The sequence below is a fragment of the Pecten maximus genome, chromosome 9 (genome assembly GCF_902652985.1).
Source record: "Pecten maximus chromosome 9, xPecMax1.1, whole genome shotgun sequence".
In the NCBI taxonomy this organism is placed as follows: domain Eukaryota; kingdom Metazoa; phylum Mollusca; class Bivalvia; order Pectinida; family Pectinidae; genus Pecten; species Pecten maximus.
Window position 1 is genome coordinate 7,230,647 of NC_047023.1, and position 60,893 is coordinate 7,291,539.

At 36.4% G+C, this 60,893-nt stretch overlaps 2 protein-coding genes and 2 long non-coding RNA genes across 5 annotated transcripts; 2 read left to right on the plus strand and 2 right to left on the minus strand.

The window, feature by feature from the left end:
- Positions 1–11,133: 11,133 nt before the first annotated feature.
- LOC117334298 (fibrillin-2-like) lies at positions 11,134–38,610 on the minus strand. Of its 2 annotated transcripts, XM_033893826.1 has the most exons (10): positions 38,479–38,610; positions 32,933–32,985; positions 28,422–28,696; positions 27,662–27,890; positions 25,814–25,948; positions 23,236–23,367; positions 23,019–23,141; positions 19,015–19,267; positions 18,688–18,864; positions 17,501–17,617 (listed from the first exon to the last, which is right to left on the minus strand). In XM_033893826.1, exons 2-9 carry the CDS (start codon positions 32,979–32,981, stop codon positions 18,840–18,842), a joined length of 1,221 nt encoding a protein of 406 aa, XP_033749717.1. In that variant the 5' UTR covers positions 32,982–32,985; positions 38,479–38,610; the 3' UTR covers positions 17,501–17,617; positions 18,688–18,839. The 2 variants fall into 2 exon arrangements, with proteins under 2 accessions (XP_033749718.1, XP_033749717.1); XM_033893827.1 differs by lacking the exons at positions 25,814–25,948; positions 27,662–27,890; positions 28,422–28,696; positions 32,933–32,985; positions 38,479–38,610 and adding exons at positions 11,134–11,971; positions 12,948–13,064; positions 17,250–17,372 and having other exon boundaries at positions 23,236–23,349.
- A 123-nt stretch (positions 38,611–38,733) lies between these two features.
- LOC117334299 lies at positions 38,734–41,915 on the plus strand. Its single transcript, XR_004534078.1, has 4 exons — positions 38,734–39,110; positions 39,744–39,915; positions 40,257–40,388; positions 41,113–41,915. It is a non-coding gene; the product is annotated as an uncharacterized LOC117334299 (long non-coding RNA).
- Positions 41,916–42,755: 840 nt separating this feature from the next.
- LOC117334300 lies at positions 42,756–44,667 on the minus strand. The gene is made up of 2 exons (XR_004534079.1): positions 44,401–44,667; positions 42,756–43,168 (listed from the first exon to the last, which is right to left on the minus strand). It is a non-coding gene; the product is annotated as an uncharacterized LOC117334300 (long non-coding RNA).
- A 5,836-nt stretch (positions 44,668–50,503) lies between these two features.
- Positions 50,504–58,735, plus strand: LOC117334307 (probable ribosome biogenesis protein RLP24). The gene is made up of 5 exons (XM_033893835.1): positions 50,504–50,642; positions 54,795–54,981; positions 55,856–55,919; positions 57,418–57,500; positions 58,333–58,735. The coding sequence occupies exons 1-5, from the start codon at positions 50,562–50,564 to the stop codon at positions 58,407–58,409; spliced, it is 492 nt and encodes a 163-aa protein (XP_033749726.1). The 5' UTR covers positions 50,504–50,561; the 3' UTR covers positions 58,410–58,735.
- Positions 58,736–60,893: the final 2,158 nt, after the last annotated feature.

A 60,893-nucleotide genomic window follows, 5' to 3' on the forward strand; every position in this document is an offset into this window, starting at 1 on the left:
TCTTACATAACGTATTAGATATCTTATATAATTTGGTAAAATACTGGATCAACATTACTTTGCGAATAAATGACAACTTGGCTTGCCATAATCCTGATTTACTATCGCTATTGTTGCTGAGTAAACAAACTGTTACTAATCAATTACTTTGTAATAACTGATCATCAAAGGTTCTTGACATTTCAGTTTACAGACACCATAACAGTGTGGTAATTGACGCCAAAGAAGGAATATTTTGTTCATCTGTAAATTTAAGCGGTCCTTACTTTCCTGTTCACGTAGTGAAAAAAAAACAAGTAGATCAAATCAAGAGAGCTTTTGTGAACACCAATCATGCATTGATTTAAAGGAGACCGCAAAGAACGGAGGAAATGTTTCCTTTGAATAAGTGCATGTAAGGTCAGCATCCTATGCATGCTAAGGGAAAGAAATCAACATGAATACATCAAAACTCAAGGGGCTGAATGATGACCGTTTCCTCACAGATCAGCGATATCACGAAATGTTAGAATTCAAGGAAAACGTTCCAGGCGGTACTCCTTTACAACTTCCACACGACGAGAGCAGCTCCGATATATTTACCTACTTGTCTGCTAATGCAAGTACCAGACGGTATTGGTCTGTGATAGGTAGAACTGTCGTCACTTTTAACAAACTTGAAAACTCGTTTTCATGCAGATGTTCAAGGAATTAGTACCTGTATTTATGATATAATACAGCTATAATTTACATCCCTGACCGTACCGGTCAGCATTAGTATATGTATTAAAGATACATTACAGCTTAAATTTACATCCCTGACCGTACAGCTCCACATACATTAATGTAAGTACCTGTATTCATGATATAATACAGCTTTAATTTACATCCCTGACTATACCGGTCAACATTAGTACCTGTATTTATGATATAGCTACAACTTTAATTTACATCCCTGACCGTACCGGTCAGCATTAGTACCTGTATTTATGATATACAACTTTAATTTACATCCCTGACCGTACCGGTCAGCATTAGTACCTGTATTAAAGATATCTTACAGCTTTAATTTACATCCCTGACTGTACCGGTCAACATTAGTACCTGTATTTATGATAATATACAGCTTTAATTTACATCCCTGACTGTACCGGTCAACATCAGTACCTGTATTAAAGATATAAGACAGCTTAAATTAACATCCCTGACTGTACCGGCAACATAAGTACCCGTTTTAAAGATATAATACAACTTTAATTTACATCCCTGACCGTACCGGTCAACATTAGTACAGTACCTGTATTCATGATATAATAAAGCTTTAATCTACATCCCTGACCGTACCGGTCACCATTAGTACCTGTATTCATGATATAATACAACTTAAATATACATCCCTGACCGTACCGGTCACCATTAGTACCTGTATTCATGATATAATACAACTTAAATTTACATCCCTGACCGTACCGGTCACCATTAGTACCTGTATTCATGATATAATACAACTTAAATGTACATCCCTGACCGTACCGGTCAACATCAGTACCTGTATTAATGATATACTACAACTTTTGTTTACATCCTTGACCGTATACCGGTCAGCATTAGTACATGTATTTAAGATATATTACAGCTTAAATTTACATCCCTGACCGTACCGGTCAACATTAGTACCTGTATTCATGATATAAAAAAGCTTTAATTTACATCCCTGACCGTACCGGCAACATAAGTACCCGTTTTAAAGATATAATACAACTTTAATTTACATCCCTGACCGTACCGGTCAACATTAGTACAGAACCTGTATTCATGATATAATAAAGCTTTAATTTACATCCCTGACCGTACCGGTCAACATAAGTACCTGTATTCATGATATAATACAGCTTTAATTTAAATCCCTGACCGTACCGGTCACCATTAATACCTGTATTTATGATAGAATACAGCTTTAATTTACATCCCTGACCGCACCGGTCAACATTAGTACCTGTATTCATGATATAATAAAGCTTTAATTTACATCACTGACCGTACCGGTCACCATTAGTACCTGTATTCATGATATAATACAGCTTTAATTTACATCCCCGACCGTACCGGTCAATATAAGTACGTGTATTTATGATATACTACAACTTTAATTTTCATTCCTGACCGTACCGGTCACCATTAATGCCTGTATTTATGATATAATACAGCTTTAATTTACATCCCTGACCGTACCGGTCAGCATTAGTACCCGTATTTATGATATAATACAGCTTTAATTTACATCCCTGACCGTACCGGTCAACATTAGTACCTGTATTCATGATATAATAAAGCTTTAATCTACATCCCTGACCGTACCGGTCACCATTAGTACCTGTATTCATGATATAATAAAGCTTTAATCTACATCCCTGACCGTACCGGTCACCATTAGTACCTGTATTCATTATATATTAAAGCTTTAATTTACATCCCTGACCGTACCGGTCACCATTAGTACCTGTATTTATGATATAATACAGCTATAATTTACATCCCTGACCGTACAGCTCCACATACATTAATGTAAGTACCTGTATTCATGATATAATACAGCTTTAATTTACATCCCTGACTATACCGGTCAACATAAGTACCTGTATTTATGATATAGCTACAACTTTAATTTACATCCCTGACCGTACCGGTCAGCATTAGTACCTGTATTAAAGATATCTTACAGCTTTAATTTACATCCCTGACTGTACCGGTCAACATTAGTACCTGTATTTATGATAATATACAGCTTTAATTTACATCCCTGACTGTACCGGTCAACATCAGTACCTGTATTAAAGATATAAGACAGCTTAAATTAACATCCCTGACTGTACCGGCAACATAAGTACCCGTTTTAAAGATATAATACAACTTTAATTTACATCCCTGACCGTACCGGTCAACATTAGTACAGTACCTGTATTCATGATATAATAAAGCTTTAATCTACATCCCTGACCGTACCGGTCACCATTAGTACCTGTATTCATGATATAATACAACTTAAATATACATCCCTGACCGTACCGGTCACCATTAGTACCTGTATTCATGATATAATACAACTTAAATTTACATCCCTGACCGTACCGGTCACCATTAGTACCTGTATTCATGATATAATACAACTTAAATGTACATCCCTGACCGTACCGGTCAACATCAGTACCTGTATTAATGATATACTACAACTTTTATTTACATCCTTGACCGTATACCGGTCAGCATTAGTACATGTATTTAAGATATATTACAGCTTAAATTTACATCCCTGACCGTACCGGTCAACATTAGTACCTGTATTCATGATATAAAAAAGCTTTAATTTACATCCCTGACCGTACCGGCAACATAAGTACCCGTTTTAAAGATATAATACAACTTTAATTTACATCCCTGACCGTACCGGTCAACATTAGTACAGTACCTGTATTCATGATATAATAAAGCTTTAATTTACATCCCTGACCGTACCGGTCAGCATTAGTACCCGTATTTATGATATAATACAGCTTTAATTTACATCCCTGACCGTACCGGTCAACATTAGTACCTGTATTCATGATATAATAAAGCTTTAATTTACATCCCTGACCGTACCGGTCACCATTAGTACCTGTATTCATGATATAATAAAGCTTTAATCTACATCCCTGACCGTACCGGTCACCATTAGTACCTGTATTCATGATATAATATACAACTTAAATGTACATCCCTGACCGTACCGGTCAACATCAGTACCTGTATTAATGATATACTACAACTTTTATTTACATCCCTGACCGTATACCGGTCAGCATTAGTACATGTATTTAAGATATATTACAGCTTAAATTTACATCCCTGACCGTACAGGTCCACATATGTACCCGTATTCCTGATATAATACAACTTTGATTTACATCCCTGACTGTACCGGTCACCATTAGTACCTGTATTTATGATATACTACAACTTTAATTTACATCCCTGACCGTACCGGTCAATATAAGTACGTGTATTTATGATATACAACAACTTTAATTTTCATTCCTGACCGTACCGGTCACCATTAATACCTGTATTTATGATATAATACAGCTTTAATTTACATCCCTGACCGTACCGGTCAGCATTAGTACCCGTATTTATGATATAATACAGCTTTAATTTACATCCCTGACCGTACGGGTCAACATTAGTACCTGTATTCATGATATAATAAAGCTTTAATTTACATCCCTGACCGTACCGGTCACCATTAGTACCTGTATTCATGATATAATAAAGCTTTAATCTACATCCCTGACCGTACCGGTCACCATTAGTACCTGTATTCATTATATAATAAAGCTTTAATTTACATCCCTGACCGTACCGGTCACCATTAGTACCTGTATTCATGATATAATACAACTTAAATTTACATCCCTGACCGTACAGGTCCACATATGTACCCGTATTCCTGATATAATACAACTTTGATTTACATCCCTGACTGTACCGGTCACCATTAGTACCTGTATTTATGATATACTACAACTTTAATTTACATCCCTGACCGTACCGGTCAGCATTAGTTCCTGTATTTATGATATAATACAGCTTTAATTTACATCCCTGATCGTACCGGTCAGCATAAGTACCTGTATTTATGATATACTACAACTTTAATTTACATTCCTGACCGTACCGGTCAACATCAGTACCTGTATTAAAGATATATTACAGATTTCATTTACATCCCTGACCGTACCGGTCAGCATTAGTACCTGTATTAAAGATATATTACAGATTTCATTTACATCCCTGACCGTACCGGTCAACATCAGTACCTGTATTTATGATATACTACAACTTTAATTTACATCAGATTTAATGTTGAGAGGAACAGTTGTGGTATTGCCATTCGTCTTTAAATAACACTTAACGTGTAACAAAAGCCTGTATAGACGTCACAGTAATGTTGTATCGAATGCACCCCGGTACAGTTGGGTCCTTCCGGTACAGACAGAGACCTGTACAGGCGGGGATGTAGGCTGATAGACCCTACTCTCCTGTCTAGTACGGATGAAGAATGGCTGTGAGTGCGAGTTAGCAGTAGTTGATTTCCAAGTAACCACCAATGTTTTGTTTTACATTATCTTTCTTCTTTTGTCTGTCTTTCACCTTTTCAGCTATCCCTTCTTCTACGATGGTAAACCCTAACGTTCACCCGCTAATGTTAGCATTGACAAACATGTATGATACAATTGTCCCACAGGAGTTTGTAGTGAGTAGTAGTGGAGGTGGCGGTCCGGGCTCGAGATCAATATTAAATAAAATTGTATATTGGTCTTGAGTCTGGATTGTTGCTATCTTCATTATTATTCATTGCAGGCCCCTGTGAGTAACCTTTGTATAGTTAACTTTTATGAGCATAACAGATGAGTGATTTAAATATCTTAACAGCTAATTGTCAGGGCCTGGGGGAATATATTAAGAGAAAGGATACGTTTTCCTATCTAAGATCTAAAAATTATAACATATATTGCTTACAGGATACACACTTCACAGAGGAAAAAGAAAATATTATACGTAGTGAATGGGGCTATGACTGTTACTTTAATTCTTTTAGATCAAATGCCAGAGGAGTTGCAATTTTATTCAATAATAACTTTGAATTTAAAGTAAATAAAATTAAAAAAGATATGACAGGGAACTTTCTAGCTATTTCAGTTGAGTTGAAAAATACGAAATACACATTTATAACAATTTATGGTCCAAATTCAGATGAGCCAGAGTTCTACGACATTATTAGTGAAACCATTGATAGTTTTGGAAATGATAGGGTAATTATATGTGGAGACTTTAATCTTGTCATCAATCCAGATATAGACTATGATAAAAGCTATAGATCTGTGAACAATCCAAAGGCTAGGGGAAAAATTTTAGAAACTATTTATGATTACAATTTAGTAGATATCTTTAGAGAGCAGCACCCAGAAATCATTAGATACACATGGAGAAAATCAAACCCATTGAAGCAGTCAAGATTAGATTTTTTTTTAGTTTCCGAAAATTTACTATCACATGTAAAAGACTCTACAATAGAAATAGGTTACCGTTCAGATCACTCGTTTCCAAAAATAACTGTTAAGCTTAATGAATTTAAGAAGGGTAAAGGATTGTGGAAATTTAACAATTCTCTACTATATGACGAAGAATATATAGATGTAGTTAATACCATTATTTTTGAAACAAAAAAACAATATTGTTTACCAGTTTATAATCTTGAAAATATTACTGATATACCTGATTCAGAACTACAGATGACTATTGATGATCAACTTTTTCTTGAGACTTTGTTAATGAATATAAGGGGAAAAACTATATCTCATGCAGTATATAAAAAGAAATTACAAAATTTGACTGAAAATAAGCTTATAGATTCCATTAAAGAGTTAGAACAACAAAATATACTAAATTTAGCAGAAATTGATAATAAGAAAAAGGACCTGGAAGAAATTAGAATAAAAAAGATTAAAGGTTGTATTGTAAGATCCAGGGCTAAATGGGAAGAAGAAGGGGAGAAACCAACCAGTTATTTTTTCAGTTTAGAAAACAGAAATTATATATCAAAAATTGTTCCCCAAATTCAGCTTGACAATGGTAAAGTTATAACAAATCAAGAGGAAATCTTACAAGAAATTAGATGTTTTTATGAAAAGCTCTATAGTTCAGATGATAACCTAGAAGACGCAACTCTAGATTCTATACTTGATTTTGAGAATATTCCAAAACTTACCGCTTCAGAGTCTATAAAATTAGAAGGATTGATATCAGTAGAAGAGGCTGGCAGAACTTTGAAAAAAATGAAAAATAACAAAAGCCCTGGATCTGATGGATACACTGTAGAATTTTTTAAATTTTTCTGGAAGCAGTTAGGTAACTTTATTGTGCGATCTCTAAACTATGGGTATATGAAGGGGGAACTATCTATTACACAACGCCATGGGATAATTACTTGCATTCCAAAAAAGGACAAACCACGTCATTTTATTAAGAATTGGAGACCTATAACACTATTGAACATTATATATAAAATAGCATCAGGGGTAATAGCCAATAGAATTAAGTCAGTTTTAAATAAAATTATTAGCAAGGATCAAACAGGATTTTTGGCGGGGAGGTACATAGGGGAAAATACTAGGCTTTTATTTGATGTAATGCAATATACAGAAGAAAATGACATCCCAGGAATGGTTTTAATGGTTGACTTTGAAAAAGCTTTCGATTCGGTCTCCTGGAATTTTATAATTAAAGTTTTAAGATTTTTTGGTTTTGGAAACGACATATTAAAATGGGTTAAACTTTTCAATTTTAATGTGGGGGCCACTGTAAATCAAGGGGGAAATCTTTCGTCTTTTTTCAAAATTAATAGAGGTTGTAGACAGGGCGACCCGATTGCACCATACATCTTCATTTTATGTGCAGAAATCCTTGCGATTCGATTTAGGAATAATAGGAATATACATGGTGTTAATATTGAAAATACAGATATTTTACTATCGCAATATGCAGATGACACTTATTTGACATTAGATGGAACGGAACAGTCTCTGAAAGAATCATTAAAGGAATTGAATATGTTTGCATCTATTTCAGGTTTGAAAATAAATATTGATAAAACAGAGATCATATGGATAGGTAGTAAAAAGTATAGCCAGGAAAATTTTTTACCTGAATATAACTTACAATGGGGGAAAGAGAGGTTTACATTATTAGGAATCGATTTCTGTGTGGATCTACATAAAATGGTTAAAATGAACTTTGATAAAAAAATAGTTAAACTAAAATGTATAATCAATGCTTGGAAAAGGAGAAACATAACACCAATAGGGAAAATCCACTTAATCAAATCCCTTATGATATCACAATTTAATCATTTATTTATTACACTACCTAACCCAGATGAAAAAACAATAAAAAATATCAATTCCGTACTTTTTGAATTTTTGTGGAATAGTAAAGTAGATAAGGTGAAAAGATCTGTTGTAATGCAGGAATATAATAAAGGTGGCTTAAAAATGTTAAATATTCACAATTTTGTTGATTCATTAAAACTTAGCTGGGTAAAAAGATTATATTCATCCTCAGGAAAATGGAAATCACTGTTGTCAAAAGCTGTAAATTTAAATAAACTCTTGAAATTCGGAGGAAACTTTATAAATATAAGTCAAGAAATATCAAGTAATATATTTTGGAAAGATGTGCTAGGGGCATGGTCAAGACTGGAAAACTGTTATAATATGAAAGTAGTCAAAGGGAGATCACTCATACAAACCCCAGTATGGTACAATAACAATATAAGAATTGGTGGTGAGACTGTTTTTTATTCAAAATGGCATGAAAAGGGTGTTTATCTGATTAGTGATTTTTTAAAAGATATCAGATCCAAATCTTTTTTCTCATATGAAGAATTTTCAATTAGATATAACATTAATACAAATTTTTTGAAATATAATGGAATATTATCTGCCATTAGAAAATATTTACAAAATTTGGATACAAGTGATATTGAATTGTTATATCCTGTGTTGCCAACACATATTTCAGTATTCCTTGGAAATATCAAGGGGGTGAAAAGAATATACGAATTATTGAATACCAAAAACACACTTGAAGCCAAGGGCAAAGAAAAATGGGAAGAACACTTTGAATATAATGATGAAGATTGGATAACTATTTATACTCTTCCTTATAAAATAACTAAAAATTCTAAACTGCAGTGGCTACAATTTAGAATTTCTCATCACATTCTAACAACCAACTCTCTACTGTTTAAAACAAAATTATTAAATAACCCTTTTTGTAACCTTTGCCATTCGGATAGAGAAACAATTGTGCATTTATTTTGGGAGTGTGATGAAGTACAAAATTTTTTGGAAAGCTTTGATGAGCTGTTGATTGCATTATACATCCCTTTCACAATAAATAAACAAACTTTGTTATTTGGTAAAATAGATAATAACAACAATCCAGCTTTTAAAGTGGACAATCTAATTATTTTACTGATTAAGCAGTACATTTATAGGTGTAGATGTTTGCATAAATCGCTAAATATTCAATCATTTTTGTATTCTATTGTAGATCACTATAAAATACAGAAATTCATTACCAACAAGAAATGCCAGGTTACAAAATACAAATTTGTAAATGATTGGAAGAAATGGGAAAAACTAATACAAATTTTTGGTTAAGACATGTTTATTTCTTACATCCAGTTGAACATTGTTATAATTATTTTCCTCCATCTTATTTATATAATTTTTAGGTCTATGACCTCAGCCCTGATATGTCAGTAGTGCCTATATCTAGGTTTTGCCATCGTCTCTCCATCCTTCTCTCGCTCTATTTCCCTCTCTTCTTTTTCTCTCTCTTTTTCGTAAAAGAATTGATTTTACAGGAATTTCAATCCTCTCATTTTTCTTTTTTTCTTTTTCTTTTTTTCTTTCTTCTTCATTTTTATTTTCTGTGTGTGTAAGTGAGTGCATGTGTAAGATTGGTTGTGTATATGTGTACTGTAAGTATATAAAAATTTCTATACGTCTGTTAAATGAATGTAGATGTATGTAAGGAAGTGCATGCGAGTGATATGTATTTGGCTATTGTTTGTTTCTAACTACATGAGCAGACATGTGAGTAAGTGTATGTGTATAAACTGTTTTGTATGTCATTATATATTTGCAAGTGTGTAAGTAGCCTCTGTAGATGGATGTGTGACAAATATTAAAATGTATAAAAGAAAGAATTCTATGATGTACATTTCAGAGAATGTAAGAGATGTGTGATTTGTTTGTATTTATGTATAAATGATCTTCTTCAAAAATAAAACAAATACAAAAAAAAAAAATGGTTGTATTACATAACTTACCAAATGGAAACGTACAATTTACATGATGTACAAGTAGTTCTATGGAATATCAAGCAGACATTTTAATATTATTGTAGATAAACTCTTCGGGATAACGCGTTAATCTGCTCAGATTTACAGTAACTAAATTTAAACTGAAAGATGCTAATATATTTTGTGTATTTTGTATAATCCTTTGAGATTGCAGGTGATAGTCACTGCTGGTAGACTTTTGTCCCCGGGGTTTACACTAACCCGCATGCCATCTGGAAATACCTTTGAATACTAGCACGGTTCAGAATATACAGCCATGTGTTTGACGTTCAATTAAGATCGAATTCGGCGACTATTTCCTCTCTCTAACTAGATATTGGTGTTTTTGTCGACCTATTTAAGTTCTCTGTGTCGCCTTCTATGTATCACCAATTTAAGCCCTGAAGATTGCATACGAGTCCCTAGAAGGACGAAACAGCTGTATAATACAGTTAAATTCTTTTAAGCCCTTCTGCATCTAACTCTAGATTTAAATCTACATAATACCAGGATTGTAGATATACAAGTCGGTGAAAACCATGGGAATGTTTCGTGGTCGATATCATATCTCATTTGGAAATAGTGTATTCCCTTGTGCGATATGAAATCATGCGTATCCGATGATAGAGGATATGCCTGGTGGTTTCCTTGTCACCACCATCACTCTCATTTTAAGGATGTCATTTTGACCTATAGATTGGTACGGCGTCGTCAAAAAAAACATCTTGGCCCAATTGTTCAAAAGGTGATTAGCTTAATCACTTGATTAGTGAAAATTTCACTTCTCATTTGTTGAAAAACCTGAGTGTATCGTTTTAAAATTATGCCAGTTGGAACAGAACTAAGAATTACAGAATTTCATAAAGTTTTGTCAAGTAAGTTCTGCCAGAAGTTATTATACCGGGATTGAAAAAAAATGTTGTTAAAATGTGATTAGCCTAATCATCTTTTGAAAATCTGGGTCCTGGTTTTATTCTCATGAAATCCTTTTCCATAGCTATATATAGATCACCATTCAAATTGATAGTTTTCCGTATGTAGTGTGCCCTTTTTCAATAAGACAATTAAACCTTCTTGCAGATCAACTTACCAATCCAAAAACCAGTTCGTGAATATCAAAGCGAAATAAGAATACATGCTAGTTTCACAGTTCTTTTATCAAAATAAGCATTTGACAGCTTTACAAAAGAACCACAAACAACAGCTTGAAGTCGATTCATATTTAACATAAAAGTTGATGATATGAGTAAATATCACATAATGCATAACTTATATCACCGGTTCTCACGACATTTTAGTTGATGTTTTTTTTTTGTAATATTACATACATTATACGTTAATGTGTCATTGATATCAATCGTAAATTCTTCAAGATCCGGTAACACTTTCCTTTATGGTTTTTTTTTTTCTTATTTTGTATCTTCCGTTGTCTTCTGTTTTTTATGACCCGCATGACCCAAGTATATGACTCCTAGTGTGTTTTGATAACACAGCCCGAAATGTCTCCAGTTTATAACTTCGTCTGGTGTGTTTTTATAAAACAACCCGAAATGTCCCCAGTATTTGACTCATTCTGTTGTGTTTTGATAACACGACCCGAAATGTCCCCAGTATGTAACTCCTTCTGGTGTGTTCTGATAACACAACCCGAAATGTCCCAAGTATATGACTTCGGCTGGTGTGTTTTTATAACACGAGCCGAAATGTCCTAGTATATGACTTCTTCTGGATGACCCGACATGACCCCAGTATATAATTCCATTCAGTAGTAAGTATAGTTCGTCTCCGGTAGTCTGGTCCGGATACTGCTGAACCGTGTCGGGTTGGTTCCGGATTTGTCCTCCCAGATCTCCGATGATCGTCGACTCCTATCGTAACCCGAATTAGAATATCCCCTCTTGTTATTGTTAATACACAACACACAGCCGAGGATCCCGAGTACCAGTAAGGTCAGAATGACCAGCCACACGATAAAACCTATTATGGTGTTTCCACTGACCAGTCCGGAGCTGTATTGACACTCATTCTGCCTCTGTGACACCGCTACAAGACAAAACAACACAAGTTACTTATTACATAATACTCAATAAACACTGACCTCCATAAGTTCATAGTGACTTTATCTGGCAACGTCAAATACATCCAACACCATATCTGACGAGTTTACAGAAATAGAAATACTTGTATTAAGTTATTTTGTTAGATTTGATTTTTGATTAGACAACTTGACCTTCACCTTGACCTCTACACCACGACCGTAACATCTGGTCTGTTGCCGCCTTGTTTAATTCTGAACCACTTTGATTCATCATGTCAAGACAAAATGTAAAACGATTCAAAATGTGACCTTGACCTTTAGTCAGCTGACCATCTGTTTAATTCTGACCAACTTTGCGTTATATTGTCATATCAAATGTTCATGGGATGTTCAGTAGAAAGATACCAAATATGATCTTGATTTCTGACCCATTGACTTTGACATAAACACACCAGTGAAATTTGAAAAAAAAAATCTGCCATGTACTTCTCAGGAAATAATATCAAAAACTTCAACTGTCTAAATCCTAGATGGTCACCTGTCGGCCATTTTGTTTCTAGATCAGACTCAAAATCAAAATGACTCGACCAGGGATCAAAGAGGAATCTACTAGTGAAGTCTGAGAAATATCATATCCGCATTTCACAAGAAATTGCGATCGAAAACATTAATTATCATAATCGGTCAGACATCTTTCCGGATCAGACTCACAATCAAATGTGCACAATTAGGGACCAAAGGGAACCCAAATATGTCCAGTGCTTCTCGGGAAATAGCGACAGCAAGGATTGTTTGTGGACGGACGGAGGGACAGACGAAGGACGACAGACGGACAGATGGACGAACGGACCACGGACGAAGAACGATTTGAACAGCCCACCATCTGAGGATTATGGCTAATAAAGATAAACTTTTGTTTTCAAATGATTAAAGGGTTATAACGTGTAATGGAGTAGGTATCCGTGTGTAGATTATACGTACCTCCAGTGCAGGCGGCGGTGTTATCTACAGGTACACAAATACTACCCCCGGGGGTATTGATACACACCTCACTCGAGGAACACCCTCCCTGTGTCGAGTTAGAGCACTCGTTTTGATCTGAAACGACGATAGTACCGACAAATCAATGAAAATTCAAAACAGATCAATTGCATTCAATTCTGCTTACTGTAGAGAAGAAATGGTTAAAACGAGAGTATACTCGGACTTTGTCTTCAGTTACTAGAGCATGTCATTTATTTTTGAGAGATAACGTAACGTTATTGTAGCCAAATGTCGAGTTCAATGCCCGAATATGAATTTTAATATTTATTGAGTACCATATATATATACAAAGATGGATGTGGTGTAGGATATATAAAACAGTGTAAAGTGTTGTACGTGTAAACGCGTGTAAAGTGTGGTAGGTAAAAAAACAGGTGTCTGTCGTGTGTTACAATACCTATACATGAGTGTCTGTCGTGTGCTACAATACCTATACATGAGTGTCTGTCGTGTAACGTTTGGTATGTTATAATACCTATACATGAGTGTCTGTCGTGTAACGTTTGGTGTGTTATAATACCTATATATGAGTGTCTGTCGTGTAACGTTTGGTGTGTTATAATACCTATACATGAGTGTCTGTCGTGTAACGTTTGTTATGTTATAATACCTATACATGAGTGTCTGTCGTGTGCTACAATACCTATACATGAGTGTCTGTCGTGTAACGTTTGGTATGTTATAATACCTATACATGAGTGTCTGTCGTGTAACGTTTGGTGTGTTATAATACCTATATATGAGTGTCTGTCGTGTAACGTTTGGTGTGTTATAATACCTATACATGAGTGTCTGTCGTGTGTTATAATACCTATACATGAGTGTCTGTCGTGTAACGTTTGGTATGTTATAATACCTATACATGAGTGTCTGTCGTGTGTTATAATACCTATACATGAGTGTCTGTCGTGTAACGTTTGGTATGTTATAATACCTATACATGAGTGTCTGTCGTGTAACGTTTGGTATGTTATAATACCTATACATGAGTGTCTGTCGTGTGTTATAATACCTATACATGAGTGTCTGTCGTGTGTTATAATACCTATACATGAGTGTCTGTCGTGTGTTATAATACCTATACATGAGTGTCTGTCGTGTAACGTTTGGTATGTTATAATACCTATACATGAGTGTCTGTCGTGTGTTATAATACCTATACATGAGTGTCTGTCGTGTAACGTTTGGTGTGTTATAATACCTATACATGAGTGTCTGTCGTGTAACGTTAGTTATGTTATAATACCTATACATGAGTGTCTGTCGTGTGTAATAATACCTATACATGAGTGTCTGTCGTGTGTTATAATACCTATACATGAGTGTCTGTCGTGTGTTATAATTCCTATACATGAGTGTCTGTCGTGTGTTATAATACCTATACATGAGTGTCTGTCGTGTAACGTTTGGTATGTTATAATACCTATACATGAGTGTCTGTCGTGTAACGTTTGGTGTGTTATAATACCTATACATGAGTGTCTGTCGTGTAACGTTTGGTGTGTTATAATACCTATACATGAGTGTCTGTCGTGTGTTATAATACCTATACATGAGTGTCTGTCGTGTAACGTTTGGTGTGTTATAATACCTATACATGAGTGTCTGTCGTGTAACGTTTGGTATGTTGTAATACCTATACATGAGTGTCTGTCGTGTAACGTTTGGTGTGTTATAATACCTAAACATGAGTGTCTGTCGTGTGTTATAATACCTATACATGAGTGTCTGTTCTTGTAACGTTTGTTATGTTATAATTCCTATACATGAGTGTCTGTCGTGTAACGTTTGGTATGTTATAATACCTATAAATGAGTGTCTGTCGTGTAACGTTTGGTGTGTTGTAATACCTATACATGAGTGTCTGTCGTGTGTTATAATACCTATACATGAGTGTCTGTCGTGTTATAATACCTATACATGAGTGTCTGTCGTGTTATAATACCTATACATGAGTGTCTGTCGTGTAACGTTTGGTGCGTTGTAATACCTATACATGAGTGTCTGTCGTGTAACGTTTGGTATGTTATAATACCTATACATGAGTGTCTGTCGTGTGTTATAATACCTATACATGAGTGTCTGTCGTGTAACATTCGCTATGATATAATACCTATACATGAGTGTCTGTCGTGTAACGTTTGTTATGTTATAATACCTATACATGAGTGTCTGTCGTGTAACGTTTGTTATGTTATAATACCTATACATGAGTGTCTGTCGTGTGTTATAATACCTATACATGAGTGTCTGTCGTGTAACGTTTGGTGTGTTATAATACCTATACATGAGTGTCTGTCGTGTAACGTTTGGTATGTTATAATACCTATACATGAGTGTCTGTCGTGTAACGTTTGTTATGTTATAATACCTATACATGAGTGTCTGTCGTGTGTTATAATACCTATACATGAGTGTCTGTCGTGTAACGTTTGGTGTGTTATAATACCTATACATGAGTGTCTGTCGTGTAACGTTTGGTATGTTGTAATACCTATACATGAGTGTCTGTCGTGTAACGTTTGGTGTGTTATAATACCTAAACATGAGTGTCTGTCGTGTGTTATAATACCTATACATGAGTGTCTGTTCTTGTAACGTTTGTTATGTTATAATTCCTATACATGAGTGTCTGTCGTGTAACGTTTGGTATGTTATAATGCCTATACATGAGTGTCTGTCGTGTGTTATAATACCTATACATGAGTGTCTGTCGTGTAACGTTAGTTATGTTATAATACCTATACATGAGTGTCTGTCGTGTAACGTTTGGTATGTTATAATACCTATACATGAGTGTCTGTCGTGTAACGTTTGGTGTGTTGTAATACCTATACATGAGTGTCTGTCATGTAACGTTTGGTGTGTTGTAATACCTATACATAAGTGTCTGTCGTGTAACGTTTGGTATGATATAATACCTATACATGAGTGTCTGTCGTGTAACGTTTGGTATGTTATAATACCTATAAATGAGTGTCTGTCGTGTAACGTTTTGTGTGTTATAATACCTATACATGAGTGTCTGTCGTGTAACGTTCGCTATGATATAATACCTATATATGAGTGTCTGTCATGTAACGTTCGCTATGATATAATACCTATGTATGAGTGTCTGTCGTGTAACGTTCGCTATGATATAATACCTATATAGAGTGTCTGTCGTGTAACATTTGGTATGTTATAATACCTATATATGAGTGTCTGTCGTGTAACGTTTGGTGTGTTGTAATACCTATACATGAGTGTCTGTCGTGTAACGTTTGGTGTGTTATAATACCTATACATGAGTGTCTGTCGTGTAACGTTTGGTATGTTATAATACCTATACATGAGTGTCTGTCGTGTAACGTTTGGTGTTATAATACCTATACATGAGTGTCTGTCGTGTGTTATAATACCTATATATGAGTGTCTGTCGTGTGTTATAATACCTATACATTAGTGTCTGTCGTGTAACGTTTGGTATGTTATAATACCTATACATGAGTGTCTGTCGTGTAACGTTAGTTATGTTATAATACCTATACATGAGTGTCTGCCGTGTAACGTTAGTTATGTTATAATACCTATACATGAGTGTCTGTCGTGTGTTATAATACCTATACATGAGTGTCTGTCGTGTAACGTTAGTTATGTTATAATACCTATACATGAGTGTCTGTCGTGTAACGTTTGGTATGTTATAATACCTATACATGAGTGTCTGTCGTGTAACGTTTGGTATGTTATAATACCTATACATGAATTTCTGTCGTGTGTTATAATACCTATACATGAGTGTCTGTCGTGTAACGTTTGGTGTGTTATAATACCTATACATGAGTGTCTGTCGTGTGTTATAATACCTATACATGAGTGTCTGTCGTGTAACGTTTGGTATGTTATAATACCTATACATGAGTGTCTGTCGTGTAACGTTTGGTATGTTATAATACCTAAACATGAGTGTCTGTCGTGTAACGTTTGGTGTGTTATAATACCTATACATGAGTGGCTGTCGTGTAACGTTTGGTGTGTTATAATACCTATACATGAGTGTCTGTCGTGTAACGTTTGGTATGATATAATACCTACACATGAGTGTCTGTCGTGTAACGTTTGGTGTTATAATACCTATACATGAGTGTCTGTCGTGTAACATTTGGTATGTTATAATACCTATACATGAGTGTCTGTCGTGTAACATTTGGTATGATATAATACCTATACATGAGTGTCTGTCGTGTGTTATAATACCTATACATGAGTGTCTGTCTGGCCCCAGGTCGTAGCCTCCGTTACAGCTACACACGTAACCACCGGTCCTCTCAGCACACCCGTGCTGACATCCTCCGTTCTGAACACTGCACTCCAGGGACTCTTCAAGTAATCAACAGTCACGTACATTTCAGTGTAACATTTTCATGTATATTAAAGGAAAGTCTTAAATCATGTAACAAAAGTTTACTTATCTTATATCAACAGTATTATATTGTTTATATATTTACCGACACACGTTGTGTTGTCCCTTATAGAGTAGCCGGCATTACACGTGCAGTAGTAGCTCCCAACAGTATTCACACAGTTGTGGTCACAAATGTTGTTAGTCTGGCATTCGTCTACATCTGTAAAACAGGTTTAGTTTTTTGTCACTTGGTTTGTAAAGAATTTCAGATTTTTTATTTATCTTTTTCGGCATGCAGACTTACTTTTACTTCCGATGCAACATAGACATTGTTATTTCACTGTAAGGAAGGCACGTCTGAACGACCTTGACATTGTTACTTTGCTGTAAGGAAGGCACGTCTGAACGACCTTGACATTGTTACTTTGCTGTAAGGAAGACATATCTGAACGACCTTGACATTGTTACTTTGCTTTAAGGAAGACATGTCTGAACGACCTTGACATTGTTACTTTGCTGTAAGGAAGGCACGTCTGAACGACCTTGACATTGTTACTTTGCTGTAAGGAAGAAACGTCTGAACGACCTTGACATTGTTACTTTGCTGTAAGGAAGGCACGTCTGAACGACCTTGACATTGTTACTTTGCTGTAAGGAAGACATATCTGAACGACCTTGACATTGTTACTTTGCTTTAAGGAAGACATGTCTGAACGACCTTGACATTGTTACTTTGCTGTAAGGAAGGCACGTCTGAACGACCTTGACATTGTTACTCTGCTGTAAGGAAGGCACGTCTTTACACCATGGACATTGTTACTTTGCTGAACGTCTAAACAACCTTGTGAGCTCTGGAGAGAACAGAGAAGTGTTTTCCCCGTAAGAGATAGAAATGTATTTGTATTTTTATAACAAACTGACAAAGCAATATTTTTGAACGATCCATATATAAAGACCAAAAACGGGGCTTGTCTGAAAAACAATGCATATTTGTACTGTAATAACCTATACTGAAGCTACAAAAGGACGAAACAGAAAAAAAAATCAACTCTCGTAAAATTGACAAGCCAGGTTTTTTCAATCACAAGCTATCTTTAGTAAACGAGCACCTGACATAGAATTGATACCACACTTTTACAATAATAGAATTATAAAACAAAGTATGAAGTTAATAACATTAGGTTTGTTAATATAAATTAGTTTGTAGAGTTTAATATATTTAGTTGGATGTTGTTTAATGTAGAAAGAAATCACTAGAACGGAAAATATATCACTTTCTTCACTGTTTACCTTGGAATGTCGGACCCTGAAGTCCAGTAGCTCCCATTGGACCTGTATTACCCGTCACGCCCTCTTTTCCGGAATCTCCCTTGGAACCCGTATTTCCTTTCTGTCCCGTCTCTCCCGTCTGTCCCGGAGATCCTTGAAGACCGGGCATGCCGTTAGTTCCGGATGGACCCGTCACACCTTGAAACACGAGATGATGGTCATAACCAGACAGATATAGATATGATATACAAAGAGTCACATTACGTCCTTGGAAATGTACAACTAATGAGTAGAATATATTATAGAGATATGGTCAGTTTATTGTGTTACCAGCGAAATCATCAATACCTGTATCGCCCTTTTGTCCCTTCGGACCCATGGCACCATTCAGTCCATTTATCCCAGGTAGCCCTGTAGACCCGGTCATCCCAATAATTCCAACTGGACCTGTGACTCCTGCGGGCCCAACGGACCCCTTCTCCCCGTTCTGACCTTGATTTCCTAACTCTCCTTTCATTCCTTTGGTGCCTGCATTTCCCTTTGAACCCACTGGGCCTGTTGCCCCTTGTACTCCGTTCACACCTTGCAGACCGGTTTGACCCTTCATCAGAAAAAAAGTGCACGTATAAAAACTGCCTATGCTGTCATCGTCAACTAAGCTTGGCTTATTAATATATTGAAAATTACCGTGTCCAAAGTTTTTTGTCGCTTTATTGTAAATGAAATCCTGTTCTACAATTTAGTTTAGAACTGGATTAACATATAAGCTGTGTTGCTGTTGCAATTATATAATTACCCAATCAGCAATGAACATTTGAGAGATGAGATACATCTGTAGGACCATCCAAATCGAGGGACCAACGAGAGAATTTTAGGCAATGCTTGATAGAAAACACCTTTCAAATTGTATGGAGGCTAAACATAGTGCTTGAGTACCAAACTAGAAGAAAGTATGAATGGAAATGTATTACAGAGGAACCACACTAATTTCTACGCTTTTCTCGAGGAAATATAAAAACATAATTTGGTTATGAAAGAATTTGGAACCTTTGGGACAAAATAAAAACTGAGAGAAGTTCATAGCGAAAGGACGTGGAAACTAGGACATAAAAAGCCTGTTGAACTGTTGGCAGACCTTCGCAGAATAGCAGCACCACAAATTATTACTAAACTCCGTTATAAATTTGTAAGGTGGCCCTAGAGGAATCTTTGATGGATATTTACTGGTGTGCTATTAAATACTGCTCTTTTCTTTACAGTTCTTTATCCCATTCTCCTCTTCATCATTTGAAAACAAGGGAAATTTACATATGAAGTCTAAAAAGATATAAGAAGAACTATCTGAGACATTTCGAATACAACTTATAACAGTGGAAATTGAACGTGACCGCATATTGGCCATTTTGGTATTTAGATACGACTCAAAATTAAATGTTCACAACTATGGACCAAGATAGAAAAACCTTCAAGCATTTCTGAAGAAAAAGTAATAACAATCTCCAGTTGTCAAATTCCAAGATGACCAAATGTTGACCATTTTCTTTTCACACATCAGGCTTAAAAATGAATTTGCGTAACTAGGGATCAAGGGGAACAAAAAGATATTTGTACTAAGGAAAAAGTAAACTTCAAATGTCAAAATTCAAAATGGCCGCTGTCGGCATGGCTGGCTTTAACAGTTCTCTGAACCAACGATACTGACTCCAATGCCAACAGTTTTAGTGAATTAGTTAATTTTTTTTAAATCATAGGAGAACTTGAGAAACTTTCCAACGCTCTGAAACAAAATCAATTGTTGTGATTATGGTTATAACTGCAACAAATACCAAACTTGAGTGTGACTCTGGACGATCTAACAGTAAGATTATAGCCAATGACAGGTAAGATCTATCCCTTATAAATAATCTCATCGCACAACCAAATATTCCTTTCTTTGGAAAGGTCGTATAGTGGCAGTGTCATGGAGTTGTAAACATGGAACCAATTGTCCTGTTAATGAAATAAAAAGAGACTGAAACAGAGAGTTGAATACATTGCTTTCAAATTGGAGAGAAAAAGTATGAAGTGCGTCAAGGATCAGTGCTGGAACTTTCATTATTTTATTGTGTAGCACATTCAAAAAGACTCCTATATAATTTTTAAATGACTGCCAATATGGTCCTAAAGGACATCAATTTTAAACTCATCGTTTATAATCTACGGATGCACACTATATATAAGCCAGTGGTAATGAGAGAAACAAAAACAAAACAAAAAACAAGAGGCCCAATGGGCATGTACCGCTCACCTGCTTCCGATGCGAGATTGAAGCTGTTATATAGATTGTTTATGCGGATACTTATCTGATTAGCACTATATATTTATTCAGATGAATTTTTGTTGGTTTTCATTAAGAAATTCTTCTGGCTGGACATAAGGTATCTGTGTCTCTTAGCCAACTAGAAATCGTTGTTTAAACAATTTGGAGTATCTTACCCATGTGACATTGATTGAATGTCAAGTTCTTTTATTTATACAAACAGTTCGTAGCACTTCATCCCAACATTCTTTCATATCCTTCCGATATATTCTGATCATTTGTCTTATATTAGTTACCAGAACTTTAAGAATTTTAATAATATTGTGATTTCATTGAAAATGTTTTAAAACTTACAGTATTGTTAGCCTATCTGATTAAAACATATCATCATTATAATACTATCTTCATAATGCAGTTTGGTATTGTTATATCTATGGGGCGCCGTTTTACTATTTATTCCCATTTGGTGATAACACCTATTCGAATAGGTGATATCACCTATTCAATCAGTGATATCACCTATTCGAATAGGTGATATCACCAATTCATTTTTCAAATAAGTGATATCACCTATTCGAATACGTGATATCACCAATTGGAATAGGTGATATCACTTAATGAAACGAATAGGTGATATCACTTATTCGAATAGGTGATATCACTCATTCGAATAGGTGATATCACTTAAAAATATTCTAAAGTGATATCACCTATTCGAATAGGTGATATCACCAATTCGAATAGGTGATATCACTTATAAAATTCTTAAGTGATATCACCTATTCGAATGAGTGATATCACCTATACGAATAGGTGATATCACTTATGAAATTGTATAAGTGATATCACCTATTCGAATGAGTGATATCACTATGGGCCGCCGTTTTACTATTTATTCCCATTTGGTGATATCACCTATTCAATCCGTGATATCACCAATTCGAATAGGTGATATCACTCATTCATTTTTCAAATAAGTGATATCACCTATTCGAATTGGTGATATCACCTATTCGTTTCATTAAGTGATATCATCTATTCATTTCATTAAGTGATATCATCTATTCGAATGAGTGATATCACCTATTCAAATGAAACGAATAGGTGATATCACTTTAAAAAGTTCTTAAGTGATATCACCAAATGGGAATAATATCTCATTTTTGCAGTAGTCTAAGGGAGGTAACTCTCAATTGTTGTAGGTTGGCGTCAGAACAAATGTTGAAAGAAATACTGCTAAATTACAGGATGACATGTCAGTGACATTCTAAACCCACCATATTGATCTGATTCTGTACCTAGACCACTCACAATCATTGAAGTATTCCTTACAATAGTTTAGAATTTACTGATTATATAAAGGGCAAAGCTTAAGGAGTGTTCATTTAAAAATGGCTTAGTTGAAACCGTTTCATTTCTAACCTTGTTTACATCGTTTATTCCAATTATCACGATTTCCGTGAGTAAATGTAGAATAAAGAAGAAAAAAATCGCACCACGCATTTTCAAAAGATGCAGGTTCATTGAAATCTATGGAAAATGTCATGGTCGACATGGTGATCCCAGTGGGAAGGTTTCTATCGCGGTAATTGCTTCTTTATCGGACTTGGTTCCGTAGTCACTACCCTTGTCCTTGATTTCCTCGAGCATTAACAATTCTAGATTTGACAAAAAAAATAGATTTCTATTCTCTAATTGGCTCACCACGAATTCGTTTGATGAACGATGAGCATTGAAGGATACTTACCTGTAGTAGGAGTAGTTAACTGGGAATTCCTGAAGCAGAATGGCACATGTGGGAATCACAAGCCCTGTATTGTGTTCGTGCCTCTACCAATATATGCACATTACCCAAGTTATATGTGATTAAATGCATCTCAACTGCCTTACTCCGACGCAAAGCGGCTCTCCAAATTTCGATTTCCAACTCCTCCGACACACAGTGGAATTCTTTGTGTGAATTATCTCGCGGAAATCGTTACAGCCCACCTAACAAGAAATCAACAGCCATCGAGGAAGGCTTTACTGTCCTTTAGATAATGTCATATTTTACCTGTGGACCAATAAGGCCCGTTGTCCCCCACAACGCCTTTCTGACCTCTGGATCCCTGTAGTCCTCTCTCGCCTTTCAATCCGGTCTGGCCCTGCTCCCCGATAAATCCACTCAGATCATCTTCTGCATAAAATGTGACCATAGAGTGACAGAGAAGTTTCTTTTTAATGAAAACAATTGAATATAATATCGACAGCCGTCTCTCTGTACTACTTACCTACACAAGAGTATCCGTTACTCTGAAGAGTAAATCCTTGTCGACAGGAACAAACGAAACTTGTACTTGTGTCAGTACAGTTATGGCTGCAGTAGTTATTTCCTGTATTCGCACAAGTGCGTTGAATTGGTACTGAAAATGAAACCAACATTAGGAATTGATGTTTTACATTATAAACGAGATAATACAAGTAAAAACAAGAATCCTACGCAAGTTGGATCATTACGAAGAAATAGACATATTTTTCACTTCAAGAAATAATGTTAAAAGTAACCAAGACCACACTCACTTAAATATACTCGAAATTCAGCAATACAGAGCACATACTTTTGATAAATGAGCACGTCAAGAAGTTTGAACTTAATTGGCCCAAGAGAACTGCAGTTATTGCATGGAAACAAATTCTATCTATAGTAACAGTGACCTTAACCTTTGGACTAGAAAAAAAAACGATCCCATGCAAGCGCTTGTAAGGAAAAACTGTATAAAAATTGAGTTTGATGGCCCCAAAGGAACTTGCGTTATCACAAGAAACAAATTTTGTATTTTTAGTAACAGTGACCTTGAACTTTGATCTGTGGACCTGAAAAGCAATCCTAAGCGAGCACTTTTAGTAAGAAAGATCTGCGTGCAGTTTGGTCGGCCCAAGGTTAGTTGGGTTATCGCACGGACCGCGGCCGACGCCGACAGAGTGATACCTATATGTCGCCTACTTTTTGCAGTCGACAGAATGAGGTCTCGTTATGGAGTTTTGTGGAGAAAATTATATATTTCTAAACGGCGATGTGCTGAACGAATTATACTAATATCTCAAATATGTTGAAGTGTTGTTGTCTGGTATCGCAAATAAAATCTAATAACATGATTATATAAAGCAAAGTAAACCTGGCAAGCTGCATCATCACCAACAAAATAACTTCGGATGGTATGTGTCAGGGGGTGACATTACGTCCAGTTATGTTAGCCAAAAATCTTCGTCAGTATTACACAGATAATTCCATATGTATAATTGAATTTCTAATATTTTTGCAATAAATTGCATTCATTTAATATTGCAATATAGACAGTCCTAAATTCGACCAAAGCCAGTTGTTGGACTTCAAGTTTATCATTTAAGTAGAAGTTATAAAATTGGGTCAGGTCCGTCCAAAATTCTAAAACATTTCAGAATTTTAGATTTTTGACCACCCAAAATATGTTGATAGTTATTTTTTTAGGTTTTTGATTAAAACTAAATGAAATATCAAATATCCACAATCGTTTTGATTTTTTAATTATTTGGATTTTTGGATGTTCAGACCGTTGCAGTTCAAATTTCCAAAATCTCACAACAATCGCGTTGATCTGAAGCACCTGAGTGACCATGTGATTCGGAAAAGCGAAACCGAAAGTAAAGCATGTGACCCATATTTCACATTATCTCGGCATTAGATCCGTACGTGGATTTTGTTAGTTTATGATAGAATAATGAAAATAAAGTTGTTCAGATGTGGCCAAGATGTTCTCCAGATGAGAGACAGACCCCCAAATGAAAGTCAGCCTCTTTAACAATTAAGGGACATTTTGCCTCTTACAGAACACGACATTTTTAGATATCTTTTAATTAAAAATTACATTTTCCCTTGAAAAACCAAATGCAAGCAATGATAGGAACTTGGTTTAAAACGTTCTGTTTGTCAGATATACACTGCACAATATGTCATAATATGCAGTAAAATATTCTTTTATAAACATTAATCAGTAAAATATATGTGTAACCATTTACAAATGCGCCTCTGCTTACAATTTTTAATCAAAAGTGGTGTGTTCTATAGAAGGTATTTTGCCCCTCAAGTATGCGACTGTCTCTCGATTGCAAGGCGATGTTTTGAGTTTTCGGAACTTTGAACGGCAAAGATCTAAAAATCCAAAACTCCTAAAACTCAACAGCTTAAAACGATCTTGGATATTTGATAGTTTAGTTTTTTTTGTCAAAAAAAAAATAAAAATTTGTAACTCCAAACATTTTAGGATATTTGATATTTTAGAATTTTGGTCTTAATGTCATATATGACCACCTAACCACAAGGTACATATATATATATATATATATAACTTATCGGTGACAGCCACCAGAAGGTCAGACTTGACACCATTCCTCCCCCAAAACCACTTATTCTCAAAACAGCCTGTAAGACAATATTGTATATAATACGTGGCATGTTGAGATGTCCATAATACAATGCAGTGTTAGTTTGGGTTTCTCGAAAAGATGAGAAACGGGCCGGTCTGTGGTGTCGCGGTTGTGTCCTTGGGCAAGAAACTTTACCTGATTGCTCTGGATGGCATGCGACAGGCATCCCGTATGTTGTTAAGTGAGGTAGTCACCAACTACTACAAGGAGACTCCGCCTCAAAATGGCATTGGCTGTTCACGAAGAGATAAACCCAGAAAACAAACAAATAATGCAACTACTGTTGGAATAATACTGTTTTTTGTTGTTGTTTTTTTGTTTTGTTTTTTTGGGGTTTTTTTTTTTTTGGTTTTTTTTTGTTTTTGTCTTAGATCGTCAGGCAAGACAAACGGAATGTATACCTACCACAAGTGGCATTGTCAGTCGGATCCAGTTGGTAGAAGGAGCTACAACTGCAGTAGTATCCCGTGACGTCATCAGTACAAAGCTGATCACAGACGCTGAATCCTCCTCCCTGACACGTGGTCACCGTATTGGTGGCTTTGAAATATATAATTAACTACGTTAAAGTGAAAATATGACATTATATACTAACTTTATACTGGGAATGACTCAGGACTGGCCCGTGGTCCATTATATAACATCATAATGCAATTAAGAGTCTTTGAAGTTTGTAATGTTATTGAAAACGAAATCCAGTTTCTGTATAAATGTCTTTACATGACCAAGTTAGAGAAATGTATCTCGGTGAAATGAAATGAAATTTATCAGAAGATTATACGAACAATTCATGTACTCATTAAACAGCCATTAGATCCGATGATAGTTGACTTGGATCCAATATAATACTCTACTTATATTGAGGAACCGTTATGCGTGTTTGGGTGTGTATTGCTATCATTGCTATCAAATTACTAATTTGACTAATTTGATAGAATTGTGCAATAAACATTTTGAAATATAAACTAGAATTACGTCAGCGTGACATTAAAGTCAGTACAGAATTGTCCAACTAAATTTTAATACAAAAGTATCTCCCCCTAGTTTGAAACTTATGAACTCCTTATACTAGGGGGAAATTATCTTTGATATAGATTTATAATTTTTATGTACAGGAATTAAGAAAATATATATAACAGTCCATACCAAGGTATTTATTAAATATTTCATCTTTATTTTCATTAACTAAATGATTTACAATCCATAATTAACATATATTGAATTGTCCGATAATTTGTCACACAAATCGTACTTCTCAGGTATGGGACCAGCGTACACTTTTCACCCCAAACCTCCACGTTTACCGGGAGAACGTACGATTTTGACGTAAGATACGAAAAAAGTTACAAACACAGGCCTACGAACTTCGTAAGTTTTGCGTAAAGTTTTCGTAAATATTTCCGGAAATTCGTATATTACGAAACTTTGTGAAACGGTACCCTGGGCTGCATCTGTGAGCGGATAGATGGAGTCAAGATAACATGGCGTAACTGTTACGCCATTTTTATCAACGTCATGGAAATGCTTCGCTATGCGCTAAAATTGAATCAAACGCTGCGAAGAATCTAATTGAGAACAATTGTGTTACTATGACGTCATTTTAGCGTTATGTTGATCAACGTCACGGCAAGGCTTTGTACTGTGTGTCGAATGCTATTCGTTCAATTAAGCATTGAACTGCTTTCACTTGGAAGTTATGGGCTGATGAATGCCAACTGGACAAAGGCAAAAATGAAGCGCGCTAGCGCTTCATGTTGAATTTGCCTTTGTCCAATTGGCATTCATCAGCCCATAACTTTCAACTGAAAGCAGTTCAATACTTATATTTACATTTGATAACGATTTTTAAAGATTATATCCAGGAATTTGGCTTCTACGATGAATGAACACATTATTATCGTCAAAGACGGAACAGCCTTTTCAACAGCCATCTTTCGTTATCGCCGACGTTACAATTATGACGTCACTATAATAATGACGTCATAATAGAGAAGTAATGGACTCGTAACCTTCAAGTGGGCTTGGTAAAGTTATATAGTGGGGCTGCAGTGTAAATGTAAATATATTAATATACAGGGACAAAGTGTGAAAATAAAGGACGCCTTTATTTAAGAAAAACATAGTTTAACATACGTAAATGTAAATGCAACAATTAAATGTTAGATTTTGTTTAAATTCTGTCACCCAGATTGCATCTATAGTGCCAATGAATACAATTTAACAAGGGTTTGATTGTGGAATAAATTAACTTACATTCATCCACTAATACTCGTAGCGAGTAGAATGTTGGACCCAGTCCAACTCTGTCGAAGGTTATGGAGTCCCCGACAGCTGGTACGGGGTTTGAGGGGACAGAGAACCGGGTGTTAAAGTTCGAGTTGGCGTCAAACTGGGCTGTGATGGACATATGCTGTAGGTTACTGTAAAAGGCAGTGTGATCCCCGGCTGTTACGTCTATATAGTCAGCACTGCTCATGTTTTGCTGGAAAGGAAATCCACTCATATCTAGGGTTATACTGCAAACTATCTCATCTAAACAATGCATTAAACGAGTTACACAACATCTGCTTATTTTACTGCCATATCGATCTTTCTTATGTACAATGTACATGTATATAAAGAAATTTGTAAAGAGATAATTCAGATTTTAGATTTTAAAGACCGCCATGTTCGAAAAAAGTTATTCCAAAACGTAATCCGTATATGTATTTCGAGCAGGTTCTTTTTGCTTCTAAATAACTATAGGCTCCGTTCTGCCGATAATATCAGTCATTGGGAGAAGACCTGTCTTAATTCGAATCTAGGGGCAACAGAATATAGCGCCAATCGGGTCCCGAAGCTAAGATATCGACAACATGTAAATGATCAGTACATACACTATTTTGCCCCTCAGGATGATAAAACAAAATTAACGCTGTTAATTGTTTTCGTTATTTTTTTTCATAAAAATTCTGTTGTGTCATTTTTCTAGATGTCGTAGTGAAATGATGGAACCTTATAGTGTTATACTTACCGATGCTATACCCGTAACCACGGAGGGCTCTACTGTAACGGGATAGGTCCCAATAATTCGGTACTGTGTCGTGGTGGCCGAATCACCAATCGGACGAAATATTGTGAGTGTGAACGGTGACCACTGGGAGCTGCGGTCAACATAGTAGTCCAGTCCGTTTATGGTTCCGGTCGGGAGGACCAGCCCGTCCAGCATGTAGTACCCTGCTCCACCGCTCAGGGCACCCAACCCATAGTCAAGGGTCGGACCCACATACGACTGGCCGCCCACAGCTACTGTTGAACAGAAAAACAGTGTTGTTGTTGATTTCAGAGATATATACAAAACGTATACTGGTTTGGGATTTAAAAAAAAAGGGGGGGGGGGGGGGGGGGGGGGGGGAGTGGGGAGGTCAGGTGGTTTTTCTGAATAGTTCGGGTCCCAGGGAGCTAGATCTCTCGTTTGATCAACACTGGGTCTCCCGCACCCAATAATTCCTCTTACCAATTATACTTACTAGTCCTGAATGGCTGGTTGGAATTTGATCAAATTGTTCAAATTCCAACCAGCCATTTAGCACAAGTAGGTATAGCGACTAAAGGATAACAGACGTGAATGTTGGACGACGGCTATTTTTTTTAAAGGCATATGATCTACGATATATAATCGTAAACATCGTCTGTTTTAATTCATATACCTATATACAGTGGAACTTCGTTAACTCGAACTCGGATAACTCGAATACCCCGCTTAATTCGAAGTACCTCGCCGGTCCCGGCCGAATTCTCTCTTTATCTTAGTAAAAAAAACTCGGATAATTCGAATTCGGATAGCTCGAAAAACTCGGATAATGCGAAGTAAAAATTTGGTCCCAACAATAAAAATCCTACTTGAAATGTTCGAATAACTCGAAGTATAATTTTCGTCGATCGGTGGCAAACGCCGACATTTTTTAAGAGCTAAATTCCGTTTGTAATACTGAACATATCGGCACTACTAACCTACATGCTATTATAAGTGTTTCATAAATTCATAAAAGAAATTGTCGGTTGAATCTTATAACAACAAGTCTTGGTGATAAAAAGTACTACTTTACTTACATCAGGTAATTTCCCAAGGCGGTCGCCGATATCAGTACACACGATAGTCAACAACTCATCTACCCGTTCGCTCAAGCGGAACTAATCTCTGACACACCGGTAGATCTACCCGGCTGATGTTTTTACAGGTGTAGAAATGACACAGTCACCGGCGCCTATTAAATCTTTGAACTGCTGAAACAATAGCGTAATTACTGCTGAGGTGTTCAGAGTACAACTGTTACGGTCAGTGCTGTCTATTAAATCGGATAAAACGCCAACTCAGTTACAGTAACATTTTATACGCACATGCGCAGCCCAACTTCCGGTGCTAATACACATGAAAATGGCGTGGTTATCAATAAAAAGTAAGTAGGCCGATCAAACAGTATTTTATATATGTCCAATAAAAGGTAATGGTTCTGTTACGTTTTGTATGCAATCTGTGTTAAACTTAAACGGGTATTTGTTTTGACATTAATAACTTGTTATTTTGTCGAATTCCGTTTTATCGTTTACCTTTTGCAAACATGACTTGCACATCAGATCGTTATTGAAGTGACTAAGTGAAAGACACTTTATCGTGACTTTATATCGGCAAAACTACACCAAATTACAAGAGACATAACGAAACATTACATATATATTTACATGTATTGACCAGTCTTCACACTAAACTGATGAGCGACAGAGCGAAGTTATAATGATTATATAATGTTGACAAATATTGACCAAACTTTTCACCAAAAACGATAACTCGCTTAATTCGAACACTCGGATAACTCGAAGTTTTTTCGTGGTCCCGTCGACTTCGAGTTAACGAAGTTCCACTGTATAAGGTTTCATAAGAAGTGTACCGTGGGCGGAATAGTATACATGTCATACATATCATTGCAATACTAACCTAAACTTAACTAAGTAGTTGTCAATATCTCCTTGATTACGATTATTACGATGAAAAAATAAAATGCCAAGGCCACTCATAGGTGCTGTGTATGAGGGGTCGAAATAAAGGAGAGAAGCAAGTAGTATCTAAATATAAACTGGCAAGAATTAAGACAGTTTGGTTTTTGTGCATTCGTGGATGTTTTACTGATAAGATATTTGATTATATTGAAAAGAATGTTGTTGCGTTAACGCTCTGCAGAAGTATGCAGAGTTACTTTCTTTTAAAATCTCACTGGATTGTCATTCTATAATTTAGTGTAATTCTTAGATGGTGGATTTTGTGGTTTGCTAAACCACATTGCAATTTTCTTCAAGATTCCCTAAATTATTGTTCCTCATATTTCCCCCCTACGTGTGCAAGGTTGTTCATTCAATTTAATGCATTTTTCTCCGTATATTGATTCATTTTGATCATGAAAGGATATTTGACCTGTGATGACATTCGTAACAATAAACTTGTCTCGGAAATGCATTGTTACACGTTACGGCGATTTGTTGAACTGCATATCAATGTTACAAACAAGTATACAAGCATTTCACTAATATTTATATTTCCACTCAATTCAGACTCAATGAACCTACCACAGTTAGCTCGAGTCATTTTTCAATGAACTTTATCAAGTCCGGCGTAGGAATACATTTGTCGAGCTTGGACTATATTTTTTTTAAATTCCTTTTCAAAAATGATCATATTTATATGAAATAAATTCCTTTAAAACTAATATTTGTTTTAATTCGCTATTAAGTTTGTTCACGAAAGAAATCCTGAAAGTATTAACCATATGTAGACGAAGAGTAATGACGTACATTTCGGCAAGTTCCGTGGTAGACTTGCACAAGTCCCTATTTGTCAAAGACAAAATATTGTACAAAATACATAACATTATTCAATCCTTAATTGACTTTTTTAAACCAATTAACCTCTTGATTGTTATCAGAATCTCCGATGCGGAAATAACCTAGGTTTCTCCTCATAATCACTTCGTCCTGCTCAATCAGCTGTAGAAAAGATGTTTGGTGATGTTGAATATATATGGGAAAGTTCATGAGGTACTCTGGGATTCGGGGCGCAAGTTAGTCTAGTCAAAGCTCGTTGGGTTAAAGAACATTTCCCTGGCAAGAGTGTGAGGGAAGTACGAGAGCTGTTTGATAGTGACGCGTGTCTAAAGGTGATTGGTGATTAATTACCATACATTGGCTGGGTGAGCTTTAGTGTAAGTGTGAATGGAGTCCATTTTCAATGGTAGGGACACTAGAACAGTAAGTGAGGTTCCTGCAGTATTGCAAGGAGAAGAGTCAAATAGCAGGAGCATTTGTCAAGTCAAGATAGCACAAAAGAACTTTACTATACTCCACAATAGTACTCTGATGTGCCAAGTTCATGCAGGAGCTCAGGCTAACTTCAATTCAATTCAGGTAAACTAGGTAGTAATATTTATACCCGCTAACCTTGCAGAGTCGTATGACAAGGTCATTCAGGCCCCAGAAACACTGGTGAGGGTGACATCTGGCTCTTCCTGTGACGTAAGTATACCAGTGACCAATATTTCTAACAAATCAATCGTAGTGAGAAGGGGTCATGTGCTGGGTCGTCTAGCTGTAAGTAAGTCTGTTGTTACCATACTGTACCCTGAGCCTGGTTAGTGCTCAGAATTAAAGATCGACCCAGATACGGTCAGATCTTCATAAAGTAAGGTCTAATAGTAACGGTGTGTGTACAGAAAGTTGTGGAAATGAGGAATTGTGTGCGACATTCATTTTGGAGGGAGTCTTTGTTGGTCTAGTGAGTCACCAATGCGGCCGGGGTTCGATTCCCCGATCGGACGTGAAAAGGTATGTGGTCACCTCCCCGGGTACTCCGGTTTCCTCCCACAGTAAGACATCTCGCGCGCTTCCATCCGGGCCAACAAACTTGATTAATATAAGTTGATATAACTTGTTTTGCAGTTGTTGTAAAATAAATAAAGTTCACATATACATTTTACATTTACACTATGGCCTCAGTGTCGCTGATGAAGAAGACACTAGGGGGCACGCTGTTACAACGTCTACCTGTATACATGCCTTTTTTCCCCTATTTTGATGAATACAAAATATTACATCAATAGGCAAACTCCCAAACAAGTGGACATCTGCGATGCAGGAAGAATAAAAATTAGCACAACAGAACGCACAAAAATAAGTGTCGAGAGCAAAGTATCGGTGTAATAAGGGTTTGAAGAATGACATTTTAAAAGTTGGAGATAGAGTTTTTGGTTGCGTAGCAGATAACTGTTGACTAGGAATCTTTTTTTTCTGGGTATATGTTTTTATCGATTCTGCTTGAAAGTATGCTTGACCAAATTGTCCCTTTAAGCGAAGTTCCATAATGATGAGTGATGTCTAAAAATCTGTGCAAAGGGTTCTTTACTCGCAAGACGATTAATATAAAATATATCTTGAGAATTCATGCATTTCCGTTATGTTGTTAAGTTAATATGTTGCAATAGGCCAGATTTAACTTACCAACAAACCTGGAGAGACAGAGGATAATCAGCAGAGCCACCGCCGCCATCTATCTGAACAGAAATAAATCGTTACTTGTAAAGCTGCCATTTAGGAAAAAATCAACAACACAAACAATGCTTTTATTTCACTTTCAAACAATTCATTTTTGTCGTTTTTGAGATAACATTTTAACTAATTCGTAATATATACAATAAGTATCAATTATAACGGGACCGTTACAGAAGATCTCCAACCTACCTCCGCGGTTGATAATGACGCTTAAAGAAAACACAATAGTTCCTTAAGTCATAAGAGCTATTTACGTCATATTACATCAAAATTGAACATCTACATTTCCTTCAGTCAGAAGATACCATCATGGCGGCCATTTTCCTAAATCCAGAAATGGAAATCCCGAGTGTATTAAGGCTAACGTATACATGTGTACATCGAGGCAGTTGTTTAGGATCGCAATTTCCAGATAAGAAATATTTTTGGTTACTTTGTATAGACCCCCGAAGAGGACATACTCCTTTTGGAGTCATTTACGGCTCTTTTTAAAATCAGCTATCCCTGAGGAAATTCTTTGTGCTGGTATTGTTGTTGATGTCAATCTTGATTTCTTAATCATCCGAAATCTTATGTTTTGTTGATGTGGATAGAAAACACATAACTCGAAAAATCGATCATTTTTTACATATCTGACCATAAAGGCTTACCGGACCGTACATACATACCTGATCATACAGTCATACCTGACCATACAGTCATACCTGACCATACAAACACACCTTACCATACACAGAAATACCTTACTATACACAGACATACCTGACCATACAGACATACCTGACCATACAGACATACCCGACCATACAGACATACCCGACCGTACAGACATACCTGACCATACAGACATACCTAACCGTACAGACATACCTGACCATACAGACATACCTTACCATACACAGACATACCTTACCATACAGACATACAGTGTACCTGACCATACAGACATACCTGACCATACAGACACACCTTACCATACACAGACATACCTTACCATACACAGACACACTTTACCATACACAGACATACCTGACCATACAGACATACCTGACCATACAGACATACCTGACCATACAGACATACCTGACCATACAGACATACCTGGCCATACAGACATACAGTGTACCTGACCATACAGACATACCTGACCATACAGACATACAGTGTACCTGACCATACAGACACACCTTACCATACACAGACATACCTTACCATACACAGACATACCTGACCATACAGACATACCTGACCATACAGACATACCTGACCATACAGACATACCTGGCCATACAGACATACAGTGTACCTGAAAATACAGACATACCTTACCATACACAGACACACCTGACCATACAGAAATACAGTGTACCTGACCATACAGACATACCTGACCATACAGACACACCTTACCATACACAGACATACCTTACCATACACAGACACACCTGACCATACAGACATACCTGACCATACAGACATACCTGGCCATACAGACACACCTTACCATACACAGACATACCTTACCATACACAGACACACCCGGCCATACAGACACACCTTACCATACACAGACATACCTTACCATACACAGACACACCCGGCCATACAGACATACCTGACCATACAGATATACCTGACCATACAGACATACCTGACCATACGCAGACATACCTTACCATACACAGACACACCCGGCCATACAGACATATATGGCCATACAGACATACCTGACCATACAGACACACCTGTCATACAGACACACATCTGACCATACAGACATACCTGACCATACGGTCAAACCGGATCATACAGACACACCTGACCATACAGACATACCTGACCATACACACACATCTGACCATACGGTAATACCTGACCATACAGACACACCTGACCATACAGACATACTTGAACATACAGACATACCTCATCATACAGACACACCTGGCCATACAGACATACCTGACCATACAGATATACCTGACCATACAAACACGCTTGATCATACAGACCTACCTGAACATACAGACACACCTGACCATACAGACATACCTGACCATACAGACATACCTGACCATACAGACATACCTGATCATACATACATACTTGAACATACAGACACACCTGACCATACAGACATACCTGACCATATAGACATACCTGACCATACAGACACACCTGACTATACAGACACACCTGATCTAAAGACATACCTGACCATACAGACACATCTGACCATACAGATACACCTGGCCATACAGACATACCTGACCATACAGACACATCTGACCATACAGATACACCTGGCCATACAGATATACCTACCATACAAACACGCTTTATCATACAGACCTACCTGACCATACAGACATACCTGACCACAAAGACACATCTGACCATACAGACATACCTGATCATACAGACATATCTGTCATACAGATAAAATTGACCATACAGACATACCTGACCGTACAGACATACCTGACCATACAGACATACCTGGCCATACAGACACACCTGATCATACAGACACACCTGATCATACAGACATACCTGACCGTACAGACATACCTGATCATACAGACATACCTGACCGTACATACACACCTGATCATACAGACATACCTGATCATATAGACATACCTGACCATACAGACATACCTGACCATACAGACACACCTGATCATACAGACATACCTGGCCATACAGACATACCTGACCATACAGACATACCTGGCCATACAGACATACCTGACCGTACAGACATACCTGACCGTACAGACATACCTGACCATACAGACATACCTGGCCATACAGACATACCTGACCGTACAGACATACCTGACCATAAAGACATACCTGACCGTACAGACACACCTGACCATACAGACATACCTGACCATACAGACACACCCGACCATACAGACATACCTGACCGTACAGACATACCTGACCGTACAGACACACCCGACCATACAGACATACCTGGCCATACAGACACACCTGATCATACAGACATACCTGACCGTACAGACACACCTGATCATACAGACATACCTGACCGTACAGATATACCTGACCATACAGACACACCCGACCATACAGACATACCTGACCATACAGACATACCTAACCATACAGTCATACCTGACCATACAGACATATCTGGCCATACAGACATACCTGATCATACAGACATACCTGACCATACAGACATACCTGACCATACAGACATACCTGACCATACAGACACACCTAACCACACATACATACCTGACCATACAGACATACCTGACCATACAGACATATCTGGCCATACAGACATACCTGTAATACAGACATACCTGACCATACAGACATACCTGACCATACAGACATACACGACTATACAGACATACCTGACCATACAGACATACCTGATCATACAGACACACCTGGCCATACAGACATACCTGACCATACAGACATATCTTGCCATACAGACATACCTGTAATACAGACATACCTGTCATACAGACATACCTGACCATACATACATACCTGGCCATACAGACATACCTGTCATATAGACACATACCTGACCATACAGACATACCTGACCATACAGACATACCTGACCATACAGACACACCTGACCATACAGACACACCTGACCATACAGACATACCTGACCATACAGACACACCTGACCATACACACATACCAGACCATACAGACACACCTGGCCATACACACATACCTGACCATACACACATACCTGACCATACAAACATACCTGACCATACAAACATACCTGAACATACAGACATACCTGACCATACAGACAGACATACCTGTCATACAGACATACCTGATCATACAGACATACCTGACCATACCGACATACCTGACCATACAGACATACCTGACCATACAGACATACCTGACCATACAGACATATACATGTCATCGCATATAATCAGGTGTTCCAAACCTCTCGCTGCCATATGTGTGTCACGTGATTTTAGTCTCACAGACAACAGCGTGAGGATTATCCTGTGTCACGTAAGATATCGCCAGGTCACATGAAAACGGTCATTACAAATATTAGGTCTTCTACTTTTTATTATAAACTTTCCTATTTGTTTACTGATGATAATTCATTTTGTTATGTTCTAGGCCATCACTTTCAGAATTCAAAACTAAAATCAACAAAAATCTAAAAAAAAAAAAAAAAATACTGAAATAGATCACCTCTCGGTGATGCAGACAAATTGGGAAAAAAATACAGTTAGAATCTGCTAGAATAATAACGGATTTACCATCGTATGCCAGTAAGAATTCCCTATACACATCTGTAGTTAGAAAGCGGGTTAGATCCGCATGCGTCATTCTAGAAGAAAACTGCAATTCTTCTATAACTAAAAAAACTAACACCAAATTAGCTAGTCTCAGAAACATTCGTGATGCAAATAATTACTCTTACCGCATTTCCGAGTTCAGTTTACCAATTTATCATATCTCCTATCTGCTATTCGACTTTGGAACCATATAGACATAGAGGTTAGGCAAAATGCTTCAAACAAATATTTTTTTTTTAAATCCCTTCATAGTCGTATACGAGTCCTAAATTATTATTCTATAGGTAAACGAAAATATAACATTCTGTATACCAGATTACGCAAAAATGCAGTAGTTCAGTAATGAGTTGTTCCTATCAAATTGTATACATGTAGATTCCTGTCAATGTGGATATTCTTTGATTGTATTAGTTATATAGACCAGAGAATCAAGCGGTACCGTAATCTGGATGAGTCCATACCACTAGACATGCAGATGTAATGACTTAGGCTATAGACGATAACGTAACAACATATCAATTATTTTTTTTCGCATTAATTAACCTTTAGATATTTTAATCGAAACTACAGTGCTGCAATAGGAATAATTTTTAACGGTAATACTGATATGATTACATGAAACGTGTTGATAATCAATTATACCTTTTCAATGACACACAATCAAGGTTACATACCGTAATGTCTGCAATGTACCTATGTAAAATGCATTATATAAGAATAAGAACATATACAGTGCGTTGGTAGTAAACAAGATAATGTTTGGTCGAGTATTGCGTTTCTCAATTTCTCATAAGTAATTAGATGATCGTTTCTCAAGTTCTCAGTAGTAATTAGATGATCGCTTCTCAAGTTCGCGGAAGTAATTATATGATCGCTTTTCCAGTTCTCGGAAGTAATTATATGATCGCTTTTCAATTTCTAAGATGATCGCAAGAAAATGTCATTGATTATGTATTGACAATATATTCTCAATATTATTACCGTTATACAGTATGATGAAAACGTACCGTACGTAATTGGAACGAAAAAAAATTGATCAGTACCAAGTACGTACACCAGCAATGCACGATAATGTAGGGCGGACGTGATGCAGCGTATATCCCGCTACCGCGCATGATCACCGCGGGTACATGTCACATAAAACATACAGCTTACCTGTGATTGATTGAGGAAGGTACGAATATACATATATCACTATCCTAGTAATAGTCCTTGTTTATCACGTGCTGTCGCCTTCAGAATCTTGATTCGTACCGATCAGTCATCCATTTTGATTACACTGGGATTCGCGCGAGATTTGAGCGTGAGTACAATATCGCGCCAACCCCGATAGATGCACGTGCAGTTTAAAGCGACTATTCGGGGAAGAAATAGGTCAAAGTTGAAAAAACGGCAAATCCATTAAGAAAATACTCTCTTATGAAAAATTCTTATTGAAGTTTTGGCGATATATAACCCCTAGAATTAAAAAATAATAATTTTCTGGGGAATCCTCTCACTGTCGAATGACGAGATAAAATGCAAATTTCCCGCTTTGGGCGCATGCGCAAGAATCTAGGTTAGTAGAACGTAAACATATATCGGCAGAAACATGGCTTCCGAAGCCAAGAGATGTCGGCCTAGAATTGAAACGAGTTCGGCAACAAAGCGACGTAAACAGAAATGGTCACAGGACAACCCGGTTATATGACTGGGGAAACAACACACTAGCCTAGTTGGAAGACATTCAATGAAGAAAATAGTTTCTCTACAAACGAGCATGCAGCACGGATTCTTCTGGATAAGTGGTAAGCCCGGCCCGTAGCCTGCGTAGGGTCAGTTCTATTCTATTGCCGCACATTTTATATCGTTATCAGAATGTAACTCGTAAATGTCCTTAATTTTGTTGACAAACAATGCATAAAGTATGTTGCTTGCGTGTAATGGTTATTAGTTTCAAGCAACATAAATGTAAATGATGTGTAGAATGAAGAGATAGATGTATTCCACCTCCGTTTTATGGGGCCCCGTAAGGGGTAATTTATACGGCTTTTTTATTGTTCGCATATCACAGCTATAGGCTATATTTATACCACTATTATTTTAATTATGAAAAATTATAAATTGATGTACGACTGATGATTAATTTCAGACCTATCAAGCTTACTGTTTTCTTTATTAAATACAAAATGGTATATGTGTAAAGTTCAGTGGGACTTTCCTGACAACTATCATATTACATGTAGGCATATAGGCCTGTATGTTTCAGATGTACAATTGACTCATAATATAAAATATTTGCAAATAATATTGGTGTATGGCTTCAAATACAAGTGCTGTTCTGTTCCATTCTTTGTAATGTGGTAACAATTACGATTTGTGGGAAAAGATTATCATTATAACTTAGCATGCAGTACAAAATTATTTCTATATTTTTCAAGTGCACTTCAGTGACACAAAAAGTTCATGCAGGTGAAGACATCCCCACACCAGCTGGAACTTCTATGGGACCGCCATCACATGTGTGCATCCCTACACCAGTAACATCTACGCCTACACATGCCCATAAAGAACCTATAGCTATAGATAGACCTCCGATGTCTCAGATATAGAGTAAGTTCTTGGATCTAACTATGTTGGATTTATAACCCCTCAAAATATACATTGATGTATCTCCGTGTTGAAGTAAACTGTAGCAGGTCACACATAAATGACATTGTAATTCCATAAATGTTTTTACTATTTTGTTTTTTACAACATATTTTACATATTTTAACTGTTAGACCCAGCACCATACTGTTTGGTAGGGTGAGCAGTCAAACATACTAAATTTATATTCTGTAATTATAAACATGCTCTGCTACTGCATGTCATGAATAAATAATACACCATTTCGGGCATATCTATTTGTTTTTAAAAGAATTGTGTAATTTTTCATAATTTTAATATTTCAGAGCTCAGTCATCACACTCGTCTGATTTATCTTGTGTGGAAGCATTACAATCAGACTCCGAGAGTAACATTAATGCCAGCTTGCTTTCCCGTTACCAACAGAAGGCTAAAGAGGATGACACCTCATTTATTGAGTAAGTATGTTGTGTTATTTTTTATGGTGTGTTCTTGACTTCTTGTTGCTATAATAATACATTTACTTGCATATAGTAAAGAGGTATCGGTACGCCCAATTTCCCTGCAGGACATTATGTTCTGTCACCTGTCATCCTGCACACAGTCTGTAAATGGATGACCTTGCTGTCAATGTCATTCAAGGTCACAAAGGTCTAACATCCTCAATTGTAAACTAAAAGGACATTTTTGTCAATAACCAAGAAACATATAATTATAACTGTAATATGCTGCTGTGGAGGAGTACTGGTGCGGCATCCGACGTCTGTCCTGCTGTCTTTCTGTCTGGCCATCCGGTGTCCACGTTTTACTTAAAACAACTTTTACTCAATGACCAAGAGGCACAGGGACTTGATATTAGGCCTGTAGCATGCTGGTGTAAAAGGCTACCAAGTTTGTTCAAAATGAATGACATTCATTCTATGTAATTTGGGTTAAATAGGCTTAATCTTAAAATATAATGGTTTCTCACTAGCAGAAACTCTGAAACCTAGTTGTATGCTGGAAGTTAATTGATATTGATAATCCTAGCCTACTGTGATTTTGATAAAGCGGTAATCTTCATAGTATCTTCAGAAATAACCGAGATAACTTCAAAGTTGCTGTATAGCCAAGTGAGCGATACAGGTTCATTGGGCCTCTTGTTTAAATGAATTACATTGTACATTGTCTTTTACTTTCCAGTATACCTCAGACACATCAACCTGAACACTTGCCAATGGCTGAAGATCCCATAGAAATGGAAGAGGTTGATGTTGATGATGAGCTTACAGAGGATGAAGGAGACATTGTGGAAACAGACACTCAAAAGGATAGTGTTGAAGAAAGGAAATCAATATGCTTCCAAAGTGCCTTGTTGTAACTCACGTCAGTTCAAATACCCACAACTTGTCAAAGAAAAGCATGTGGTGCAAATATCATTGTCCAGTGCAGATATGTTGGATGTGCAGTACAGTTGAAATGAATTGGAGGAGCAGCATTTGGTACTAGTCCTGGATCCTCTGGATCTTGTGGATCCTCTGGTTCACCTGCATTTTCGCAAAGGTCAAAAACTAGGCCTGGCTGACGATACACTAGCTGAAGAACTAAATTTATCAGTGGCTTTATTTTTGGTTTTGGAGTTGATAAATTATAATGCACTTATATAACTTTTTCCCTCAAATTTCATCCCAAATTTTTCAACTAAGGTTTTATTTAAGGTATGTATGCGTTTTGTGATAATTGTTTGTGGAAGTAAGTATGGTGTAAATGTGGTGTTCAATTTCAGAGCATGTAGGAGGTAGGTGTTCACTTAATGGTGTATTGCAGGTGTTTACATTTCAGTACTAGTGTGTGTTTGAGAGTGTTCACTTGACAGTATGTGCAGGTGTTCTTTCAACATTGTGTATAGGAAGTGTTCAATTATCAGTTTGCAGGAAGTGTTCACTAATCAGTGTGTGTAGGAAGTGTTCACTATCAGTGTGTGTAGGAAGTGTTCACTTATCAGTGTGTGTAGGAAGTGTTCACTATCAGTGTGAGTAGGAAGTGTTCACTTATCAGTGTGTGTAGGAAGTGTTCAATTATCAGTGTGTGTAGGAATTGTTCACTATCAGTTTGTAGGAAGTGTTCACTTATCAGTGTGTGTAGGAAGTGTTCACTATCAGTATGTATAGGAAGTGTTCACTATCAGTATGTATAGGAAGTGTTCACTATCAGTGTGTGTAGGAAGTGTTCAATTATCAGTGTGTGTAGGAAGTGGTCAATTATCAGTGAGTGTAGGAAGTGGTCAATTATCAGTGTGTGTAGGAAGTGTTCACTATCAGTGTGTGTAGGAAGTGTTCAATTATCAGTGTGTGTAGGAAGTGTTCACTATCAGTTTGTATACGAAGTGTTCACTTGTGAGAATGTGTTTGAGGTGCACGTGTGTACTAACACTGTGTGTAGTTGTTATTAACTTATAATAACACTGTGTTCATAGATGGTTCATTCTGATAAATGTGCTAATCAAGTGTCTAGTTGCATTACAAAAAATGGAGTGCATATTTTTTCAATATTCTGTGATCTAAAATTAAATACCCCCATGTGTAATGTAAATACCAACTTAGAGAAACAGGTCTTATAACCATACCATTCACTTGTTGAGGTTGTTCGGCTAAAACTTAGGTGTTCATACACATATGGGAAGTATGTTTGATGTGTGAGAGGGTCTGTGCATTTTGGTAAAATTTAACATTTTCAGTGAGAAATAGTATAAATTGTCTCCTGAATGCTTTGGTAAATTGTCTACTGTTCTTTTTGTCTGTGTACATGCCAAAGAAATATCAAAATAAAAAAGATATGAAAAGAACTAATACGGTACTTTGTAATTGATTATCAACTAGTCAAAATAATTTGAATGATGAAGTAAATTGTGGATAACATTCATAAAACAGTAAAGTGGCATACAAAAAGTCACACTACTAATATTACAAAAATATGATTATTAGCTTTGTATGATAGGAGCGCAAGGTTCATGTAGATCCCTTCTCCTTTGCTGTTGCAATGTCAATACCCTGGCCCGATCCTCCTGCTGCAGCATAGCAACTGTACCACGTGCACCCCTTGGCCCCCTTCCTCTACCTCGCCCTCTCTCCATCCTTGGACTGGTGTCTGCCCCGAGACCCCTTCCTCGACCCCTTGGCCGTCCACAGGTTCCTCCCCTCCTCCTTGATCCCCTCCCCGTCCTTGGGGATGTATGGACTTGTGCATATTCATAATCTATCTGATGAGAAAGCAAGAAATTATTGTAAGAGCAAAACTGAAGGAAAAAGTTTACAATGCAATGCAACAGAAAAGTTCACTGATGAATTTTATATTGCTATGAATATCGAAGACAAAATATCAATATACTTGTACATATATTTGTATACATGTACATACTAATTCATGTATATATGTGTAACAATAGAAAACTAAAGAAACTTGCATGTTCAGCAACCAAAAGTAGGTATTCTCATACACTTCAGTTAACAAGATCACATAAGCCTGGTATGAAAGTACAATGTATGATTAGTCTATAGCTACATTTTGTATATACGTATGCTCTATTTGGTATATTGATTATGTTTGGTGATCAATGACAGCAGCATTCCTTTAAATGGTCATGATGGGGGTAAGACTTTGGTATCAAAAGAATTCTTCAAGTGCAAAATTTAAATAATGTTATACATACAGCAGTACTATGCAAACTATTACAACTTTCCATGGGGGAACTCATTATTCAAAATTAAACATAATTGAAATGTATTCAACATATAGAGACAAATAAAATAACAATATAAAATGGCATATTTTGAGGGTTTTTTTTCATAAAGAATCAATAGATCTTTAAATATACAAATAGATTAGCTTTATTAATTGATAATAGTAAATTGAGCTGTCCAAAATTGGAAACTCCGTCCTAAACAGAGAGCTCGAGGGTTGAATTGGCAATTCATTACATGAAGTTCTTCAAACTGATGAGAAAACAAAACACATATTGTCATGGAAGTAAGAATCGTGGAGCTAAGAGGCTTTGTCAATAGCCGTTATGTGCATGTATACATGTATAACATATTTGTAATTGAAACGTTTCCCGAAGCTTCACTTCTGTCGAGAAATACATGTAGGTCTACATGCATATGATATTTGATTGTTTAAATTACTGTAAGCATTCACCTCATCTACTCATATCCTGTTAAATCAATAACACTATGTCTTGATTGCTTTTCTAATATATATATATGCCTACACAACTATTGATTTAGCGTAAATGAATTGATCGCGATATCACCGTTGACGATGACATAAATTAGATTACCCCACATTGGGCCCCATCTCTGCATCGGATGCCGATTCACACCGATTTCAGTTTTTATTGTTGTTATTGCATGTTTTAAGTCATATGAAAACAATCTTTAGGTATAAATCCCACACATGCATCATATATGACATGTTCATTAAGTATTTACGTACCGTGTTACTGCTTTGACTGCTTGATGAATCGGACATCTCTAAAAATTCACGTGTTTCTGTTGATGTTTTCTCACTGCCTCGTTTTCGAAATACCACGTGACTTATAAAAATAGATATATGTTATATTAGGACAGGGCTTTTCCCGAATTAAAGTGGTCAAAACTGGACAATGCAAGCAGAACTTGACCATCGCATTGCTGTGATAGAACTTTTGGAAGACCAGATAATGCATCTAGACTAAGTTTGTTTCCCCGAATAGTCGCTTTAAGATTATGTAGGACTTTTGAGTGCAACGCGTGTCAACACAGGCTGTTTAAATTTATATATCTGTCCATTTAAAACAATACACACTGTTACGATTGTAATAAATACATAGCGGACACGGACAAAAAAACACTGAAATATGGAAAACAAGTTTGTAACTAAGGCGGATCATGACACTTGTACTCCCCAAAGTACGCCAGCATAAACTTTGATACTTTGTATCAGAAAAACAATAAATGTCATCAAATAAAATGACGGAATGATAAATGATTACATGATAATCATATTTATGCCAATAGCTGATATCAAACAATGACTTGTGTTCATTAATAATGTATGTGGCTGATAAGTGCCATTTCATTATTTCGTTATTTCACCGCGCTAATCGTCGTCTTTTCGCAGCGACAGAAAGAAATAACGAAAAAAAGTAACGCGAAATAACGAAATTTCAAGGTTGCTGTTTATCGTAATTCGCCCCGCTAATCAGCGTTATTTCGCACCGCGGGACGAAAAGACGATAACCTTCGTTCTTTTGACCCGCGGGGCGAAAAGACGATAATCATCGCTATCTCGCTGCGAAAAGACGATGTTCTTCGTTCTTTCGCCCCGAGGGGCTAAAAGACGATAAACATCGCTCGAAAAGACGGTGGTTAGCGGGTCGAAATAACGAAATGGCACATATCAGCCACCATCAAGTTCAAGTTCAAGTTCAAGTTTGAACTTGAACTCTTTCGCCCCGAGGGGCGAAAAGACGATAAACATCGCTCGAAAAGACGATGGTTAGCGGGTCGAAATAACGAAATGGCACATATCAGCCACCATAAAAATGGGCAAAAAAATGTTTATGTGAAAATTTGAGAAATTATCGCAAAGTTGACTAGCCGACGATCGCGAACGTTTCGTCTGAGTGGCAACGCTCGTGCACAGGTAACCAGGTCGTCTGTGTCAAGACACACCCGTAATAAGTCTACACGGGTTATCCACACGCTTACCAATGTCTTGTTAACTTACTTAGTATGTAATGAAAACCTTAAGGATTCAGAGAGCTTATCTAAAATGTTGTTGTTGGGTTTTTTGAGTTTTTTTGTTGTTTTTTTTTGTGAAACCGAGTTACAATAATATCATTGTATTAGTGTTTCTATATGTCGTGCTAGGCTTTTTGTAAAAGTAAGGTAAAAAAACTCAATTTAGACAGTTTATGGGTTTACATGAATATAAATAGCTTTTTTTATCATGAAATTATCAATACAGCACTATTTTGATCATTTACAGTGGATAATTGTATGTATTTTCGAAGCGAAGCCTAGCGGGGAGAACAGCAGGTAATCCAGTTTATTTCAGGTATCGCACAACTAATTCAGCCAATCAGCTGGTGTTTCACCTGAACTAAGTCCCTGAAGAAAATGTGTTTTTTTCCGGCATAGCCGTATAATATTCTTTTGATCCCGGATATGACGCAACAGGTGGCGTTACTGGTCAGATGAAGTATGTGATTGGTCAATGTAGCGGTAAATGCAAAATTCAGATATGCAGTTAAAAACGAAACAGAGTTAGGATTGAATGCAAGCTGAATGTAAGCTTTTCAAATGGCACATTGATAAAATTATATTCCTGATTCAAATGCAGTCTTATTATCAACAAAAATGATTCAAACTGATATAATTTTGTTATCCGTGCTGAAACGCATTAGTTCGTTGATTAATTTCACCAGCAGTTTACATTATAACCCACCAGCATTAAAGCTATGCCGTTTACCTTTTTTAAAGATATTTCTTGTTTAGGTTTGTAGCTTTTCCTGAGTTAATAACACATGAAATGGGTACTTCCTATATACGAGAATAAAGAGTAGGGTCTTGAGATTTTAAAAATAAACAAGAAATATCTTTAAAAAAGATAAACGGCATAGTTTAAATGCTGGTGTTTATAATATAAAACTACTGGTAAAATAAATGAACGAACTAATGTGTTTCAGCACAGATAACAAAATGATATCAGTTTGAATCATTTTGGTGATAATACCATGCGCGTAGCCAAGTTATTTTGTATGTATATGCAGAGAAATGAAATGAGGGGTGAATGAGTACCGTATTATGTCCTGTTTTCTGGAAACGACGAGCCTTGTACAGCATTTAGAATGATGATTTGTGTTGACTTTACCTTATTTTGCACGTTTGGAACACGTTTACATAATGTTCTAATATGTGTTCAATAACCATACGTACATAACCATAGTCCATTGGGCAAAGCAATACCTTTCCTGTGGGAAGGGCTGTAAAAGAAAGAGATCAAGACCAAAAACCTGAAATGAACCTTGTACATTGTATTTAAATCGCGTTACCGTAACACGACGTTTTGGGATGATCATTGCGACAATGGGTGATGTTTTCATGACGGTATGTGTAGGTAAAATACATTTATATGCATGTATAAAAATACAGTTGTAGTTATAAAAGTTCCCGTAAAGTCGAATTGAATTTAATATAAATGAATCTTTCAACTGTACCGGTGGTCATAACATAGCACGACATGTGTTCTAATGTCAAGTTAAAAGTTGGAATTATAACGATTATCATTATACTCAAGTAGGGGTTGATTGATGAGGATTGGTGTCGTTGTTCCGGTTATAGCCGAGCCTAGGACACTCTCTCAGATAGGGGTCAGAGTTCAGAAGCTTAACTACCAGGGAACTGTGTTCATGTGACAACCCAGGTTTTTTTTTATTTTTCATAAAATTTTATTCAATATTTACAGATAAAAACGTCGTTCAATAATTGAAAAGTAATATGGAATCAACATTGTAATTATTATCAATACATAACTCCTTTAAAAAAACATTTTAAATAAATAAATAAAGCACAAAACCATCGATGTAATTATAAAAGAAACAGATCGGATACCAGTTTACCCTCTTGGAAGGAGCAAAATATATTTGTAGTACACCAGTACTCAGAAAAAATCATCTGGGGAAAACGGGGAAAATCAGATTGCATACGCATACAGATGTTGTTAAGAAAATTGCAGACAAGAGAATAAGAAGTAGGTGACTTTTGGTACAATTTCTTGGAACAACGGATAAACCAAATCGATGATAAGGATTCTGTCATTAAATACAGAACAAGAGACTTTACTTTTAGAGTGAGACCCACAGGGGCATGAAAACGCCAAAGCTCTGAATCAGTAGGGACCTTTCCATCTGAAATCTGGTGTACCCAAGAATTAACTAATGCAACTAAAGGTTGAATAAAGGAGCATTCATAAAAATAAGTGCGAAATGGTTTCGAAACCATCACAAAATGTACAATTTTTCGACGCATCGACACCAAATTTGTACATCCGAAAATTAACAGGTAATATTTCATGAACAATTTTAAAAACTACATCCCTAGAGCGGGTATCCAAAAACTTGTTGCATACATTCAGAAAAACAGACTTGAAGTCAACTTATGGAAAAAGTCTAATAACACGTGGTGCCTTAACAATGCCAGACAATATTTTTAAATAGAAATCTTTAGTCGACGATAACTCAAAATTACTATCCGGAAAATCCGTTTTATACTTTTTGAACAGTTCATACATACAAGTATAAAAAGGGGGACACCACTCACTATGAGGGAAATTATTATCAAAAGAATAAAAATCACGAAACTGAATAGAGAGCCAATACATAGTAAAAAATCTCCACTTGGCTTCAGACTGTTCACAGACAAATTTTTGACAGTGCCTCAGCCGAATAGCTTGTAGTTTTACATTGATATTAACAATAGAGAGTCCACCACTAGCAGGATAACCATAAGCTACGGAGCGCGCAAGTGGCTCCGCCTTGGAATTCCACAGAAATCTAAACAGCGTTCTCTGATAAAGTGCCAAATAATGCCTAGGCATTGTGACAATAGTACCAACATACCAAATTTTACTACACGCCAGGACCTTTATAATAATTGATTTTTGTGTCAAAGATAAATTTCGCATTTTCCATAAATCTAAGGTCCTTGAAAATTTTATAAAAACCGGCTGCCAAATCTCGTCAGGGGTAATATTATTACCTACCAAAACCCCACAAATTTTATGCTTCTCTATCCAGCTTATGCCAAAAGGATGATCAGAACGAGATTTCCACTTCCCCAACCAAATTCCCTTAGATTTTAGCCTATTCAATTTAGCGTGACAACCCAGGCAAGCCAGGAAAATCACACTTGGTCTCGTTTGGAGATGTTAATCCCACTATTTAGCAGCCTTGATATATAAGGCAAAACATTCGTGACAGCGTTGGTGTGCAAACCTAATGATTTAAAATACATGAATTCACTAATTTCATTGAAGATCAGACAAAAGATACATATATAATATCAAAATCTGTACAATTGAAAATTAGATTTCTGTGTCTATCTGCGTTCAGGAAGCTGTGTTTCATAATATTCAATAACATTCCTAAGCATACGTATAGTAACGTTCACCTAACGTTTGAAAGCAAACGATTTCCTTAAAAGTATTGATTCATTTCTGCATCTTACAAACTGTTATGCAGTGAGGAAAATTCCAATAGTGAATTTTGTACTCTATGCGCATATAAATATAACTCAGGACCTCAGTCTTTTGGTTAATGTTTTATAATTCATTTTAAGATTAACAATAACAGATATGTAAATCAGATTTCATCCTGGCTTCCGGTTGTAAGTAGTCCTTTATAGGAATGGCACCAAAGGGAGGATGGTGGGCTAGATCAGACCCCAGAAAAAAATTAAATGTTACTATGCCCAAATTTTAAATCATATTTAAATGAGCAATTTAAATATGCAAATGAGATATTATCTCCAATTTTCACTATTCGCTCATTCACTATCTGTACAACAATTTGTGTCGAAATACACACACACATATTTGAAAAAAAAATGGTTTTACATGTACGTCTAACTGCAAAAAAGCAAATACGTGGACTTGAGACATATTTAAAAATATAATCTGTTTAGTATAAAAAAGATAATCTGTATTGTATAAAATAAATATGTATTGTAAAAGGGAATGGTAGGAGAGATAAACAGGAAGAAAATTAGGAGAATTTAGATAATTTTTGAAGTTGCAATACCAAATAGACTGATTGATCAAGACAAAAGAGGTGGAGGACGCCAAACCGGAATCAAGTTAATAATCATTTAGTAGAATAAAGTTGCAAAAAAATATTATTGAATTATTTTATTTTTTCTTTTAATTTAAGTTTCCTGTGTTTAGGACATAGCGTTTTTGTATCAAAGCTCATTTTAAACTTATCGAACACTTTTAAATCTATATTAAGTTTTAAAGTCTATATATATACCTGGCATCTTTTTTATTTGACAACTATTTTTGAAATTATTTGGGTTTATTTTCATTTTCCCCATGTTTTGTATAAACCGTTCGATATCAAAACTAAGTTTTGTGTGCTACAGTATTTAAAATTTGCTTCAACCTCTCATATATACATACATCTTGCAAATTTTGTATATAAAATGCATAAATTTGGCATTGATCTTTTATGTCCTGAATGCTCTAAAATGTTAGCGTAAGCATTTTGCAACTCTGACAACCACCAGACTTCATCTTGACCAGTAACGCCACATTTCCGGGGACAATAGAAATATGTAGGATTCCAGGTGTAAAAAGGCGGAAATTTACCAGGTGGGGGTTCCCCTGTCCACTGTAAATATCAGGGTTACTGTCTTCACATTACTGGTGGGCTCTTATATGCTATGACTTCAAATCAGCGATTGAGGAGATGGAGTCATTGGTAACATATAGTGAAATAATTAGTGGTGTGAAACCTTCAAACCCCACCCATAGATTATACCCGGTTATCTCCCTTCATTAAATGACGCCACTTCCTTTGAAAACAGCATGGTGGTGAAACAGCCAGATTTGTAAACATGAGGCTAGAAAAATGTTATTTTTGTTCATCTACAGTGTATCCTGGACATGGTGTTCATTTCGTGAGAAACGATTGTAAGGTATGGTTGCATTGATATAGGTTAAACGATGTAAATTTACTTCACTAATGACAATTATGTTGAGAGGGTTGATGTCTATTTAGGTTGGAAAAGGATAAACTCTTCACACTGTGCACAGGGACACGTTACGATAGTAATGTATGTATAAAATATATGGGGGGTCGATATAAACATAACACTGTTTATATCGACCCCCATATATTTTATACATACATTACTATTGTAACGTGTCCCTGTGCACTGAGCGAATACGGCGCTACTCGTGGCGAGTGTAGGACAAAAGCGCCCCCCCCCCCCCCCCCGGACATTAGCCCCTCCGGACGAAAGCCCCCCTGTACATTAGCCCCCCCCCCCCGGACAAAAGCCCCTTCTTTATAAATTTAGCTGGTATACTTTAAATAAATCTGTACTTTTGAAAAACAGAAACTATATATATATATTGTTGTTTTTATCTCTGAAATTTGGAGAATAATTGTATGGAAAATGAAGGTCCTTGGTTCAATGTCAGTGTAGCATTATATGTTTGTGGTTAAACATCATAATTTATTTTTTCAAACTTAATATTATCAAGTCAGCTAAAAATTTCAGGAAAGTTCTCCATGATGAACAAATTGTTACTGATTACACATAATTTTTGACTTCCTAATATACTGCAAATATTGCTAATCAAAGAAATGCCTACAAAAGCAATACACATTAAATTTTGATCCCTATTTACAGTGTCTCAAATTATAATATAATAAGTACCTAACCCAACATGTTGCTCTGCGTTGTAATAAGTGGAACAGCTTATTGTTTATGTAACAGTTCAAGTAGTTGTTGTTGGAACTGGTTGTTTACATTGTCGAAGCCACTGATGACATATGTATATGTAGCAATTAAAAATCAACAGAAAAAAAAATATCATTTTTTTTTTCATGAAGGGGCTTTTGTCCACTTTTTGATTAGTGTGAAGGGGCTTTTGTCCTAGGGGCTAATGTCCGGGGGGGCTAATGTCCGGGGGGGCTTTTGTCCGTACCTCACTCGTGGCCACTCAAAGAAGTTATTTAAAAAAACATGTAAAAAGCAGAAAACCCTTAACTACTTCAGCAACAGGGTGGTGTTAAACTGGAACTCGCTACCAGAATGTGTGGTTTCAGCCCCGTCAATAAATAGCTTTAAGGACAGGTTAAACAAGCACTGGCGTATACGTAACCACCCCTGAAATTTGAACCCTCGTTCAACTAAACTGGAACACTAAGATCAGAAATAACACAACAAGTACATGTAGAATGTGCGAGTTCCAATCCAGCTCAACTGGGAAACTACGTCATAAGTATTCCACAAACTGTGTATACAATATAACCATAGTAGAACTATTGGACTATCACATCAGTTAACCGATAAATGTATTAATTAGAGTCGTAACGTCTACCTTTCTCAGTAAAGACATATACCCCAGTTTTTTATGACCAACTTTGACACTATACATTATGTATTTTAGAACTTTTTAAGTGTATATACAATTTTGCGATTATTTAGTGTGTGTGCAACCGGAACGAAGTTGCGAAGGACAAACATTAGTTGTGGGAAAACGCCAAGATACATCAAAGAAGTCAAATAAGACTTATATCTATGTCTTCCAGTGATTCCAGTGATTCCAGGTTTACACTAACTTCTATGGTTTACGGACCGGGGACTCCATCGATATCATTGTTGGTGATTATATGTCCTCGGGGGTCCTGGCGCAGAGTCTTTAAACGGGGGTTATTTTTTCTGTGCGATATTAAATAAAATGTTAAAACCAACAGTGTGTTTTATTCTGAGATGAGTAGCTGCGATCACAGGGGCTCGGTTTCGGGTTTTTGAGTAACATATGACATATCAGTAAACAACCACAACACTATAAATTAAGTATTCGTATACATTTTAAAACCTTATAAAAAATCGGGGTTATCGATGTATAAAAAAAAGGAGACCCTTGTACTCGGTTACCCGTTGGCTGTAGACTTGTAAGTTGTTATAGCCCTGTATGGACGTTTAGAATAGAACAGGAAAGGCCTTCGATATTATGAACATGGATTTGTTTGTGTTAAATGAATACTTTGAATAGTTCTTACTTCTTAGTAGAACATTACTGATGAAGTCATGATGTGTACTGATGAAAAGACGTCGTATTGAGTCACGCTTCAATCAAGGAAGCCATGTTGTTTGGTTGACATACGTGCAGTTTGTTTGAAATGACATGATGAAAGTGAGCAGTTCTATACTATCATTATCGTCCATGGCTTGTGCGAGGCTTGTGTATGGTTATAACAGTAAATGTTTATTTGATGTCAAGTTGAGGTTTCTCTAATGTGTGTGTGTTTTGCCTTGCGTACATTGCGGAGTTCAGTGTGTTACAAGAAAAATCTGTGTCGTGGCAGCACGTTTCTCGGCCCTGAGAAAGTGTCAACAGATGATGCAACAATGTAACTGTTCATACAGGAGACATGTTTAGAGCACTAAAAACAATGTTTAATTATTTATATGTGATGACTCAAGTGTGTCAAAGATATAGTTCTTTGAAATATATGTGTATTTCGGTGAACTATAGTAGTTAGTACTATGTTAGTACAAAGTATCGGGGTTTGGGTACACCATTTCAAACCCGGATTGGGATCAAAACCGACCCGTGACGGGTCACCCGAGTACTCGTAACAGCCCTATATATAACCCCAACTAAAGTATATTACTGTAAGTGGAGTAAACATATATACTGTATACCTAATTATATAATTGGTCCAGATTATTTACATACGGCATTTACAGTGTGCATTACCATAACCGAGGAACGGCACCTGTTTCACACGAAAGGTTGTTTTATTTTTATTTAGCATTGTCTGCCGAGCATGTTGCATGTTTTAAAAAATATTATGAACTTTGTCTTGAAAATCATGTTTAATTTGTAAATTTACCTGCATCGGTGACCAATGCACATCAGTAAAACCTCTGAAAACTCAGTTTATCATTTATTTCTTGTCTCGAAACTTCACAAGACACAATGATCGACAGTCGTGCGTCATCATCATGTGACTTTAAACAGTTTCTCTATTCGACTGAAATCCCTGAGACAAATATAATGAAGTTTTGCAGAAACCTTCCAGAATTATGAATTATATGGTCCCCACTCCCAAGGGGACTGAGGGGGTCAAATTGACTGAAATTTCAAAAATCATCTTCTCAGGACCAAAATAAGGTGGAATAAAATACTCTTCATAGATGGAAGGGTCTCAGGTCTTAAGCTGCTCTACACAAAATGTGAATTTCATGACCATGGGGCTCACGTTTGCCCCTGGGAAGGGGGTTAACTTTACTAAAGTTTAAATCCTACCTACAAATAAACCTTGTTTTCTCTTTACCTGTTATTATTTGTCCATTTTTTAGAAGTATCTAATGAAATTGTGTATTACATATATGTTGACAATGAGCTGTTGGTTTGAATTCATGGCAAGTCCCCGGGAGTGTAAGTAGTTATGGCAGCACCAATTTGTCCAATATGTCAGATTTATTCATTGTCGAACAAACATCAATATTTGAGGAAATATTCTCTGTGTTTATATTGGGAGAGGTTAAATTATCTACTTAATGTAAATGACAACCAAGGAGAAGACATAAGTGGCCATGGCCTTGCAGTGCAGGAACAATCATCAAAAGTTTAGAAAGTTTTGATAGTAAAAAGTTACACTTCTATATGTGGTAGACAAATGAAATTAAACACGAGGCTAAATCAGACTTTTTTTTCACGATTAGAAATCCAAGAGGGTTGTCATTTCCTGGCCTCTGATTGGTCGAAATCTAGATATTATTCAATTTTGATTAAATTTGGTATTTACCGGTAGGTACATCATCTGGGACACCGGTCACTCTTATAACCTCAGTTTCACATTTTAACAAAATGGCTGCCATTTCCTGGCCTCTGATTGGTCCAAATTTAGATATTGTCTGATTTTAATGAAATTTGGAATGTTGTTATAATTACATCATTGTTGGAATTTGTTTTTCCCTGTTCGCACAAATGTAATTAAATCAAGATAATCATTCTACCTGAAAATCTTTGACAATCATAAAATAATGGCCACCAGCATGCAAACCTTTGATAAAAAATAATCAGAATTTTTTGTTTCTTTACAGATATTTCGGTTCTGCCGATCAAAATGCCACAAAGCCTTTAAGAAAAAGCGTAATCCCAGGAAGACGAAATGGACCAAGGCCTTCAGGAAAGCTGCTGGGAAGGACCTTGCTGTGGATCCATCATTTGAGTTTGAGAAGAGAAGGAATGTTCCGGTTAAATATGACAGAGAATTATGGACGACAACAGGTATAGAATTGAAATAATTTTGTCAGTCTTTAATGGTATGTGGAGTACCTTTGTAATTGACTCTATCAACAACTGATCATTTGAAAAGTATGTTTTTTAAATGGTTGATTATAAACTCTTTTGATCAATGTATGAAAGTTTTTAGGTCACCTGAGACAAAATGCAAAGGCTCATATATATATAGTGACTAAGTGCCCTTTTGCAATGGCCTTTTGTCCCTCATAATGCATCATGTGTACACATGTACATGTACAATAATTGATCGATTTTATGAAACATAGAATGCAGTCTTATATCATCAAGATCTTGACTGATTACGACAATCAGGCTGACTAACAACTGTAACTTCCAGAGTTATGGCCCTTTCGTAGTGCCTTTGGGGTTTGTGCTCAAGATAACTTGAGTAGATAAGGACAGATTTTTATGAAATTTGCTTTACAGCCTATATCCATAAAATCTTGAATGAGTTCAACAATCAGGCAGACTCAACTGTTACTTTCTGAGTTATGTCCCTTTGTAGTTTGTATATTGGCCTACACAATAACCTGAGTCGTCTTTATTGAACAGATTTTTAGATCATCTGAGCAAATTTAAGCTCAGTAACCTTTTCCAATCCTACTTCATCTGTCATCATGTGTTAATTTGTCCACCAGCCGTCGTTAGTTAACATTTTAACATTTTTGACTTCGTTGAAAAAATCCTGAACCAAAGGCCAACCAAAATAATAAATTATTTGGTCCCCAGCCCCAGTGGCCAGAGGGGCATGGGCTAAAATAAATTAAATTGATTGGAATGAAGAAGATATTAGTCATCTGATTGTAATCAATTAAGTGTGAAGTATTTGATATTTTAGAAAACATTTTTATTTCCACAGTAAAAGCAATGAAGAGGATTGAAGAAATCAGAGTGAAACGACAGAACCAACATATATTGAATAGGTAAGACTAACAGCCATTATCATAAAGAAAAAAAACTGATGTGCCTATTCCTCTGTCCCAAAACCATTCTGTCTGACATTATTCCTTTATGATGTCTTGATTGGTAATATGTACAGTAAAACACCATTTACTCGAACCTACATTACTCTTATGCCCCGATTTGTCAAACTGTTTGTTTGGTCTTGACCACGTTCTTATATATTCTGTATAAATTAATCTCACTCCCAACAGTATCAAATAAAATGATGACACCTCCGTACAGTCCATCACCCCACAATGTACCTCATTCATTCTCACTCCCCACAATATCACTTAAGACAGCATCACTTATAGTAGTATTGCAGTCTGTTCAGGTATTAATTAGATCATTGCATATCAGTTTTATGGAACATTGCAATGGAAATTGATCAGAGCAATCCTCCCCTAAAATTTCAAAACATGAAACATTTTTAGCTCGCTGGTTATGATCGAGAAACCGTAAGCTAATGCTGTATCATCGGCGTCCGCGTCCCACCCCACTAAAGTTTTTGGGGTAAGTTTTTGGAAAGCTTATAAGTCCAAAAGTATACACCTCACAACCTTCTAATTTGGTTTGTACAACCATTAGAGGTCTAGGAGAGATATTATGTGACGTACAATTTCAAAACAACATGCTTATACATACATTTACATAAAAATGAGTGCATAGTGTGATTGCTGCTACCGGTGAGATTTCGCAATCATTGATTGTACTTGTTATGTTAGAAGATACATGTGGTGGACACCAACATGTAAACCATGACACCACTACCTGTGCGGGACATAAAGGAAAGTTTCTTTTTTAATCATAATCTCTGCCATTAAGCATCTTAACTCCAATCTTTGGACACATCAGTACCAACTCTTTCCAAACGCGTTCAAGACGACATCATGAGATATCTAAGCCACATTGAAACTCTCATAATAATGCCCGTCTGGGTCAATGTCAAGGTGTCATCGTCAATAATATATCAACACCAGCATTTAAACCACAGGCGATAAACACCCCAGCATCATGACTAATAATCTGTTATTGTATGGTTTAATACAGACACCACAGTTTTGTTCATGCCTATATACAAAACATAAAAGATTGTCCACAATACCCAGGGTAGCAATATAAGATACACACAATCTTTCTGAACCTGACAGCAAATATTGCTGACAGATAGTTTGATAAATAGGTCAATTCCATGACTCTGTGCCTATACTCCCCTCACCACTATATAGTGGTCATGGCCTTGTAGAAGATTGAAAAATTCATGTTTATCTGTACAAAATGTTTCATATAGTCCAACTATATCATATCTACACAAAAAAAGTTACTAGAGCGGGTCAATCAGTTTTTTTTAAGACCAAAAACACTTCATGAACCACATTTGGTCTGAAAAATTCTTGGGGGAAATTTCAATGAAAGTCAGATGACTGTTAAGGCCATGATTTGTCACATTGTTTAAACTTGAATATTTATTTTTAACAGATTAAAGAAAGGTAAAGAACTGGAGAAGGCGAATGACATCAAGGAAGTCGAAAAGAACATTCATCTCATTCGATCACCAGCAGGTAAGACATTTTGAAATAAACTATTTTTACGACATGTCATGAGCAGATACCCTCATTTGAAGACCCCTTTTACTTACATGTAATATATGTAGTAATATGTATAAATGCCCGTCTGTAGATTTTTCATGATACTTGGAAAATTGTCCATAGAATTCAGTGGAGTAATGCCAAAGAATTCTGAAAAATTTCATGGACATAGTTGACTTTTTCAAGGACATCTTATGACAATGTCTGCAGATACAAATCCTCCCGAGTCAGTTGTAATTACATGGATACATATCAGCAAAGTGTTTTAAATTCAGAATCCTCATTGGTAGGCAGTATATGTGCAACAAGTCCTAGCAAAACATTTTTTGCTCTGTGACCTTGGTTGTTTATAAAAATTGTAAATTTCATGGCCCGAGTTTCATGTTTCCTACTGCATGAGGAGGGGCTTAACTTACTATAGTTTATACAGGAAATCACAATTTTGAACATAATTTGTTTTATATTTTCATTTGAAATAATTCAGACTTGGTTAGAAAATTATTAGTATGTGATAGCAGTTTGATGGTGAGGGCTAAAAAGAGGTCAAATTGACTGAAATTTCAAAAATATTCCCAAGTCTTAGATATGGTAGAATCAATTACTCTTCAGTGATGAAAGGGTCTTAAAGTGCTTATGACTCGGTTGACCATTAAGGCCCATGGGCCGCTTGTATTCATTACATTTCTGTTTTGGAACACTGTATTATAGTATCACATGTTATATAATTCTCCCATTTTGTTAAAATTTTATTTTTAAGAAATTATCTGATTTTTATTGATGCATATATACTTTGTATTCTTTTTAGCAAAGAGCAAACTTCTGGAGAAGAGAATGGTGCAAGTCATCAAGGAAGAAAATATGGATATGGACGAAGAATTATAGAGGAGATTTGGCATACATACTCATCCACCAACCCAACTGTAATTGAATTATGCCTGCAACTGAATGTATTCCGATCTTACTTTGTGATCAGCTTCTGACATTTATCTACCAGCTTTGTGACAAACATGTCAGTACATCACCACTATCTCTACTTGTTGAGAAACATTTGTTTGTGACACCTCTAAAACTGCGATAGTTTATCACACTATCTTCAGGCAAACATATTTCTCGACAGTACCAGGAACACAACATCACAATTTTGTGTTAAGATACGGTACCCCATGCTTAGTAAACATTAATAAATAAAACAAAAACTGAAAAATGACTGTTGTCTTTGTCATTAATTTATTAGATATTTGTGAAGACAGCTTTGAGTTCATCTGGCTGAAAAGGACCAGATAATCATATACTAGAGAATAAGTCGTTTCATGTTGTCCATCATCTGTCAAATTCGCTTTTACAAAAAGAAACTACTATTCACAAACATCATTATGATTTTAAACCAATTTGCTAGAACATATATTCCTTGGTCTAGGAGTCTTCATGTAAATACATGTATATGCAAACATACTTATTTTGGCTTGCTTAACTTTTAATGCAAAACCAAATTAAAACAGATTAATAATAGTAGAATAATAAATTAATTAAAGCATCAACAATGCTTGCCATAGAAAACACTGTAGATATAATTACCATTAGCGCAATTCACCGAGCGAAAATCACTAAAATAAGATGACGGCTAAAGATTAATAATAACTCGTGGCACTTTTAGTTAGGGCTGTTATTTGGTTTTCAATCCCAACTGTATTGGTCCGTTTGAACAAAACAAGAGGGCAAGAGGGCCTGTATCGCTCAAATGGATATTTCATTGATTATGGCAAAACACTTCCAACTAAACCCAATTGACCTTCACCTTAGACCCAGCGACTTTGATCTTTGGTCTGTTGATTCCTTGTTTAACTCCAACCAACAAAGTATTCATCAGTGAAAGATACAAAATTGGACCTTTTGGCCTCGGTTTATCTCAGTATGGATTTTTGTGAATTGATGTATTTTGACTAAATTTCATTTTAATCAGTCAATGTATACTGAAGAAAACAGACGGGAACGAAATCTGTGGAAAGACAGACACAGATTTCAAAGAACTAGCCTAATTTCCCTTATTAGGTGCAACCCCTCAGGGCACTAGACCAACATTTAAAACAATTTCCCTTTACATCGGACAGATTCCTCAGACAGAATTTAGCTATTGAAGCAAGGATTCTGAAGCATTGAATTATTTCTCGGATTGAGCCCCACTCTTCAGACTCCTGGGGTTCTAGCTGCACCACTCATACAAAATGGTTTCGCCTTTACCAAAGCATGCATCAGACCAAATGTGGCCCCTATTGGACCCCTCCTCTCAGGCCCCTGGTTGTTCAGCCCAACCACTTGTGCAATTTTGAATTCCTACCACTTACATTAAGCAAGATATTAGAGATATCCCATGCATAGTTCTACAAAAGTTGTTTATAGTCTAGCGGTACTGGATTGGGTCGATCATCGGTTACCAGGTAGCTCAATTGGTAGAGCATACGGCTAGTGAACAGAGGTCCCGGGTTCAAACCCCGGTCTGGCCCCTTTTGGCCTCACCACTCGGCCCTTTTTAGTGCTTCCCCTCAGCCCCAAGGGGGTCATCCCAACATTTGTACTATTTTGAATCCCCACCACTTTGGAATGCTTCCAGTCAGTTATGAATGATATTCAGTGCACATTTCCAGAGAACAAGTCGTTAGTGGCAAAATAGTAAAATTGCCCCCCTTGGCTCACACCTACCATTTGTACATGTGACCAGACGCTCTCTACATTCTTGTTGGTGTCTGTCCGGTCAAGGGAATTATAACTCGAGTCACCTTGCCAGTTCCAGCTTATATTTGGTCTTCTGTTAAAATTGGTCAGGACAACAATATATTTCTCACACCTCCATTCTCCAGCATGACAATCTACTCCTGATGTTATCTCTCTTCCAGAGCACATACCTTCCGTACGTTCCCGATGGTAACCCTTCTGTCTCTCTTTTTCCATCTCCCCCAGAGCAGACATATGCTTGTACATTCCTGATGTTCTCCCTTCTGTCTCTCGCTTCTCACTCTTTTCTCTCAGACTCTCTTCTAGTTTTGCTTAAGTCAGGATTTATTTGAAATGCAAATTATCTGACTGATGTTTCTATTGGTCAACTACCTGATATGGGTGGGCTTATCTTCCTGTGATGGACAGCTATTGGGTGGTCCATTGTCCACTACTCTGTCCAGAGTTTCCCAGGCTAACCCATACCCTCAATTATACTAAATGATGCCAATTTCCCTTTTTCTTTCATTCAACGTCCTGCCTTTCTTTTACATCATACATTATCTCACAATAGCACCCTGTTCTTAACATTCTGTTTTCCATTCTATCTCTTTTATCTGACATCAATCCCCAAGATTTATTGTTTGCTGTCAAGAT

What these genes read in the sequence shown, in the direction of transcription:
- LOC117334298 (XM_033893826.1), bottom strand. Translation starts at nt 32,981, where the DNA reads ATGGCGGCGGTGGCTCTGCTGATTATCCTCTGTCTCTCCAGGTTTGTT. An exon ending in GACTGACAATGCCACTTGTG is followed by an intron (nt 23,368 to 25,813) that starts GTAGGTATACAT and finishes TTTCATTTTCAG; the next exon opens with TACCAATTCAACGCACTTGT. An exon ending in GGGACAAAAGGGCGATACAG is followed by an intron (nt 18,865 to 19,014) that starts GTATTGATGATT and finishes TCGTGTTTCAAG; the next exon opens with GTGTGACGGGTCCATCCGGA.
- LOC117334307 (XM_033893835.1), top strand. Translation starts at nt 50,562, where the DNA reads ATGAGGCTAGAAAAATGTTATTTTTGTTCATCTACAGTGTATCCTGGA. An exon ending in TCGTGAGAAACGATTGTAAG is followed by an intron (nt 50,643 to 54,794) that starts GTATGGTTGCAT and finishes GTTTCTTTACAG; the next exon opens with ATATTTCGGTTCTGCCGATC. An exon ending in AACCAACATATATTGAATAG is followed by an intron (nt 55,920 to 57,417) that starts GTAAGACTAACA and finishes TATTTTTAACAG; the next exon opens with ATTAAAGAAAGGTAAAGAAC.